This window comes from Vigna angularis, chromosome 1 (genome assembly GCF_016808095.1).
Source record: "Vigna angularis cultivar LongXiaoDou No.4 chromosome 1, ASM1680809v1, whole genome shotgun sequence".
In the NCBI taxonomy this organism is placed as follows: Eukaryota; Viridiplantae; Streptophyta; class Magnoliopsida; order Fabales; family Fabaceae; genus Vigna; species Vigna angularis.
In genome coordinates, this window is record NC_068970.1 from 31,922,923 (window position 1) to 31,995,011 (window position 72,089).

Sequence of the window (72,089 nt, forward strand, 5' to 3'; positions counted from 1 at the left end):
TAAATCTTTTATAAAACTCAGCATGACCTAAAAAGCTTTTGATTCCTTTCACATTGGTTGGTGGCGAGAGTTTTTCAATGACTTCCACTTTGGCTTTGTTAACTTCAATTCCCCTAGAAGAAAACTTATGACCCAAAACGATTCCTTCAGTTACCATAAAATGATATTTTTCCCAATTGAGAACTAGATTAGATTGGATGCATCTTTTAAGTACAATCTCCAAGTTGGACAAACTCACATGAAAGGAATTACCAAATACTGAAAAGTCATCCATAAAGACTTCAATGCATTTTTCTATTAAATCTACAAAGATTGCCTGCATACACCTCTGAAAAGTAGTTGGAGCATTACATAACCCAAATGGCATTTTTCTATAAACAAATATTCCAAATGGGCAAGTAAATGTCGTCTTCACTTGGTCCTTTGGGTCTACCACAATTTGATTGTATCCAGAATATCCATCCAGAAAGTAATAGAAAGCTTGACCTGCCAACCTCTCCAACATCTGATCCATGAAAGGAAGGGGAAAGTGATCCTTCCTTGTAGCATTGTTCAACTTTCTATAATCAATACACATCCTACATCCAGTAACAGTCCTTGTCGGTATGAGCTCATTTTTCTCATTATAAATAACTGGCATCCCACCTTTCTTTGGCACCACCTGTACTGGGCTTACCCACTGATAACAGTTGAAAAACTGTTATTTTCATGCTTAAAATTGATACTAAAATCAACCTTTAACACTTAGAAACTAGCTTAGAATCATGCTTTTGTTCATATTTTCATAAATAAGAGAGTTGGACAGGTTTATGCTTGATTTTAGTGTTTTATGCAGGTTTTAAGATGAATTTGATGAAAGAAGTGAAGAAGGATAGAGATGGAATCAGAAAAGAACTCAAAAAGTGCAAAGAAGAAAAACCGTAAGTACCGCTCAACACTAGTTTACCGCTGAGCGGCACTCAGGAACACACGTTGGCTCCGCTGAGGGGTGAAAGTGCAGCTGAGGGGAGATTGGACTTTGCGCTAGTACCGCTGAGCGGTGGTATTTTGGGCTTAGGCCCACTTTTCTTTAATATTACGAATAGTATATGAGCTTTAGGACTTTCTAGGGTTTGTATCTTTGGCTGGAGACAAAGCAAACACACACCTTTCCACCCCTTGGAGGAAGATCTTGGATGCTAAGGCTACCTTCTCATCTTTCTAGGGTTCTATCTTTCATTCTTTCATTATTTTTCATCTAGTTTCACCATGAATATGGTGAACTAAACCTTTCTTGTTGTTAGGGAATCAATGTAATCTTGTGAAACTCTCATATATGGAATTTGTGTTTAAACATCTTATTTGAGATACATGCTTTCTTTCATCATTAGTTAGGGTTTTTCCTCTTTGCTCAAAGCATGCATTGTTTAACTCATTTGATGTCATGATTATTGATTTTAGTGATATGGACACATACGGTAAAATCTAGATCCGGGGAATTTCTCCCAAAAGTAATATCGCCAAGACATAGGGATATGAGGTTGGTTGCCTTTAAGCTCCTGTGCTTCAGAATTAATTATTAGGGATGCTAGGAATTGATACAAGAGCGCCAAGCACAATCATACAGCAAGGACCCATCACACGAGGCATGGCCAAAAAGCTCCAACAAGATCTTGAAGATCTCCATCCCGAAGGTAAAGTGCTCTTCACATGCTTTGAGTGGAAACCGGGAGAACAACCAAAAGATCCAGCAAGGTCCAAGCCAACACAAGGGGAAGGATAACCAAAACACAATAAAAAGAAAATAAAGGTTGGCACTCAACGTACCAACCTTGGAGCTCATCAATTCGAAAATTTCCAGCTCATTCATTCCATCCAGCTGCCACGTGTTGATTGCTCATTGCAGAATCAAGCTTTCCACGTTCAACACCTTTGTCACGTGTTTCACGATTTGTATTGGGCATTTAAATCTCTACCGTTCAAAGCTGGGAGAATCCATTATAAATTCTCCTTGCACAGATTGTAAAAACACTTTTGATGAATTGAGAGAATAGATTTGCTGATGCATTTTCCAGCGTCTTCTCCCACCGAAAGTCACTCCTATGCTTCCTCCCAAATCTCCTCTAGCTTCCTTCCATTGATGAAGGCTGTCTGAGCTAGTTCCATTCCCCAAAGCACCTCATCCAAACTCTTCTTCCACATATTCAGCCGCTGCTACTGCACCGTATCGACTGTTTTCATTTGTTCTTTCGCTGCCATTACTGTTCTGGTCGTCAAGCTCACGGATCTATAGATTCATCCCAAAGTTGGAGCTATCAGGAATTGTATGAACTCGTAATTAAGGATAGGCTTTCTTGCAAGGTGATTTAGAGAGTGGCATTAACATTGATGAAAAGAATGATGAATTCCTAAAATATATGAGAGTAGATAAGATGAAATTGATTTCCCCAACAACATACTCATCCATATAATTCATTACGTGTTTGTGTTCCTTTTTGCCATTGATCAAACTCATGCATACATATTTAATTATTGTATTTGAAACCACAAGAATTTGTTCACAAGTCTTAAATAATCAACAAATCATATGACTAACTAGGCCGTGAGTCCTTTGGGAAAACGATACTTGGTCTTACCGAGTTTATTACTTGATATGATTCGGTTACACTTGCCGAGGGTTAAACAAGTTTGTGGCGTCGTTTTTCGGTGTTCATAAATTTGTCATTACCCACGCACTGTCAGAAATAGGATAAATAATACCAGCCTAAAGTAACTTTAGCACTTCTTTTCTCACCTTCTCCTTCATCACTGAATTTTACTTTCTTTGTGGTTGGGCAACTGGTTTGTAATCATCCTCGATAAATATTTTGTGCATGTAATAAGTAGGACTTATGCATTTGAGATCTGAGATTGATCGTCCAATAGCTCCTTTGTTGGCTTTCATTACCTCTACCAACTTTTCTTCTTCTTTTGGGAAGAGATAATTACTGATGATAACTAGTTTGTTCCCACCTTCTTATAAAAACACATACTTCAAGTGTGATGGTAACATCTTCAGCTCCAATTTACTTTCCTTGACTTTTTTCTTTTATGGTGATTTCTTCCATTTTTGCCTCATGCAAAGGGACTTCTTTCAACTCTTCCAAATCAGTCAAGCACTCATCAATCAACTCTTCTTCTTTCCCATTCAATTCTTCACAAGTATCAACTACTGTTTCCTCTAAAGCAGACATGCCACATACCTTCTTCTCTTGCACCATGCAAATTTTGTCAAGTGTGTCAAGATGGAAACACACCTTGTCATCCTTTGGGTGAGACATGGCTTCAAAAACATCAAAATTTACTTCTTCATCTTGCACTCTTATCTTCAGTTTTTCGTTTTCCACATCAATCAAAACTCTTGCAGTCTTCATAAAAGGTCTCCCAAGAATAAGAGGCACATTCACATCCTCCTCCATCTCCATGATAACAAAGTCCACAGGAAATAGAAACTTGTCTACCTTCACAAGCACGTCTTCAGCTACCCCATAAGGATATTTCAGAGATCTATTTGCTACTTGAAGAGTCATTCGAGTAGGCTTGAGTTCCAAGCCTTCAATCTTCTTAAACATAGAGAGCGACATCAGATTGATACTTGCTCCCAAATCAATTAGTGTCCTTCCAACATAGATATTCCCTATAGTGCAAGGAATGGTGAAGCTTCCTAAATCTTTTAACTAGGGACGTAAAAGCTTTTGTATGATAGCACTGCAGTTTCCTTGTACTTCAATGGTTTCCTCTTCGATGTATTTCCTTTTCTTAGTGAGGATTTCCTTCAGAAATTTAGCATATGAAGGCATTTGTTGCAAAGCTTCAGAGAAGGGTATGTTAATCTCCAATTTCTTGAAAATCTCCATGAAACGCTCAAATTGTTTTTCCTTCTCCTTCCTAGAATAATTATTTGGGTAAGGAAGGGGTTTTTCATACAATTCTTTCTTCTTTCTCTCATTCTCTTCCTCTCTTTTTTCCTTTCTTCCCTCTTTCTTTCCTTTTCTTTTCCCTTACTCTCTTTTGTTTCTTTCTCTTCCTTTACATCTTTCTCTTTTTCACTCAAACTTTCTTTTTCTTTTCTCTCTATTTTTCTCTCATCCAAAATTCTACCACTTCTAGTAACAACGGCTTTGCACTCCTCTCTAGGGTTAACTTTCATATTACCCCCTAAAATCCTCCACCTTCTGAACTAGATGACCAATTTGCATCCCCATCCTTCTGAGTGTCGCTTCAATGTTTTTATGATGAGATACAGACATTTGCATCAACTATTGAAGTGTGTGATCTAGCTTTGCCATTCTTTCTGAAAGAGAGGATTGTTGCTGCCATTATTGTTGTTGTTGTGGTGATTTATTGAATTGTCTGGCAGCTTGCCCAAATTGACTTTGTCCCATGCTTGGATGAGGAACCCACCCATAGTTGAAATTACCTTGGTGGAATTGAGTGCCCAAATAGTTAATTTATTGTCCGAAGTGCATCCTGCATGCACTGAACACAAAACCCTAGAAAACACTGTTGACACAAAAAAAAATAAAAACAAAACAAAACACAAGACTAAAATAAAAAATAATAAAGTCAAAGTTAATCAAGAATCACACAAATAGAATAGTTTAAACCGTGAGTCCCCGGCAACGGCGCTAAAAACTTGTTGAGACTTCGACAAGTGTACTGAATCGTACAAGTAATATAAAATGGTAAGACCAAGTATCATGTCCCAAGAGACTCTCCACACTAAACAGTTGTGTGATAACTCGATTAATTAAGACTTAAAAGGCATGAAATCATTGGTTTAGAATGCAAATACAGAAAATTAAATATGAATGCAGTTTTTATCAATTGAAGAGTAGCACAGCGATGAACAGATGAGATTTGTGTTATGAGATGAATATGTTGTCAGGGTTAGATTTCACCAAGTTTACTCTCATGTATGTAAGAATTCTTCTTCTTTCATTAAAGTCAACGTCATACTAGTTCATACAATTCCTAGCATTCCTAATAATTAATTCTGAAGATCAGGAGCTTAAGACGACCAAGACTCATACCCTCATCCCTAAGAATTACTGCTCTTGGGAATAATTCTACAAGAACCTAAATTGTAAGGAACCTCCCAGCACTCATGCAATTCATACATCACGTTATGAATGAGTTAAACAAAGCGAGCATTGATCACAGAAGAATTACCCTAACAATTAATGAAAGAAGCATAAATTATTAAGAATCAATTCAAATACATGAGAGTTCACAAGGTTACATCATCCCCCAACAACAAATAGAAGTTAGTTCCCCATTGTCATGGAGAAACTAGATATACAATGGAGCAGAATGAGATAGAAAAACCCTAAAAGTTGAAGATGGAAGCTCCCGCATCCAAATCCTCCTTCAAAGAGTAGAAGAGTGTGTTGTTCTGCCTCATCTGCCAAAGATACAAAACCTAAGGCGTATGTGTCCTTTAAATAGAGTGGAATCAAAACAGAAATGAAGCCTAGGCCCATCTCGCTGGCACTTAGCGCCCCACTTAGGGCGCCCGAGCATGCTGCGATACTAAAACTAGTACTTCACTTGGAGGGCAAGCAGGAGTGGTTCTTCAGGAAAAGTGGCGCTCAACACCCCAAAAAGGGCGTCCAGGTGGTGTGCGGTAGGCCTTGGCACTAAGGGCTCCAAAAAGGGTGCTCAAGCTTCAGGCCTTCCTACTTTCTGGTGCTTTTTTAGCTCTTTCTAAGCTCCATCTCCTTGGCACTTCAACTCTACTTCCATATTATCTTAGTTCCTGCCAAAACAAGGGAATTTAGTCATAAAATCATCAAGTTCAACCTTAACTCTCTTATTCACACAACTTAACAGAAAAACATGATTTAAAGCAAGTTTCTAAGTAGAAAAGGGTGCATTTAGTATCAAAATCACATCACAGATAACTGTATTTGCAACCGTTATCATCAGTGTGGTTACTACGTCATGTATTGGATGATGACCACTATTTGTGCACATTACACCAGTGGATGGGAAATGGTAATATTTAGGTTTGAATTATATTTTCTCTATAGTTTAGAATGCATATACACTAAATGAAATCATTGTGTTTTATGCATGGATTCAATATGACTACTACAATTTCAGAGAAGTCAGTTAAACACGTGAGGAAAGCACTGGCTAAATATCTAATTCAACTATATAATAGTATGTAGTAGATATTAGGATATAGTAAGTTCTAAGTTTATGCTTCTAAGTAGTTTTATGCTTTTGTACATTCTTATTAGTTTAACTTTGTACATTGGATTGATTTATGCTTCAAAGTTGATTTATGATTACATTGAATGCATTTATGTTTTAATATAATTTTTATTGAAAATATATGCTTCTGGACTATTCTGGACTATTCTGGCTGTAAAATTATATGCAGGTCTCTTTCTACAGTTGGGAATGTTACAGAAATATACTTGTTCTTAAACAAATAGTGGAATACGCCTCGGTTGTGACCATAACCAAGGCGGAAAGCCCCTTATAGCATCGGTTAAGGTCACAACCGAGGCAGAAAGTCCGGCAAAAAAGCAAAAAAATAAAAAATAAAAAACACTCTACTGCCTCGGTTGAAGTCCCAATCGAGGCAGTAGAGATCGGCATACTGCCTCGTGAACCGAGGCGTAAAGTCATCTAAAAAAATATAAAAAAAACAAAAACCTTACTACTTTGGTTACCTTTGAACCGAGGCAAAATCCTACCCTTTTATGCCTCGGATCATAATTGAGGCATAAAAGGGTAGACTTTTGCCTCGCTTGTATATGCCTCGGTTTAGGAATCGCTGCCTATGGGCGAAAATAACCGTTGTCGTTTCTCCTGACTGCACTAGTGCTAATTTGATTTCAGGTTCTTCTTTTCCAACTTCTAATCGTTACTTCATGCAAGTTTGAAAAATTGAATGTTTGTTGCGGGACAATTTTAAAAGTGATGATCCGACGATTAAAGATATGTCATTGAGTATGATGAACAAGTTTAGTAAGTATTTGGATCAATATTGTGACATTCTTGCTATTGCGGCTATTATTGATCCATGGATGAAGTTTGAAGCAATTTGATTTTGTTATAGAAAGATTAATCCTTCTACTTGTGAAGAAAAGATTATTTTTTTAAAGGATAACATGTATAAGTTGTTTGAAGAATATGTCAAATTAAATTCAATTGAGTCAAACACTTCAAGTTCTCAAGTTTTCCTTCCAACACAACCTTCTTTTACTAATGATGAGCCGGTGATGGATGCATTTGATGTAAGTTTTTAATTCTCAACTTATTTTATTTTATTTCTTACTTATGATGAATGACATATTAGATATGTTTCATGATGGTTTAGGAATATGTGGATTATTTGAGCCAATATGTTAATGACACTAGAAGGTCTTAATTGGACCTTTATTTAGATGAAGGGAATCTTGATCCAAAATTTTTTGATAAGTTGGATGTATTGAGTTATTGGAGGGATCTTCGAGATCGATATCCAAACTTATCTAAGATGGCTTGTGACATTCTTAGCATTCCAATCACAACAGTTGCTAGTGAGTCTACCTTCAGTCTTGGTTCTCGTGTGCTAACCAAATATCATTCCTCCATTCTTCTAGAGAATGTTGAGGGACTCATTTTAACTCAAAATTGGTTACATGGTTTTGAATTAATAGGTAACATTATTATTAGCATTACGAAATTTATTTAATTATTTACTACTTTGTGTTTCAATATTATTAGTTAACACTTTTTTTTTATTGAATTGTAGATGGGGATAAAGAAGAAGATGATTCAAGAGAGCAAAATATTGTGGATTTATCCATTCAAGATTCTAATATTGTAAATGGATAAGGAACACAAAAATGATGAATATAAGAAACTTATTTGTATGTTTTTTGTGTTTGTTTTTAGATGACATTTGGATTGTATTGTACTTTTGATTATTATTTTGAATTGTCTTTAGTTTAACATCATTTTTTGAGTGAAATTTGTTTAGATTTGAGTTACAGAAAGTTTGTAATTTTTTTTATTTAAAAAAAATGTAATTAAATGAGCTAGTGAGCCAACCTGTTTACCCACCAACCCGTGGTGGGTCAGGCCGGGTTCAAATTTTTCTGGCTCGCTAATAAATGAGTCGGGTTGGGTTGGCTACCTAAGTGACCAACCCGTGATGAGTCGGGCCGGGTGGCCTGTTTTGACAGCTCTAGTCTTTGATACTTGTAATTTCTCTTTCTTTTTTTCACAGTAGTTGTTTTGTAAGTCAACTTTTGTCAGAGCAGGCATGCTTTTTCAGTCCTTTGCTTGAAGTAGGTTGTACGATCTTTTTAGACTTTGCTTCAAGTAAGGAACATTCTGTGAATATCTCCTTTGTCTCTAACGTCCACTTTTTGATATTTGATCTGTAGCATTGTGGATGCGTGTAGTATAGCTTATCTACAAAATTGGAGTAATTGTGCATGTGGCAGATATGTCTTTTCTTATCACTTTTGTTGTTTTTGAACATTGAACATTTAATGTCATTTAATGTTTTCTCAAAATAACAAAGTTCTTTTGAATTTCTACCGTTAGATAACATTTTTTGATTAAGCTCTTTTTCACAACGGATACCTAGCATGATATATACTTCATCTAAGATGAGGTATTTGTTAAGCTCAAGGTATCGTCTGGATAAGTAAATGCTTCTTTAGATTTTATCTTTGGTCAAATAGCATTTAGCATGTTTAAGCTTTTCTTATATTTTAACAATTAAGTCTTTTAAAAGGTTTTGTCAAAGACATTATCTCGACCCCTTTTTGTTTTCGAGAGACGTTGAATACCTACTCAAGGTATTATAAGCATTGAGCGTTTAGCTTGATCTCTCTTGGACGTTTTTAGACAAGGCATCATTTGGTCATGTGTTTGGGTGTTTCAGCCTAGATGTGTTTCTATTCCTAAGAATTTTCCTAGATGTTTTTATATTCCTAAGACCTAAGTGTTTTCCTAGATGTTTTTCTATGTTTGGGGTTCGGTTTCTAAGTTGTGTGTGTTTTGGGATTTTGGCTCTAGGTCTTGTCTTTTCATCCTAGGTTGTTCTCTGATGTTAACTCATTTTAATGTTATTTGATTAAACTTCAAAACATGAGAGTTTTAGTTGTATATACAATTTTGTCTTTAACATCACCTTCAGCAAAGGTTTGATGTTGCCCATCCATTTGAATTACTATCAAAGCAAGCTCTAATACCAATTCTCAAAGCAGTGCAACAGAATGTTTAGCTTGAACAAATAAACCAAGAGGGGGTGAATTGATTTCCTCTTACAATTATGTGCCTTTTATAATTTTCTCTTAATTTTAACTTACTTAGGGAATAATTAAAACAATAATAAAGAGTAAGGGAAAAGAGAAAATTACACAGATAATTTTATATTGTTTCATATTACAAGAATCCTACGTTCAGTTGCAAATCCCAAATGGAGATTAACGTTCCACTACCACAAAACCAATAAACTAATACAATCACATAGAAAGACAAGTTTACGGGTTTAGAAACACCTTTATTGTTACCATAAGAGATGAAACTCACTTCCCCTGAAGGCCACAAGGGATGAACACATCTTCTGAATGCTTCACAAAGGATGAACACTTTCTTTGAATATTCACAAAGGATGACATGCTTTACTTAGCAACAACAGTAGCACTCAATCACACTCCTAGTGAAAGTTCTCGCTTTTTCCAACACCAAGTTCTCAAAGCCAAAGCACAAGAGTTACACAAATCCTAGATCACACTTTTTATAGTTTAAGCAAACATATGTGTTTTTGAATGAGAGTTTAAAACATCTTTATAAAGATCTCACTTAAGGACACCTCCCAAAATCTGTTGTCAACTTTTTCTCATGTGATAATCAATCGATTGTGCATTTAATGAATTTCAATTTTTTTTCATGTTTCTTTGTTGTATTTTAAAAGTACAGTGACTGGTAGATATTGAGTTTGATGTTTTAAGAAAATTTTTAAAATATTAATATCAATATATTGGTAATGATCAATAGATAGCAGTACTAAAAAAATTCACTGAGAATCTAGACTCATGCTGCTTTGAAATTTTTTGATTGGTGATAGCATACAATTGTTATTGGCCAATATTGCCTTTGAGAGCATATACACACAGGTTATTTATGGAAGTTTCGAAAAGCATTCTACTGATAAAATATTGAGTGATTCTCCCTGCACGTCAACTATCTCATCCTACACCTCCTTATTTTTTTATATTTCCAATTTTTTTTATATTTCCAATTATGCCCCTATGATCTTTTAAATTTGTTTTTTATTTGAGTCATTTAACAATTAAAAAAAGCACCAACCCCTTCCTCTTTTGTATCTCTTTCCCAAACCCTACACCCCCTTTCTCCTTCCTTCTTCTCTATCACTCTTTGCCGCATTTCATATTCCCATCCCTACACCTCCTTTCTTTCTCCTCTCTTCTCAGAGTGCTCCTCCCCTCCTCCCCTTCCCTCATTTTACTTGTTTTCAGTTCATTCTCACATACATGTTCTCGTTTGGTAGTTGTGGTTGTGTTGTGGTGAGCTCGTACCTTGTCGCACTTGGAAGTGTGGTTGAGAGGCTGTCGGAGTTGGAGGAGTTGGAGATGCGATTCATGGTAGCCACACTTGGAAGTGCAATTGACGTTCTCCGCACTTGGAACTGCGGTTGATGTTTACCGCAGTTGGAATTGCGGTTTAGGGGTTTTTTTTCTTGCTTCTGGGTGTGGCCATCGTAGCCTCCTCCACTTACATCCACAACCGCGACAACTCGGATTGCCAGAAGGTCCTGCCGGTGCCGCTTCTAGTCAACGGTATCTTTGTGGTGTTGGTCTCCGCCTTGAGAATCGTGGGGTCTTCGTCACGTTCGCGCTCATGTTGGGCATCGCCATCAACGGTGACTGCAACAACCACTTCCTTATTTTGTTTTTTAGTCTGGTTGTTGTAAGCCACTCGCTTGGATTCATAACGAAGAATGGTATGTTCTAGGAAGTGTCAAAAAGGGTAGTGTGCACCAGTTGGAACAACAAAGAAGATCAATTAGAATATCATTAAATTTTTTCATAATTAAATTTAATAAATGAAGGGCAAAAATGTCTATTGGAAGGTGTAGGCTGAGATTGGTGAGGTGTAGGGAGGAGTACTCTAAAATATTTCAAAGATCCAGATATTAAAGCAAGATTAGACCAAGGCTAAAACGAGAACTAATGATGGCCTACAATGTTAACGTCCATAATAATCCCTGTAGGTTTTGCACACACCGACATATATGCCTTTCCACGAACTTGTTATTAAGAATGCAGGAAATTAAAGCAGATAATCATTCAATGACAGAACTATAATGAAGTGTTATTTAATCAAACAGTGGAATTGCATACTTTTAGTTTTAGTGTTTGACAATTCTAAAGATCATGAATTGGTTTATGGTTCTGATCACTGTTTTGGTACCATAAAATAAGCCATGTTCAACTTACAATAACATGATAATCATGCTCACGTACCTTCTCCAAATACTACTTCTACATCAAGATCATTAAAACAGATATTTGTTGTTTTGCACTATATAATAAAGTTATTATATCAATGAATTCAATGCATATGTTAAATAATTTTGGAACTAATATGACACTTTATTAACGTAAGAGAGCCCCTACCTACTCTAGAAGAATATAATTAGAATGTAATCATTACCCTCCCATTTCAACTTCAATTTGGAAGAAGAAAAAAACCAGAAACATGATTAAAAGTTAAATACACAAATGAAATTATGCTTGTGATGTAATATGTGTTATTTTTAAATCTTTAAGATGAACTTTAAGAAGTAATGATGAGATTATCCTTTCGTGCAATGATGGTTTAGGGATAGAGTAGCATAAGCTAAACAAGTATGGTAATTGAGTGGTATAAATACATATATGCTTCTTAAAATATTTGTTTGCATGGTTTTGGGGTTAGGAGTTGAATTAATTTATAAAGGAAGAAAATTGAATGGTAATCTAAAATGAAATGACATGGCGCGTGCAGAAGAAAGATCTAAGTGGGCCATGGAAGGATGGTTTGTGCAGAATTAAGTGGATTTGTTGATCAGGACATTACAGAGTGAATAATGATGGCACTCTAATAATGATTAGTGCGAAAACACTTACATGCCGAAAGAGTAAACTGGGTTCCCTTCCCTACTGTTTTAAGAAACAAGAACACATATGCCTCCACTTTTACTTTTTGTTACCCTAATTATATTCTAATCATTTTTAAAATTCTTATATTTTCTAAGTTCATATATTATAATGAAAAAAGAAATAGTCACGAATAATATCAACATTTTTAATTTTGAAAATTATTAGTCACGAATAATAAAAACAATCAACACAAAAGTATAATACAAAAATTTGAAAATCCGAAAAAAATCATATTATCATTTTAATATCAAATGATAATTAGATAATATCAAAAATTTTACAAAAACATATAGACAAATTCTCTTATATTCTTTGATTTCAAGTACTCTCACTTTTTAAAACAAAAATTTAACTCAAATCTCATAACACCATACTATAATATAAAAAGATAATATAAAAAGATAATATAAAAAGATAAAATAAAAAGATAAAATAAAAAATTAAATAGTCTTTTATGTGGGACGTCTAAAGTTATGAACATAGAATCCATTATATAGTCTTAATAACCCATTTTATTTCTTATTCTAAGTGAGATAAAACTTTTCAATATGTATTATTTTCACCAACACATATTCACATGTTTGACACATAATTTAACACAAGTAATATTACCTTGACACCAAACAAATTTTTACACACACTTAATATCCATTAATTTATTCTTCAATCTTTTTTTTGTACAAATACTTTTTAATAAATAAAATATCCTTAAAAGTACATTGCTAGTGCGAGTAGTTCAAAAAACTATTTCCCATTTAACTTTATCACACTTATGCACTCATAATTAGGGATCACAAAAACTATTTCCCATTTAACATTATCACACTTATGCACTCATAATTAGGGATGACAAAAACTATTTCCCATTTAACATTATCACACTTATGCACTCATAATTAGGGATGACAACGAGACGGAACGTGAACGAGTTTCATTACCCATACTTATTCCCAAGATAAAAAATTCATCTACATCCTCATCTTATACCCAACAGATATGAGATTTTTATCTCATCCACATCCCTATTGGATGATAAGTATACTCACGTAGCTATACTCATATTTGTTTTCTTATTGTTTCAATATCAATTAATTATTTTTTATCAAATATTAATAATTATAATATTATCAAATATTCAACATCAAAATATATATTCTCATATCTTCAATGTGAAATATTTAGAAACAAATTATAATGATATAAATTTCAAACAAAATAACACTTGGATCATATAAAATATTTCACAATTAACATAAATAAAATTTCACAACCAAAACATCTATAAATTTAGCAATTATTAGTGAAACAAAGTTGATAAAGTTAAAAAATAGTTTTAAAAAATTATTAAAAAAATGATATTCAAGTTTAAAAATATTTTAAATGTCTCTTTACTAATTTATTTTCTTATATATATTGATAAATATTATATTGAACGAAATTTAACATAGGAAAAATATTAAACTAATATGAATTTAAATTTGGACATAAATCTTTCACTTTTTAAACTGTAATCTATGTTGAATGGTGTAAACAAAATTAATAACAATAACATTAAATTATTATATTATATTAAATAAAAAGATTTTTGTTCAATTGTTGTGATAAAATTACACTTATGAAAAATAAATAGAAATTCAAAATAATTATATAAAAAATATCAAAACAATATTTTACATAATAAGAATAAACAAAAAAATAAAAATATTAAAAAAAGTAAAAAATATAAAAAACGATTTGATATAATAAAATTGTACAAAGGAAAAATATTATAATTAAGAGTATGATAAGATGAAAAATATTTTGAAAAACTGAAAAAACTTTCCAAATTTCAAAATAGTCAAATCATTAAGAGATAGTAAAAGTTATTTTAACATACAAAAGTTTTTTAAATAAGACAAAAATTAAGGATTAAAGAGAATAAAAGAAGATAACTTTTCATGTTACCTAATAAATGAATGACTTACCTTATTAAACACTTGTCAAAAACCTTTTAATGTACAAAATATCAACGATAAGTAAAAATATTAAGCAAGAGTAAATATAACCAAATGTGAGACCTAAAATTTATTATATTCATTGAAATTACCTTAAAGATAATTACACAAAAAGAACAAAAAAGGTAATCAATGTTATGATAAAGAGGGAAAATACCTTGGAGATAGGTATGGATTTATAAATATAAAACTAATCAAATAATTAGAAAAAAGAAAAGAGAGACTCGTGTTATATATACGTACGTACGTACCTATGTATGTATATATATATATATATATATACATATATATATATATGTATGTATATATATATATATATGTATGTATATATATATATATATGTATGTATATATATATATGTATGTATATATATATATATATATGTGTATGTACATATATATATATGTATGCATATGAGGAAGGACATTACTGAAGGCTAGGAGTCCTCGAAAATAGCTCAAAACCGTCGGTAAAAAGTAATTATAGATGGCTTATCGACGGCCAAAGAGTCATCGGTAAATCTCTTGTCGCTAACATTTACCGAGAGCTTTCGCCTTTCGGTAATTACCGACGGCCAAAAGCCTTCGGTAATTACCTAACGTGGGTAATTACCGAAGGGCAAAAGCCTTCGGTAAGTTGGAGGCAGATCTAAGGCACCATTGTATTTCTTATGAAACCAAACTGTTCACAACACAAACAGACCTGCATAACATTTTCCAACCACATACAGACCTACATAATGTGCATCTCAATGATGCAATCATTGATCAGAAAAATAATATAACATTTGAATCATCCATTAATCCATAGAACATGTATTTATATTTAAAACATAAAACAATTGAACATAATGATGTTCTAACATCCAAATCATCCAATTGATCTAACATCCAAATCATCCAATTGATCTAACATCCAAATGATCTAAACTCCAAATGTTCTAATATCCAAAAGTTTCTATAACAACTAATAACAAAATGAAACTAATAATGTACATAGTTATCATCAGAATGATCTTCATCATTCTGCTCCTCTATAGATGGCTAGACTAGTGTAGGTTGGACTGATGTCGGCTGGACTGATGAGGGTTGGACTGATGTGGGTTACTGAGCGACAGCGGGTGACGAGGAGGGTCGTGGCTGGGTCGGAGGGATATTGAATTCATCTTGTGAAGTTTCAGGCAACACTCTCATGACTAGGGCCTTAAAGTTTGTAAACTCAGCTCTCAAATCACTGATTTCCTAATCACGTTACTCCAATGCCTGCGTTAGGCGGATAACGGCCTCGTTAGCAGTAGTGGTGGAAGAAGAAGGTTCGTGCTTCAGAGTACCTCCTCTCAATGTTGTATAGTTTCTAGCAAGTTGTCCTGCACCGTACACTCGTCCCTTTTTCTTTCCACCAACGATGTCGACCCAGCACTTTGTCCTATGAATGTCGTCTTCTGCATTACTCGCATCATCCGGTGTAGGAGCTGACTCATGTTCAGATCTAACCTGTGAAAGTCTCGTAGAAAATTCTTCCTGTTGAAACATTAAGAGCAATGTTAGGGAATGATAGAATAACTTAAATGAAAAATTAGTAATAGTAATAGTGTTATTTACTTACATGAGTCTTCCGATATCTTTCATCAACGAATTGATTAGTGTCCTTCCTTACATGAGTCTGTGCAAAGACCTCATCAACATGGACCGCCCGTCCCAGAGCTTGGGCCTATAACATAATTTAGAATTACAAGTGTACATATGAAATAGAAAATACATAACTTATATATGAAAGAAAAAGTTATGTAATGAAATTTTACCATACGAATGGCATGCTCATGAATCGTTATCGACCCACCAGTATGTAGGGTGCCACCCTTTTCAGATGCTCTGTTCCTCTGGGCTTTGGCACACTTATTGCGAAACTCTACTTTATTCCAATGAGCCAGTAAAGAGTTCCAAATTTGCTCGCCCAACTAGTAAGGGCGCTCTCCTGCATTGCCGGCATCCCTAAACATGTCTGACAGCCGATGAGATGCTTTCATGTGGAAATTTCTTTGTATTTGTGCTTCATGTTCAGGTTTCCACTACACCTTCATCTGTAACATTAAACAGAACAAACATTGATTAATGAACATACTAAAATAAGAATGACAATTAATTTAATGGATTGTTCACCTGAATGCGCTCCTAGAATGGCTTTTTGTCGTCATCAGGTATTGCTCCCCAAGTAGGCCATGGACTTAAAAACTATTGCTTAATTGAACATGTGATGGCCTGGGAAGCAACCCTAGATGGAATAAACCTGCATAATAAAAGTCATTTGAATTACAGTAGGGTTTAAACATCAAAATGGTTAAACAAGGGATTAAAATCTTACCCTTTACCATACGGCTCAATCCATGGTCGATCATGGAGGGGCGGGTCAAGACCTTCACCATCACCACTTGAATCTGGTTCAACAGATGGTGTGACAGTCTCAGAAGGCGGTATACAAGATGAGGAAGGTATAGAAGTAGGGTTAGGGAGAGGAGTGGGGGTAATAAGCACAGGGGGAGGAGTGGGGCTTATAATCACAGGAAGAGAAAGAGGGTCTGCTGCAGGGGTAGTAGAAGGGTGTGCTGCAAGGGTAGGAGAAAGGTGTATTGCAGGGGTAGGATAAGGGTGTATTGCAGAGCTAGGAGTGGGGTCTACTGCAGGGGTAGGAGACTGTATTGTAGGGGTAGGAGGAGGCCCCACAGATGATGTACTGCGGGCATCAATGGTAGGTAGTTTAGCAGGCACCCTAAGTACATACTTTGGTGTCTGCCGTTGCCTCTTTTTAGACCTTGCTACCCCTTTTCCTTTATCAGGACGTTCTGAACCTTGTCCTGTCATTACTGCATTGAAATGGTTACAAATAAAGCGAAAAAATAGAAATGAATAAGGAAGGATCAATGGTTTTTAAAGTCAATGTATAAATAATTGCATACAACTTTTAAGATGGTATTTTAGATAACTCTATTCAAATGATAGTTCAATTTGCTACAATAGATGTCCAACATTCAATCGTCGTCATCATGATCTTCATCTTCATCTTCTTCTTCATCATCGTCATTATCATCATCATCTTCTTCTCCTTGTTGTTCGTCGTCATCATCATCATCATCTTCTTCTTCTTCTTCTTCTTCTTCTTCTTCATCACCTTGTATTGCTGCTTCTAATTCATCTCCATCACCATCAGGGTCGACCAATGTGGTTATATGTTCAACTTCAATAACTTCTTGTGGTTGTGACATTTGGTCAAGTTGGTAGGCAACATCTTCCTCAACCTCATTTGAGTCAATGCGACCTCTAGGCTTGGTTTGTATTGCTACGGCCCAACCACACTTGCCAATATTGCGGAATGGTGGATATGGCACATAATAAACCTGTCTGACATTAGTTGGTAGAATGAAAGGATCAAACGGTCCATATCTTAATCTATGGTTGAGTTCGACACTATTAAAGCGTAGATCCACTCTAGTACCAGCTCTAGAAGGATCAAACCATTCACAATAAGAAAGTACTACTCTGTTTGCAGAAGTAGTGCTGTTGTACTCTAGCTCATATATTTTATGAATGATGTCGTAGAAATCATCATAACAACCCTCTGTTAGGTCCTTGACATACACACCACAATTTCATGTTTTCTTTCCTTTAGACCATTCATGTGTATGGAATTTGTAACCATTGGTGAAGTAAGTGTGTCATTCTTTGACACATCTCATTGGCCAATTCGAGAGATGTCTTAACTCTTGAACCGTGGGAGTTAATGCCTGATTAAAGACCTACAAAGATACTAAAAAAATTATAAAAGCAAGAGTCAAATTAACCTTGCTCTAAACATAGGAAAAATTACAGACCTGATTTCTAAACCAATGGGGAAACTCTGAGTGTATTCTAGCAGAAGTATTTCCTTCTGCGACTTGCTCAGCCACAACAAATGAGCTGGTACAAATGAAAGATAAGAGATGGATGATGACATACTCAAGGTACGACTTAACTTCACTGCAATTGATTAAGACATGGACATGAGTAGAGTTGAATTCAGCATTAGTTAACCAATGAGTGTATTCTTTCCCTACGTGACGGCCTGATTGTCGGAAAACTGATAATGCACCTTCACGTGGTTCAACTTGCCATTGCATTTCATTTCTGACATGAGTGGGGGACAACTTGAAGTTTTTGAAATAATGTGAACAAAAATACGTTGTCTCTCTGTGCAAGTAAGCTGCACAAATTGAGTCTTCTACTCTAGCTTTATTTTTAACTGAACGTTTGGATTCTCCCATAAACCTTTCAAATGGATACATCCACCTGTATTGCACAGGTCTCCCAAGCCAAGCTTCATATGCAAGATGAATTGGAATATGCTTCATTGAATCAAAGAATGCAGGAGGGAATATTATTTCTAATTTGCAAAGAATAATTTTGATATTTTCATCCATCGTTTTAAGGGAATTCTCCTTTAGTGTCGTGCAACACAAATCTTTAAAGAAGTTACTGATTTCTATTAGTGGATTTAACACGTGCATTGGCAAACAACTGAACGCATGAGGGATGAAAGTCTCCATGAATACATGACAATCATGACTCTTCAACCCTTGAATAGTACTGTTCTGAACATTAGCACATCTGGACAAGTTAGAAGCATATCCATCTAGCATTCTAAGCTCCTTGATCCATCCACACACTATTCTTGCCTCGTCTTTTGACATGGTGTAATTTGCTTTTGGTTTAAATAATCGGTCGTTACCTTGCGCCTTCAACTCTAAGTCTTTTCGTCCACAATACAAAGCTAAATCTTTTCTTGCTTTCTCATTATCTTTTGTCTTACCTATAACATTCATAACTGTGTTGAAGACATTGTCAAAGAAATTTTTTTCTGTGTGCATGACATCGAGGTTGTGTCTTAGCAAGTTGTCTTTCCAATAGGGAAGTTCCCAGAATATGCTTTTTTTAGTCCAATTATGCCATTCTTCAAATCCTTCTATCATATTCTGACCAGATTCAGTGACTTTTGGATAGTCTTTGACTCTTCTCCAAACGTGTGATCCAGTCAACTTCGGCAGGGGCATATCCGTTTCAACTTGCCCTTTGCGAAATGCCTTTTTATTTCTTCTAAAGGGGTGATCAATATATATATATATATATATATATATATATATATATATATATATGTGGGGTTTACTAATGCGTGTACGGTTTTTTTCAGTTGCTACATTTTAGCAATATATATCGGGTTTTAGTAGAAAAAAATACCCTTATATATCATGGATTCTAAGTTTTAAGGTTAAGGATATTTTAATAATTTTCATTCTCAAAACTAAAAAAAAAAAAGAACCCCCAAACCCTTGCTCAGCTCCCTCATTCCTCTCAACCCTTTCTCTTTCATCTCTCTCACTCCAACATTTTCTCTGTCATCCTATGGTAGCCCCACTGAAAAAATTCAGAAACACTGGCTCTTAAACAATCTTACAAAAAATTATTTTATAATGAGTTTTTATTTTATAATTTTTGTCTTATGTAATTTTATCCAATTTTCACAAACATAAAGGAATTGGTAATTGACTTAGAAAAAATCAGAAATACTCGTTACACAATTTCTTACAAAAAAATTGATTTTATAATAAGTTTTCATTTTATAATTTTTGTCTTATTTAATTATATCTAATTTTCACAAGCATAATGACATCAAAGGAATTGATAATTGGCCTAAAAAAATAAGAAACACGTTAAACAATTTTTTACAAAAAATGATTTTATAATGAGTTTTCATTTTATAATTTTTGTCATATTTTATTTTATCTAATTTTGACAAGCATAATAACATCTAAAGGAATTGGAAATTGGCCTGAATAGTTTTTTTGAGATGATGATTCAACATATGGAGAAAGGGTTGAGAGGAATGAGAGAGGTGATAAAGATTTAGGGATTTTTTTTTTTTAGTTTTGAAAATGAAAATTATTAAAATACTCTTAACTTTAAAACTTAAAATCCATAATATATAAAGATATTTTTGTTTACTAAAACTCAGTACACATTGCTAAAATGTACCAACTAAAAACAGGCATATATATATATATATATATATATATATATATGTATACACACATATATATATATATATATATATATGTATACACATATATCTACATACATATATATGTATATACATACACATACATATATAAATATACATACACATACATATACACATACATATATAAATATACATACACATACATATACATATACATATACATATACATATATATATATATATATATATATATATATATAAATTGGTATTAGTAAGGAGAAAAAGATCGATGGAGGAAGTAAAAGATTAACAGTGGAAGATAATCTGCAGTGTACGCCTTGATTTTAAAGTATCTGTGCATTAGAGTTGCAAACTAGTTTCCCTAAATGGATGGTAACGAGAAACAGAAAGTCACCGTTTAACTCTTCTGAACTATTCTAATGGATCCCCTACGGTAAATTCATATCCACAAAATAGCCAAAAGTTGGCTGAATATTCATCAACAGTTCCAAGACCATAATGATCACATCTACAAACAAAGCTTTTGTGGAAGGGAAAAATATAATTGGGGGTTTGAAACTCTAACGTATGAACAGATTATACTTTTTCTTTAGATCCATTGGACAGACTATGCTTCTGATTGTATATGTCTGCCAGCTTCAAGAGCTTCTTGCATGCACTCCAGAGCACCGTCATAGTTCAAAAAGCCCATAAACCAAAATTCATGATTGTCAACGGAAATCACCTGGATGTACTTTTCAGCAGGATTGAATGTGTTTGATGAAGGATGCACTGCTTTTAGCTCGTGTAATGGGATGATCACCTACATGCAGCATAATTTGCCATATCAAGGACAAACATAATTGGATACAATATTACTCAAGAACAGACAACTTAATTAAATAAGGGAAGAGAACATCGCAAGGAGAAAAAAAGAGCTAAGAAATGGAAACGGAAATTACAATTTCAAAGATTCACAAAGAAAAGAATGGCGTTAAAGCAACTATTCTGCAGACAAGAAATTGCAGAAAAGAGAATAGTTTAAGTAAATTGGAATATTGAATTCCATAAAAGCAAAACTAAAGCTGACATAGCAATGTCATTTACCCTTCGTTCCTTATAAGTTATACATAAGATAATTATTTAGTTTAATTCAAGTTTCACACTTGAGCTGGTCATATGCTTTACGTAGAACAGTGTTGTCCTCTCAATTAATGATCTAACAAAAATAAAAGTAGTTGACACATACATACAAAAATATGTATACATTATATATATATATATATATATATATATATATATATATATATATATATATATATATATATATATATATATATATATATATATATATATGATACAAAATGAGGTGATTGATAGTAATTCAGGAATGGGCCAATAGACGACTCCGCGTTTAATCAGGAGAGTGACTCACGTTGGAAGAAGCTAGTATTTTAAAAAATTTACTGTTGAGAGGGGTATTTTTAGTTGACCACTAATAAAAAATCTGAAATAATCTGATTGTACCGGTATTCAACCTCAATCCTTGATCTAATATTTTATGCAGACTAATGATCACATAATGATGATGACATAAAATATTAGTACCCACTCTAGCAGCTTCTAGGTGTACATTGTTGGGAATGCAAGTAAATTCAAGTCTCACATTGGATAGAAATGAAAAAGTAGAGCATTATATAAAGGTGAAAAGCCTATTAACCCATTGTCTTAAGGTTTTAGGTAAAGAGTTATGTCAATCTCTTATGTGATTAGGCTCAAAGCTCATTGGTATTATGTCCTCCAAGGGTTTCCCCTTCACAAAGAGCTAAAGCTCAATCTACAAAATAATCCAAAAGTCCCCTACATTTCAGGACCCCCAACTATATAAAGGAAACCTCACACACCCTAACAACCTAACTAACTACTTCCTAATTTGTTTCCTTCTATCATTCACACATTTTATCCTATTATTACACACCGTTGCAAGCAATTTCAGATATGGAGGCTTGAGTGGTAGTTGATATGAGAGTGGTTTTTGTATACTAGATTTTGAACCCAATAATTTGGAATCCCAAAATTCCAAAGTCATTGATGTTCCAATCATTATCACATCAAAGTTCAACCATGAATTCTTATTCATATTATGTAAATCTGATTTTGGGAAAACTTGTTGCCTAGCTGCATCTCCACCTCCAACTCTCTTTATTGTTGCATCCCCTTCCTCCTCCATCATAATATATTTTTCTATCACAAATCTCACTTCTATTTTGGTTCTTTCTTCCTCCTCCATCATAATATATTTTTCTATTACAAATCTCACTTCTATTTTGGTTCTTTCTTCACTACAGAGGGTGTAATTCTTCATTGTTGACCCTTCCCCCATCTCTAGAGCAATTTGCATATCTCTAATCCAGTCTTGTGATTCCTATTGTGGCAACCGATTTTGAACGTTAGATTGCCGCCCTGCAAAGAAATATCCATGACATTGGTCTTCTATTGTTTTATATGTTTGTGACACCAATATCTTGAATTCTTGGATGAATTTTTTCCCACTCAAAACAACTACATCTTCTACTCTATTCCCAGACATAATAGTCACAATGTTCCGACCACACTCTGCTTTCTTTCCTTGTCTTTACCCTTCTTCACTGTTTTGACATACACACCACGACCTACCACACTATCTCCACTAAAAACAGCAGCTTTTGCAACTTTACATGAAGAAGCAAGAGTCACAACATTCCCATCACAGTCTTTACCTGATGTATTTTCCCTACCAACATTTGTCATGTTATCCACCCTTATAGCAGCAGCTTCTGTAACTTTCTCAACAGCAACAACAACAATGTCTCCATCACAGTTTTCGTCTTTACCTTCCTCTTCACATATATTTTCTTCTCTCATATCTTGCCCTCTAATTCCTGTAAAACAATCAACACTCAAAACAGCAACTTCTGACACTCCCTGATGTAATGGTAACAACATTCCACTCACGGTCTTAGTTAACCCCGTCCTCTTCACTGATATCCGTTTCTCTTTTCTTTTCTTAATTGGTTGAATTTTCTCCTCCATCTAAGGGTTTCTTGGCTTATGTCTAGCAGACTATCTTTCCCAACAACCCTACCCTTCTTTACTTCTTTCTTTCCTTTCTTGATGTCATGAAGAAATTCCTCTTTTCCTCCCCTTCTTGCACTGTCAAGAGACTTCTCCCTTCCTTTTGAGTCCCTTTCTTGATTTTGGTATTCCAATATCATTTCTTTCAATTCTTGGAAACTTCTTCTCCATTCCATTATCACCCTTTTCTCTTTGTTGACCCCCCTCTACAAAGTATTGACTCTTCCTTCCATGCTTGCACCACTTCGTGATCTGGCAGGTCGGACCAATTTTTTTGGAATCCAGAATTGAAAAGAGAAAAAAGAGTAATATTCTTTTCTGTATAGACTGAAAAGAACACAAAATAGGAGAGCACTCTCTCCTCCAAGGGTTTCCCCTTCACAAAGAGCTAAAGCTCAATCTACAAAATTATCCATAAGTCCCCAGCATTTCAGGACCCCCAACTATATAAAGGAAACCTCACTCACCTTAACAACCTAACTAACAACTACTTCCTAATTTGTTTCCTTCTATCATGCACACATTATATCCTATCAGATGAACCAACCTAAATTTTAGTCAAAATAAACAATCCCTTTCTAGATCATATATACTCACTAACTACATGAAAGGGGATGCAATCCCTTCACAAAATGCATCATACAACGTACCCCAGAGTTGTAAGCAAATTTTAATCACAAATTCATCAACCAAGTACTATGTTTATATTTTTGCAGATTAGATATATATAAAGCTTTCAAGTACCCAAGCAAGGTACACAAAGTTATTGGAATATTTATCCAGTTAACACACAACACAAGGTGTCTGCATGATTACTCCACCCATTAACCCTTTTAACTTCAGAAAGCTATGAACAGCTATGGTAGCTTGATTCAATACAAAATCAGATATATCTAGTTGCAAAGTATGGGACTGGAGTACCACAATAGTTATGGGATTTGTAAGGATTTGGACTCTCCAACTACAATAGCTAGGTTTTGTGTTGTTGTCCTCCAAAGCTTTTTTCAATTCGTATTATAGCCTTCCACCATATCTCGGTTGCAAATAAGCAGCATGGGTGGTCTGTCAGCATTGTAATATTTGCTCATAACTAGTCAAAGGGCTAGTGAACAGCCACACGGCTGAGGATTGGGATGTGATGGGACGTTAGGATCCAATTGCAAGGAATAGGACTTGTTCCAAATTGGATGTATGTCAATGTCATTCTAATGTGGAATTTATAAGCTTTGAGCTCTCCAACTACAACAGTTAGTTTTTGTGGTGTGGTTCTCCCAAAGTTATTATAAACTCAACTTTCAAAGCTTGTGATATAGATCAACTTGTGTGTGTAATTTAAAATAATAAATATTCAGGAAATATAATTAGAACTATGCTCTATTAACCTCGAACATGAAAAATCTGTAATCTAGTCTATCTTGAGTCAGAAAATTCGGCAAGACTTGAATAAATTTTTTTAAAAATTCCTTTATTTTATGTTCATATTTAAATATCAATATTTCGCTCATAATGATCCAACACACTTTATAAAATTGAATGCATAAAATCACCTTCTCAATTTCAATACATGCAAACTATTATATCTAGTTAATCTTTCACTCATACTTATATCTTTGCTCAAAACTTTAAAGGCATGCACCAGCTTACAAACAGATGATACAAAGAATAGAGTTAAATTTCTCTCTAGGCTCAAATAAACTGCATACAAGCACAAGTTGTGTCTTTGAAAAAAAGAGAAGTGAATAAAGAATGAAAAATGAAATCATGATGGGAATTTTGATTTATCCTCTTTTAGTATGATCTATTTCCTTACTAATTCTCAGATTTAAGACTTCCTTTATGTTGGTTTTACTATCCAGCTGTTTTTCATTCCCCTGGAAAAGTCTTTCATTTGAATAAACAAAAAGCTGCCTTTGAAACATGTGAAAACTACGCTAGATATTTTATAGAGAAAGATAAAAATATGTATTCTCAAACTTCCTCAGTATGATCTAATTATTAAGAGTAATGCACACTTCAGGTGAATTAAAAACCACAGCAGTTGGACCCTAAAAATATACATAGTTGATCTAGCAGCATATATAAAACCATTATGAACAAATGTGGACCACTGATGAGAAAGTTATCTAGAGGTGGATAGTCGATCCTCCAGAAAGCCCAGACTGAAGCGAAATGGCTTGGAGGCCTACTGCTGCAAATTGAAGATAGGATGTTGAACACCCAACTTCATAACATGCTCACAGAAGAGGCAAAAAGGCTAGAGTGCATAAGGATCCTGAAGACAAGCAGGGTGCCAAGTTCTGCAAGCAGTGCTTCAAGTGAAGACTCTAGTAAAGTTGATGAGTCGATGGAAGTGAGGAAGTCTCAGAGCGTGGATCTTCTAGAGAAAGAGAAGTGGGCTCTTCGACAAACTCAAAGAGTAAGGACTAGGATGTCTGATTTGAGGGAAATAATTTGTTAAGAAGTGGACTTTAAGCCTAACTCAACCCCACAAAACTGGCTTGTAAGGTGAGGTTTGCACCCACTTATATACTCTAAATTGACCTTATCTCTAGTCGATGTGGGACTTCCAACACACCCCCCTCACGCCGAGGTATATATGTCTCGAGCGTAAGACTAGACATTAATGAGTGGTCCGATAGCGCCCCGATAGCGGGTGGAACAATATGCCCAACAAACAACAAATATCGCTGGATAGGCTCTAACCTGGCTCTGACACCATGTTAAGAAGTGGACTTTAAGCCTAACTCAACCCCACAAAACTGGCTTGTAAAATGAGGTTTGCACCCACTTATATACTCTAAATTGACATTATCTCTAGTCGATGTGGGACTTCCAACACAATCCAATTCAGAACTGCTCAGGTACCTTCAGTGACTTTAAGGGCCAGTCAGAAATTAGCAGTCATGTGTTTGGGCAAAGAGCCGATTGCCATGGCAAGATCCTTATGCCCCTTGGTCTTCACTAACATCTTGATCATATATTCTGGGTAGAGCTCTATGGGGGTCACCTATACGCTAGAGCAACTAAGTTCAACGAAAGGGCACACGTCTACTTATTGTTAGACAATTATAACGGGTGGTACAAGAACACTCACTTAAACCTTTAGGGGTTTAATGAAAGGAGATGACCATGATTCTCATTGCAATGCTCTCCTTGTATGTGAGAAAGTGGAGGGTCAAGGTGATATGCTAGAGAAAATGTCAAAGGTACGCACTAGAAAAGTGTTACTTGGAGAGGCTACACTAGTTGGTCATGTTTGTGGCATCAATCGTGGTCAGGGTTTACGTGTAAGAATGAGTGGGCATGACCAAACAATAGGTAAACATAGGTTGTATGGTTGAATCAAGTGTGCATCGCACACAAGGACAAGTTCTAGTGTGCAAGGGGTATCAGAGACCATACACAGCCAACCTAGCCAGATTGGTCAGGCCCAAGAGTTTTGAGAGTTGATCAAGGAGGAGAGAAGACGACAACACCAAGGGTCTTAGATGTGGCAGGATTTTTGTCTTTACCTTGGGGGCATGTACATGGCGAGCTCGCTAAACACGTCTAAGGTCTTGAAGATTTTCCCTGCTATCAATGTGTCTACTGCCACCACGATGTTGGACATGATAGCACAAATTGGCAACGGGAATGTTGTGGACACAAAAAAATCATGTTAGGAAGGATTTAAGAAAAAGTTCAGAACTCAAATCCTCAAGATGTACACAAGGTCATACATGCCTTGCCCTTAGGGAAGGTGTAGAGGTCCTACTTGGTTTGGGGCTTATCCTAAAGGACAAATGGATGTGGTCCCCTCAGCAGAGAATCATGCCAATTCGGCAAGTTGGCATGGGAGTATACAATAGACACCATTCACTAGAAAGACTCTGGTATAAAGGCATACAATATCTAGGAGAGCTTGTGCAAATCCAACCTGGGCACAAGAACATGTTGGCACAACTCGACAAGTTGTGCCCAATGCCTGGTAGCATGGACCTAAACCCAAAACATGTGATCAAGATGTTCGTGAAGGCTGAGGGACATAAGGACCTTCAACCCAAAACTCTAAAACAATAGCTTTATGCATCATCTTCCTTACATGTTGTTCAACTTTCTCATTTTTAATCAGTGTAGGACTCAAACTCACACGTGGATTAATAATAGGATGAAGTCAAGCTTAGTTTATAAGTTGAAACTGTCTCTTTGCAGTTTAAAATCTCCTTGAGCAAAATCTGGTATTGTTGAGCTATAATTTGGTATGTGTTAGGGCATAAGGTGGGAGGTAATGAGAAGGAGAAGAAAGGTAGGAGGGAAGTGAGGCCAAACGGTATTGACCGTAAAGGTCGAACGGTGGAAGGCATGGAGAGGTAAGGCCGAACGGTGGTTGTTAGGGTATAAGGTGGGAGGTAATGAGAAGGAGAAGAAAGGTAGGAGGGAAGTGAGGCCGAACGGTATTGACCGTAAAGGCCGAACGGTATTGACCGTAAAGGCCGAACGGTGGACAAAGGGGAGCGATCAGGCCAAACGGTGGACAACGGGGAGCGATCAGGCCAAACAGTGGACAACGGGGAGCGACCAAGCCGAACGGTTGAAGAATCACCATCTTAACTAAGCAGCAGTTAGGGGAGCGAGAGCTAATTACACTAAAAGGAGCCACAATAGGAGAGAATATTCAGTATAAGTTAATTAGAGTAAATAAATATATATCCTAGGGAAATATTTAATATAAGATATTTATAATAATAAATATATATCCTAGGGAAATATTCAATATAAGATATTTATAATTAAGGATATATGCTAGGATAATATACGGGGGATATTTATATTAAATATAGAGATATTTATATTAAATGAAGATATATTCTAGGGAAATATTTAGTAAGAGATGGGGCGGGAAATAATTAGTATAAATAAAGTTAGAGTCTAGGGTTAAGGGTATGCTTTTGATTATTGAGTGTTTATGACAGACATTATTGTCTTGTGAGGGAGGTTATCCTCCCAAATAATTGATGGAGGTTATGCTCCCAATTATTGTTTACTTTTGTTTATTCAGATATTACCATCAATAAAAGATATTCATTTGTTCAATTTCATTCTTTCATTATTATTTTGCTTGTTGTGAGTGTGTGAGAGGGTGATATACGTAACAGTATGACTCAAGCAGAATCTATTCATTCATTTTTCTACCAGCATACCATGTGTTTGTCAATTTATATGGATTATATAATTCAGGATCTCATTGAAGAAATGTTAGTTTATTCATTGCCAAATCAAAGACTTATATGGTTCACGTATGGAGAGAAAATCTGCTTTGGGATACAAGGGTTATTGATAGTAATCTTGTATCCTAGAAGCCAATATTTGATTGCCAATTTAATGTAGATGATAACGATCAGACTAGGGGATTGTGAACTTGTAGAGGTAAAACAATTACTTGGGGAGTTGAAATTTGGAAGTGTTGTGATAGATTTGGTATTGTATATAAAAGCACAAAAACTGACAATTAAAACAGTTATAGGTTATAACTGTAACACATATAAGTACGTTGGGGCCTGGTAGGAGGATATGTTTTGTTGGTTGGGTTTGGTTTTTTGAAAAGGGCTGAGAGAGAGGTCTCTTGGAATTCCATCTTGGCAATTACTGTAAATCTACAATTGTATATTTTGGGCTTATTTCCCTGTCAGATTGGCACAGAAATAGTCTTTGTTCAATAAAGAAGTATATTCAGTGTAAGTCTTGGATACCAGTTCGATCATGTCGATAAGATAAAAATGTAGTAATAATCAAGTTGCTCTTTACATTACATCAAACACAATATTCCATGAGAAAACCAAGCAAAGAGAAACATTTATCACTTTATTAGAGAAAAAGTCCTCTCGAGGGAAACTACCATTGAGTTTGTTAATTCTAATTGTCAGCTTGTGATACCCTAACAATGTTTCGTATGGGTCATTGAATATCAGGTCCATATTAACAAGCTTGGTGAATATGATTTATATCCTTCAACACAAGGGGGAGTGTTGGAAAGTATTTCTTATTTTGGGAGAATATAACCTAGTTTGGAGCTGTCAATTTCTCAGTTCATTAGTAATTGCAAAATTTGTATATAATAATGTTGAGGCTATTTTCCACTAGCAATTCAGTAAACAATTTCTAATTAGAATAAGTACCTTATAATAGCTCCATTCTGTTTGGTTGTTATTTTTATAGGAAATAGGATTGTCACTAGAATATGCAATCTTTGCAGAGGATATATACAAAACTCCCATCACTGGACCAGCTGATGTGGACAAATAACATGCAAAAGAATTTTGAAGCCGTTCCTCTGGACCTGTTTCAAACGTGTTCAGGAAAATCTTCTCATATCCGCCTTCTGCCAGAACCTTTGTTCCCTGGGCAATTCTCCCCATAGCAGCTTCAGCAAAGCTAGGGCTTGTTTTCACTTAAGCACAATGTAAGAAAACAAGAAAATTTTAATTGCGTAGTGTAAAAGATTCACTGTCATTAAGATAATCCGAGGGGAGCAAAATAACAAGAAACAGAAGATTCATCAAATCATCAAGTACACTAATAATTAGAACACAATGAACAAACCCATGATGTTTGATAATTCAACAACCAGTTGACATGATGATGATTAAACACAAGAAATTCTTAATAAAGTATACCATATATATATATATATATAAAAAGCATCCAAGGTACATGCCACAGACACCAAGGGTTAGTTTGGTAGACCCTGTTGCTAAACCAACTTAAATAGATAATAAAGCCTTTATGGGACATTTAAGAGAGAACAGTTAGGGACACACTATAACACACTTTCTACTATTGGTTGAAATGTTTCAGAAACAATGAAATTATGGCGGGTTACATTTTCTCACTTAATGAATCTCTTCATACAGAATGGATCACACTATACTATTTTATCCAACGTAAATGTGTTATGGCACCATTTCAAACGTTACTTTAATTTAATGGCTTCTAATGCTCCAAAGTAACTGAATCCATCCCCATGTCTGACAAACACATAACAATCGAATTCCCACTTAAATTTATACAACTCTAGCACCAGTTTTCTAAAAAAAAAATTCTATTAAATTCCCATATCTGGTAACTCAAAAGTCACCACCAGCCCCATTCCATATGCGCCCACTCTAGAGTTGTAACTGAAACACGACAATAAAATAAAATAAAAACAAAACAGAAAACTTACAGTGCTGCCACGTGTTTCCAGCGAGACTCTCAGCCTTCTTTGTAGCCTCTCCCACCTTCTTACCCCATCTCCCTAGCACATTGCGAACGGTAACCATCGTCTCTGGACACAGACAAAACGAAAAAAAAAATACGCATCCACGCGCATGAAATGGAAAAAAGGAATTTGAAAGATAGAAAGTTGAAAATAAAACTAACCCATGAAATTGGGAGCAGGTTGAGAGTACGAGGGGGAAAAGTATGGATTGGATCGCGATTCGTTAGGGGAAGAGGCGAACGTGGATTCAGTGACCAATTCGGGGCTCCAGTGCACGGATTTTTTCGTGCTACCGGTTGATGACGTGGTGCTTTTCTCCTTGGGAACCTGCGGTTCCGATCCCGACCCGTTAGTGGTGGTGGTGGAGTGGCCGTTGAAGACATGGGATTGAGACTCCGCTTCGGGCTTGGGAGGTTCCATTGTTGGGGTTGGTTCGTTTGGATTTTGGGATTAGGTTGGGAGCTAGGATTGTGAAACGGAATTTTGGAGGCGAAGGGAACGAGAGGGTGGTAATTTGGTTGAATGCAATCGCTTTTTTTAGCGCGCGGACCATGGAGGGCGCTTTTCCTCCACCAAGTTCAACCTTTCGATGGTCGAGGACAGGGGAGGAATTTTCACAAAAGTTCCTGGATGTTCATAGTAATTTTACATCTTCGGCTTTCTTTTTATTTTTCTTTTTTTTCTGCATTTTTTATTACTTTAAAACATTGTAATAAAAATACGAGCATTTACCATCTCTAATAAAATGCTTAATTTTAAAATTGTTCAATTATTACTCAAGCCATTAATGTCATATTGATAATTTAAAAGTTTACAAGTTTATCATATTTCTTTACTTTTAAGAAGTTATCTCTTTGTGTTTCATTTTCATAGAATGAACATTTGCATGATAAAACTATAAGATTAATATTTTTTTTATGTATAGCTTAATAAAATTAATTGAACAATTGAATTGATAATACTTTTCAATTGGCATGCTCAAATATCATCATCTTTCAATTTTATTTGAGATTTTTATAATTATATAAAATCACATTAATTTAAAAATGTATTAGTCCTAGACAAAAGTAAATTTAACTAAGTATTATCTGATTTTTTTCATAATTTTAGAATATGTTTTTCTTATCACTCTAGGTATCAAACGTCTTATCCATCCAAATAATGTTTTGTTTGATGGATGTAGAGATAGAATGAACTAGCAAGATAATCATATTGTTTCATCAATTCTAGGTAGCATGTTTAGGCTTGTCTTTTCGGGTGGATGAACATTACCAAGAACGAATTCAATATTGTTTTTGGCGTTGAGTGTAGGTTAGCATGAAGCAACTCCAAGAATGATCATTTGTATCATCAAGAATAGAGGCAAAAAAAGTGCAATAACAAGATTTTGTTGGGGTTGAGGTAAAGATAATTGTGCATGGAACTTTCTTTTTCCATGATAAACACAAGAATGAAAGAAAACAGACCAAAGAATGAAAGAAGAAAAAAAGAGAGAAAATAAACATATAAGCAGAGTTATGCGTAACAAAGCTCTTTAAAAAAAGAACTATGATACTATAACACGATTATCAGTATCAAGAATGTTTACTAAACTAGTAACGGAAGCCATGTTGATGAAGATGAAAGACAACATAAACAAGAAGAAGGTTGAGAAGAAGGATTGAGCACAAAAGACAATAACATAATAGTATCTTGATAAAAGAAAAGGAAGAATAGTACAATTGTCTTACGTTCTTACAAGGGGAAGCGATTATATAAGAAAAGGAAAGGAAAAACAAAAAAGAAACGAAAAAACAAAGTAAACAGAAAGATGTTGGCAGAGCGGGAAGCCACAAACGAAAGAGTTGTGTTACCGAGTTATACAATTGAGCTATGTGTCGAGATTGTCGGATTGTGTGTCGAGCTTGCCAAGCTGTGTACCGAGCTTACCAAGATGTACTACTGAGTTGTGTCGAGCTCTGTTACGGAGCCTCCTGGCTGTGTGTTGATGTGACTATCAAGCTGGATTGAGCTTGCTGAGTTGTGAAAATTCTCACTCACATCAAAATATTTTAACATCAAGAAATTTGTCATATTATATGTAATTTTTAATGACTTGAATAATAAATTATAATAAAAGAGATTTATGAAATCTCGCATAGTTTCTCATGTGTTATCTAAAATATATAAGTCTCTTACAAGTCTAAGTTGTTTCACCAAAGGGTTTCCTATAATTTAAATGAAAATCACTTAATCACACAATAATTAAGAAAAAAATATTCTTCAACCAACACCACGTTTTCTAATATCTCAGGTAGGGTTGGGCAAAAATAACTGATCTGTACTGCACTATAGTTAATTGTACTATATTATACTTAAAAAAAACTGATCCATTTTTACTAAAAGTTCAATATACTATTTTATGGTTTAGTTTTTAAAAACTGAACTTATAACAGTTTTAGTTCCGTTAACTGTGAGAATTATATCTACTCTTTCTTCTTCTCTAGTTCTCGTTCAATTGTTTCGTCTTGCCAAAAAAACGTTATTTAATAATAAAATATCAATAAAAGAAATCGTTCACATAAAAAATTAATAATGAATTTTTAAGATAATTTTTTTATCACAAATTTTTATATTTTTTATCAATAAACATATATTCTTTTTTAAATAATATTATTTTAAGTAATAAAAGTAAAATATATTTTCTTAAATTTAATTTTATTAAATTTAATTTTATTAAATGATTAAGTAATAGAAATCATAAAAGAAAAAAAGACTGTATAAAAAAAATAATACTTTAAATATATTATATTCTTTAACATATTATTAAATATGTAAAAATATTTTAAATTTTTTTTTAATGATATTAAAATGTGTGTAAGCGCACACACTAAAATAACTATTTATTTTAAAAATCAACTTACTTTAAAATAAATATCAATATTATTATTTTTAAATGATATTATTTTACAGACTAAAACTAAAATATATTTTTTAACGTTAAATTTATTAAATGACTATATAATGAAATATCATAAAAAAATAGTAATATAGCAAAAATAATTAATATTATAGAAATATCAAATGACAAAAAAATTAACAAACGTTTGTTAAGAATAACTTTTCTAGTATCATCTTTTATTATATTATAATAATTAATAAATATTAGTTTAATTTTTACATAATAAAATATAAATAATAAATAATTGATTAATAAAACAATTTTATGAGGCAACAAAATAAATATAAATAAAAAATTATTTTAAAATAAAATAAGTAGATAAAAAGATAAAATAAATTATACACACATATAAAACAAAAACAATTTAAATAAAAAATTAAAAAAATAAATATAAAAGTAAAATAATATTCATGACAAAATAAATATAAATAAAAATAAAAAATAAAATAAAATAAATAAATAAAAAATAAAATAATTTCCATACACATATAATAATAAAAGAAATATAAATAAAATAGAAAATAATAATATCAAATAATTAAAAAGTTAATTTGTAAGACACTTATGAATAAAATAAAATAAATATTAAATTAAATTTCAATTAAAAAGAACATGTATTGTTATATTATTCAGTTTAAAAACTAGTATAATTCAGTTTAAAAATAGTATAATTTAGTTTAAAATTAGTATAGGTAGTAGTTCAATTCAGTTTATATTGTAGTTTAATACAATTTAGTATAATTCAGTTCAGTCCAGTTTGATAAAACAAAAAACAGTTCAGTTCAATTTAGACAAATTAGTTTTTAGTTCAGTACAGATTTTAGTAGTACAGTGCAGTTCAGTTCTATTTGCCCACCCCAAGTTCCAAATGAAATTTCTCACTCATTTATCATTCTCCTTGAACAAAGTAATTGATCATTTATAACCTGAACACTATATGAAAGAAAACCAAAAGCAAAAGACTTAACAACCCGAATTCTTCCAATCATACTTGAAATTTTACCTTTCCACTAGTTTGAATCTCACTTTATTTACTAAAGACTATAAGAACCAATATATACGAACACCAACCAAAAATGAAAACTCCAAGATAAACAAAAAGATTAACAAATTGGTCACAAAATAAAATAGATTTGACACATCTGATAAAACCATAAGAATCATAAACAGATAAAAATAACTCTTAAAATGATTTTAGGTAACCATAACTTAAAATATGCACTTTTAGAAATTGCCTAAGATTACGCTAGAATTTTTTATCAACTATGAGAAGAAAAATAACATCTTTTGAACTAACCATAGACTGAAATTTTTTTTTATTAGAAACCACCAAGATTACCATTAAGTCTTAGAGAAAGCTTTGTTGATTTGAGAATTAAAAGAATTCAATTAGTGAAAATAGAATGAAAACCATTTTTTTTCCCAAAACTTTGAAGAGAAAATTCAATCAAGAGTATCAAGCTTTTTGAATATCAATTTGAAAGCAATATTCTCACTCTTAACCTTTCTAGAAAGTATGTTAATTTCTTCAAAAGCTAATGCATTCTTTTCTATTTCTTCCTTAAATGAATCCATATTGATTAAGAGAAATGTAGGTAGTGTTTTAAACAACTTTCTACTTAATATTATTCAACACATACTATAACGAGAACTATTGTTGAATATATTTTCTACGCTTACAAAATCATCATCATAAAAAATTTATTGAAAATTCCGAATTTATTAATTGATGCATTTTGATAAAGTTTATCAGTTGAATACTTTTTATTATTTTTCTTAAAAATAAAAAATAAATTAGTGGATTAATCTATTATATAAATAAACATAATGAGAATAACTTAAATTTTGTGTAGACCAAAATTTAATTTAACATCTATATTCATAAATTTCTTTATTAATTTTAGTTGTTTAACACAAATTTTGTAATTTAGGGAAGGAATATGAAACTAGTATCACTGCAAAGGAACTTGAGAAACTAAATACTTATTTAATTTGAGAAAATGCTTACTCTTGAGCTGTTTTAATTATAAAATGTCGCTTTGCAAAAATATTTAATCATTCGAGGGTAATATACTTTACAAGATAATAATTACATTACTGTATAAACACAAATGATATCAGAACTACAACGAAGCTTATATATACTAATAAGATCATGAAAAATAATTGCCAGCTTTTGACAGCTCTTTTACCAACTCTAATTCAATCCAAAAGAACAGCGATTATTTAATTAATGGGTTACATTTATATTCATTTTGACTTTACCAATAATCCAAAATAATAATGATTATATTTATCTTGGCCTTTGGCAACTCGATCCTCCTTAAAGTGCTCCAGAGTGGTGGTTTCCTATTGTCTAGACATCACTGTCACTGCGATTAAAAAAATGAATATACCTTTTGTCTCTATGGAATACTATACATTATGTTTTATTCTCTATAATTTTTTGAAATATTCTTAATTTATATATTTTTCTTTGTTCATCATATAGTCCTCTTTGCTTAAATGACAACTATTTTTAGTTCCAAAAATTATAGATATTAAATAACTTACCAGAATTAAAATGAAAGTTACAATTTTAAAGCAATTGAATCATCAAATTTTCAACATATATAAGAAATTAAGTGATTTTATTAATGGAGAAAAATAGAAGGAAGAAAAAAATGTTCATAAACTTTAGGCTAGTAAAAGGGTATTTATAAATAAAATATAGATTTAAAAATGTTTAAAGTTTATGTGAATATTCTTGTATCTTGGTATAGTCTCACCAAACTATTTTACTACTATTTTAAATTTCCAACATTTTTTAGTATTTTTTTTACTTAATATAGTTAATTTGGTACTAAAATAATATGAACCAAGATAATAAATAAATTTTAAATTAAGAAAAATGCATTATTTATAAGTTTTTTTAAACCTAGCAGAGTACTAGAGTTGGTAGGTGTTTTAAAATAATGAGACCGATTATTTTATTTTAAAATAATTCAATAATATAAATAGAATTTTTTTAAACTCGTCTCATTACTTAAAACACTGTCATCTCTATAAAACTTTTTCTTTTAATCTTCTCTCACATCTCTCTAAGATTCTCCATCCCTTGATCATCTGTTTGATGATCAGGAAGTTCCTACGAGATCATAGTTGAGTTATCTCCACATCTATTCGATCAATTTCTGTTATAGAGCAAGTAAGTTTCGACTCATTTTTTCCTCTTTTGTTCTTAATCTGAAGTTAGAAGAAAATATTCTCGTTGCATCCGTAATCTTGCTTCTTCTACTTGTTCTTGGTTAATGTAAGGTCCTAAGGACTCTTTCCGTTTTCAATTCAGTGTTTTGTAGGTATTTGTAGAATTTCCTTGTGTTCCAAGAAATCGGGGAGAGTTTCTAGAGTTGATAGTTCCTTGTGAGGTAAGGGAAGCTAGACCTAGTCTTAAATTTATGTTTGTGGTTTAAATTTAGTATCCTTATGGATGATAAATGTGATTTAAATGAAATTGTTATGTTTGTACCAATATTCTTGGTGTATAATGATTGTGTGATGTTTGAATGTTTGGTATGGTGTGGTTGTAATGCTTCTGCTGTCATTACTGTGCGGTGAAGTTGTATTGTGGTTTGAAACTGAATTTAAAGTGTTTGGAGTAAAGAAGAGTCAATTTCTTAGGTTTTAAAGGTAAAAAATATAGGTTTGATGGGTGTGTTTGAGAGATAGGTGTTGGAGTGAGGAAGTAATTGATTTAGTATCGTTATATGGTTATTTGAGACTTGTTAGAAGTGTTCTGAGTGAAAAATGATATGGAACAAAGAGGTAGTTCATTAACATGATTTTGAGTGTTTTTAGTGTAAAAGGGAGGTTTTGAATAGTGAGATTTTCAAGCAATGAGTGTAAACTGTTTTGGAAAGTTAAAGGTCTAATATTAAATATATTATGATTTTTTAAGACTTTTAAATGAGAAAAATATGGTGTAGAACTGTTAGGGTCATCTTAGGGTGAATTTTGAGGTGTTTTTAGTCAAATTTTAAGGTTTTACATAGTGAGAACTTGAAACAAAAGGGTTGTAAGTAATATGAGGTGCTGAGGTGTGTTAGCAAGTGTATTTAGACTTTATTGTGCAGTTAGCGGACTAATATGGGTGTTCAAAAGTGTAGAATTGGTTTTGGGGTAGCTTATAGGGGTGATTTTGGGTTTGAAGTAGTAATTTGGAGTTACAGTGGTGTTTTCAGGTGTTTCTCAATGTCTAGAAGGTCCTAGGGATCAATTAAAGTTGTGGGAAAAGTGTTCAAAGTCATAAAAATTGATTTTTTTAGCCATAGTTTTGTTTTAGTCGATTATGATATTAACTTAATCGATTAACATAAACACTATAGCCTAATCGATTATGACACTAACTTAATCGATTAAAACAAACACTTTAGTCTAATCGATTATGTTAGTGACATAATCAATTAAAATTTGCAGTTTTACCCTGTTTTTGATATGTGAATTATGGCTTGCCTTAACATATTAGATTACCAATTGATAACAGTTGAAAAACTGTTATTTTCATGCTTAAAATTGATACTAAAAGCAACCTTTAACACTTAGAAACTAGCTTGAAATCATACTTTTGGTCATATTTTTAGAAATAAGAGAGCTGGACAGGTTTATGCTTGATTTCAGTGTTTTATGCAGGTTTTAAGGTGAATTTGATGAAAGAAGTGAAGAAGGATAAAGATGGAATCAGAAAAGACATCAAAAAGTGCAAAAGGAGAAGCCGCAACTACCGTTCAGCGGCAGTTTATCGCTGAGCGGCACTCAAAAACTCATGTTGGCTCCGCTGAGGGGTGAAAAGGCCGCTGAGGGGAGGAAAACAACTCACGCACTTACCGCTGAGCGGCACTATTTTGGGCTTGGGCCTAATTTTCTATAATTTTACGAATAGTATATAAGCTTTAGGTGTTCCTAGGGTTTGTATCTTTGGCTGGGACGAAACAAACACTCTCTTCTCCACCCCTTTGAAGGAAGATCTTGGATGCTCAGGCTCCCTTTTCACCTTTCTAGGGTTTTATCTTCCATTCTTTCATTATTGTTCATCTAGTTTCACCATGAATATGGTGAACTAAACCTTATATTGTTGTTGGGGAATCAATGTAGTCTTGTGAAACTCTCATATATGGAAGTAATGTTTTAACATCTTATTTTAAGATACATGCTTTCTTTCATCATTAGTTGGGGTTTTTCCTCTTTGCTTAATGCTTGCTTTGTTTAACTCATTCATTGCCATGATCATTGATTTTGTCGATATGGGAACGTACGGGGAAATCTAGATCCGAGGAATTTCTCCCAATAGCATATTGGTTGCCTTTAAGCTCCTACACTTCAGAATTAATTATTAGGAATGCTAGGAATTGTATGAACTCGTAATTAAGGATAAACCTTCTTGACAAGGTAATTTAAAGAGTGACATTAACATTGATGAAAAAAGATTGATGAATTCCTAAAGTATATGAGAGTGGATAAGATGAAATTGATAACCCCAACAACATACTCATCCATATAATTCATTACGTGTTTGTTTTACTCTTTTTGCCATTGATCAAACTCATGCATACATATTTAATTACTGTCTTTTGCATTAAAAACCTACAATCAATCGTTCACAAGTCTTAAATAATCAACAAATCAGATAACTAACTAGGCCGTGAGTCCTTTGGGAGAACGATACTTGGTCTTACCGAATTTATTACTTGATACGATTCGGTCACACTTGCCGATTGTTAAACAAGTTTGTGGCGCCGTTTTTCGGTGTTCATAAATTTGTCATCACCAATCTAATCGATTATTACTACCAATAATGTGAAATTTTTTACTAATCTAAACTAAATTCACTTGTACTCATATGATCTATGTTTTTCAATGATCTTTTATGATCTTAAACAATGTTATTATCAATTTTATATTTTGGTATGCAATGTAAAAGTGAATGAATATGTATATGTTTTCAAATGGTTTCAAAGTGGTGAAATGAGTTCCAAGGTGGAATTCTTGGGTGTAGTTAAAGTGTTGTTAAAATAAGTGCATGTAGCTCAGTCTTGGGGCTTATCTTAACACTCTAATGGTCTTTCATTCTCAAATAGCGAAGATTGACACATGTGGTGAGACTAGTAAGAGGTCTTAGTCTTGTGTGCTTCCAATATGACCCAAAGCATGTAACAGACTAACCTTGTGAGTGTGGTAGGGTGAAACCCGGTTGCAATGGCTTTGCAAAGCAATAAAGACCACCACAAGTGCACAACCCGTCATAGCTCGACATTCATTCCAAATATGGATAATGTAGTCTAAGTCTTGACATGTTTTAGAATGTTTGATTTACTTGTTCTAGGTGATTTAAGTATGATGCTTGATATACAAATGTATTATATGAATTGTCTTTGAATCTAACTTACCTTTTTGTTTGGGTTTATTGTTATGTTTCCTTGTTCTGGTTTGACTATGATCATCTTATGGATGTGAGTAGAGGGTGATGAGGTTTCAGTTGAGTAGGTTCTTGGTGGAGATATCTGTGATGCTCACATATAATAGTAGCTTTATTCGTAATAACTTTTCTTTTGTTTTATGGTTGAGATTATCACTTTGTTTATAGTTTTGATTTAACTATATTGTATATAAATTTTTAGATTTATGGTTATTTTGGATGATAGTAAATATTCCTTTCTCTAACTAATCTATTATATTAAATCGATGACAATTATATAGTTTAATGCTATATTTTGGATGTTATATTTTTTATATTAAATTAAGTAATTATTTAATACTACTTATAAATAACTATATTAAGATTAAATAATTAAGTCATTATATTAAAATTATAATTAAATAGTTTCTAATTAATTTATTAAGTAAATTTTTACATTGACAATGAACATGAAAAACTATTGTTTTAAATTGGAAGACTTTGTTTTGTTAAAATTTAACAATAGAGAGAACTATTCCAGTCTAGATAGTTCTTCCCTTAATCATTTTGTTGCATGTAGAGATGACATAAAAACCTGTACCCGCAAATAAAATCAGTTATGGGTATTTAGTACCCGTGGGTAGCGGGTATCTTAATACCTGCTTGTTAATAGATTGGGTTCAAGTATCACATTATTTGTACCCGCAGGTACCTGCTATCCGTCTGAAAAATGAAATTATAATTTTATCCTTCGTCCTTTAAATTATTTTCTAAGTAGTTGTTGTATCCTGTCTCTACCGTCAAACCCTAAATCTCAATTTTTTCTCCTACATTTCACTCACATTGTCGTCACAGAAGGAGAGAAAAAAATGAAGTTTAATCCTAGGGTTTCCTCTAGTCGTTCTCCACATATCTCATCGTCTACCATTTTCAAACCCTAAATTGCGGTCACAAGCAGCGCAAACCAGTCATCTTTGTCGCGTAAATCTCGCAAGTTTGTCATCTTTCTCTTGCAGAACCTGCAAGAAGAATCCAAACAGAGATTCCAAAACAAAATTACAACTTAACCGCAGCTCTAAGGAACCAAAAACGCAACTTGTGTCGTCGCCACCTCCTTTGAAAGAGCCACCATGAGAGCGTCGCTGCAGAAGAGAAGATGTAAAACCCTATCATTACGAGAGAATGTCCAATGCGGGGAAAATTTTCATGCAGTCGCCGCGAAGCATCTTGTCGTGGTCCAATTCGCGGCGCAAACTCTCTACATTTTGGAACCCTAATTTTTTGGATGACAATGAAGGCTGCCACGTGGCATCCTTCCCCTGCTTTCGTACCGTACCATATGGGGAGGAAAAGGACCACTACTCTAAACTTAAGGAATAAACCCTAAAGAAGGGTTTGGGCTTGGCCTATTTTCAAGAAAAAAATTAATAATAAAAAAGGTGATTTGGACTTTTTGCCCGTTTTAGAAAATTATATGTTTTTTTTTTCAATTTAATTTAAATTTTTTTTAAAAATCATAAAATATTATTTGTTAAAAAAAATTTACGAGTTGAAACGAGTATCCGCAGGTTGGAAAAAATCTGGAGATTTTTTTATACAGATATCTGGCGGGTTGCGGGACGGGTAAGGATACAATTTTTTACATGCGGATTGGATTGAGGTATCACACTATCCGTGTCCGACCCGACTCGTTGTCATCCTAGTTACACGTCACGAACATGCAATACACTACATACTTTTTCATTAAGAGTATACTTGATTTAGTGTACTTAAGAATATTTTATTTATTCAAAATAATTGGACAAAAAACAGAACATTTGAAACGCGTTATTTTTTTTTGTACGAAAAATATTTTTCTTATTAATTATTATTATTATATAATAAGAGCAGTTAAAATCTATATCAATTTCTTACATATCATGGAACTAAAAAAATGAATAGTTTTTTTTTTCTTTTTTCTTTTTGGTTAAAACTAGCATTAGTACCTTTCATGTTTTATTAATACTTTATATGAAAATAAAAATATCGGATGTAAAAGATGTACTTTAAATATTAAATAAAAGCATTAAAAAAGAAGACCTCTCAATTTGGTAATTTAAAATGGAATAAAATGTCATGTGAAAAGCATTCTACTTTATTAATAACTTATTTTATCATATTTTTATAATTCAAGTTCAAATAAAAAAGAACACAGTGAGGTAAAACTTTGATACACTATAACGGAATGTATTAGAGTTATGGAATGTTATCTGATCACATCTAAACCAACTTAACTAAAATGATACCCCAGTTAACAGGTAAATTTTAGAAAATAATTATAAATGGTGAGAAATAAAGAAAAAAAAGTATTTTGTGTTGGGCAAATAAGAATTTGAAATTGTGTGGCAATTACAATTGGAAATGTTTGATTGTAAAGGAGAGGATTGGGAGTTTGACCCGATCCATGAGAAGTGATGACAATTTAAAAACCGTAAACCATAGGAATCAATCAATGATTGGAACTTATGAGGTTTATGTTGAAAAATTGTAATAAAACAGTTGTGGAAATTTGAGAGCAGAAAGGTTAGCAACGCGTAAAGACAGTCTGGGAACTGGGAAACGGTAGTTGGAAGTAGGCTGGAAAACCGCCACACACAGACAGCGATACCTCCCTCGACCTCCAACCGACACATGTACTTCACAACAACCTCTGACCTATTATTCTATATCTTTTATTACCAAATCATGCATTAATTTCTTATTTTCCCTCTGTTTTTCTTATTTCTTCTCTGTATACAACAACATTATTCTTCCCATAACTTAAAATACACGTCCCACACCGTCCAAGCCAATATACAACACAAACAACAACATTTGTTCTCTCTATAAATACATGTTATTATTAGGTCACTCCTACAAAACATAATCAACAACAACTCTCGGTGTGGTGCTTATATAAACATAGGATGGCTTATTCCGCTGTTAAAGTCTATGTCGTGTTTGGGCTTTTGGCCACCGCATGCTTAGCACAAGCCCCTGGACCTGCACCCACCCAACCACCATCAGCAACCCCATTACCACCCACGTCAGCACCTGCCCCATCACCTACCGCGAACACGCCTCCTCCTGCGGCTGTACCTGCACCAGCACCAGCACCAGCACCACCCACACCAACACCAACACCAACGCCATCTCCTTCAACTCCTCCACCAACTTCTTCTCCTCCTGTACAGGCCCCAAGCCCAAACATCTCATCCCCTCCTGCACCAGGCGCAGCTCCAGAGCAACCAGCTTCTGAGCCTCCTTCCGCAGCATTCTCCATAAGCAAGGCGTACATTGCTGCCACCGCTCTTGTTGGGACCTTCCTTGCCGTTGCTTTGGCTTAATTACAAAAACTTTTTCCTTTTAATTATGATTAAGAGAAAATATTTGATTTATTTCGGCTTTGGTAGCTGTTGAGTTCCTCTGTTTAATTATCTTATGTTTTTTCGTTTGTGTTTTCTTTCATTGCTACATGATTCGGTGATTCTTCTCATTCCTGTATCTAGATCAATGTAAAAACGCTTCATTCTTTTTTTCTCATAATTGCCTTCTTTCCTATAAAAAAAATTGCTCAAAATCATGATTTTCAATTGCTGTTGATTGCGCTCATTAATAGGTCATAATCGTTATTAAATACTTTTTAAAATTTTGTTATTAAAATGATTCGTAAGAGATAGGAAAATAATAGTTTGGTTGACTATAAACTTTGGAAAATGATACGGCGACAACGAATTTTTGCCAACAATTTGACAACGCCAGGTGGCGTCTTTGCATTGGTCAAATTTAATAAAAAAAAAATTAGAGAGAGGTTATCAGACTAAGGGCAAAATTGGAAGAAAAGTTTACAAGTTTAACATTTTTAGTTTCGCGGTTTTCGTTTTTTCGCTCTCACCTCTACACTTCTTTCATCCCTTTTATCTTCTCTCTCGATCTAACCTCTATCTTCTCTGTCGTTCTAACCCTATTCTTGTATCTTTTTTCTGATTCAAAGTTTGGTGGCGGTTTGGGTGTCATGAATTTAATTCTTTTTACGTTATGTGTGTTATAATGAATAAAGGTGTTATATTGGAAAAAAGAACGCAAAATATTAATAAGTATTTAAAATTTAGGCAATGGTTTCAGAAATAAATATAAGTTGTGGAATTTGTTGACCAAAAAACCATACAGGTGAATTTAAGGGTCATTATTGGTTGGGAGGTTATGTTTGGTGACCCCAAGAAGTGGGGAAGAAGCCATTCTTACTGAGGGGACCAAGTTGGACAAGTGCAGAGCTAATCTGCAGAAAAAACATTGTCGTAATCGTTTATAGTGGCCTCGTAAATGATTACACGAGAGAAATCACTGTTTTGTACAGAAAGTTGAACTGAAGTAGTCAGTTGTGGTGTCCTGGGTGATCATTGGCAATAACTGTTAATTTAAAGCACAAGTCCACTTGTATTTACTTGGTGTTGGTGTTTGACTGGTGGTAGAGGGTGGTAGGTGATGGGAGGTGACCCCAAGAAGTGGGGAAGAAGCCATTCTTACTGAAGGGACCAAGTTGGAGAAGTGCATGGCTAATCTACAAAAAAAACACTGTTGTAATCGTTTACAGTGGCCTGGTAAACGATTACACGAGATAAATCACTATTTTGTACAGAAAGTTGAACTGAAGTAGTCAGCTGTGGTGTCATGGGTGATCATTGGCAAAAATTGTTACTTTCAGGCACAAGTCCACTTGTATTTACTTGGTGTTGGTGTTTCAGTGGTGGTAGAGAGTGGAAAGTGATGGGAGGTGACCCCAAGAAGTGGAGAAGAAGCCATTCTTACTTAGGGGACCAAGTTGGACAAGTGTAGAGCTAATTTGCAGAAAAAACACTATGGTAATCGTTTACAGGGTCCTTGTAATCGATTACAATGGCAAAAAAGGCCTAAACTTGATTACCATGACATAATTTGGAAGGTCTTTGAGTATAGATTCCAACAAAACAAGAATCAACTCATTTGGAGTTCGGTGGAGAAAGTTATGAGCAAAAGAACAAGCAAAGGTCAGAGTTGGCAAAAATATATGAAACGCTAACTTGAAAGAATAAACTGTACCAACTCAGATGTCCAAAAATTACAAATTGGTAGTCATTGGAAAGATTTTTGAGTCTAGTTTCTAATAAAAAAAGAATCACATCATTTGGAGGTCGGTGGGAAAAGTTATCAGTAAAATAGCCAGCAAAGGTCAAAGTTGACAGCATGTTATCTCACCCAAGTTGCTTATCTCACAAACATTGTTTTTTTCCTCCATCATGGGGTGCCAAGACATCACTTCTCACCCTATACTCACACTTAACAACAAAATCAAGTGAAAACCATGGGATTTATGCCAAAAAATTAAAAATTTTGACTATGGTCACCTAGGTTACCACAACTGACTCCTCCAGTACAAGTTTCTGTACAAATCCTGAATTTTGTTCGTGTAATCGTTTACACAATACTTGTAAACAATTACAAGTGTATTTTTGGGTGCAGAAGTTTCAAGACTTCATCTAACTTGTTCATCTCATAAACATTGTTCCTTTCCTCAATCATGGGGTGCCCAAACATGACTTTCCAGCCTCTACTCACACTTAAACACTAAAATCAAGTGAAAACCAATGGATTTATGCCAAAAAATTAAAAATTTTGACTATGGTCACCTAGGTTACCACAAGTGACTCCTCCACTACAAGTTTCTGTACAAATCCTGGATTTTGTTCGTGTAATCGTTTACCAAGCATCTGTAAACGATTACAGGTGTATTTTTTGGTGCAGAAGTTTCAAGACTTCATCTAAGTTGTTCATCTCATTAAAATTGTTCCTTTCCTCAATCATGGGGTGCCCAAACATGACTTTCCAGATTTTACTCACACTTAAACACTAAAATCAAGTGAAAACCAATGGATTTATGCCAAAAAATTAAAAATTTTGACTATGATCACCTAGGTTACCACAACTGACTCCTCCAATACAAGTTTCTGTACAAATATTGGATTTTGTTCGTGTAATCGTTTACAGTGTCCTTGTAATCGATTACAGTGTCAAAAAAGGTGTAAAATTGATTTCTAAGGCATAATTTCAAAGGTCTTTGAGTCTAGATTCCAACAAAACAAGAATCAACTCATTTGGAGTTCGGTGAAGAAAGTTATGAGCAAAAGAACAAGCAAAGGTTAGAGTTGACAAGAATATATGAAACGCTAACTTGAAAGAATAAACTGTACCAACTCAGATGTCCAAAAATTACAAATTAGTAGTCATTGGAAAGATTTTTGAGTCTAGTTTCTCATAAAAAAAGAATCACATCATTTGGAGGTCGGTGGAAAAAGTTATCAGTAAAATAGCTAGCAAAGGTCAAAGTTGACAGCATGTTATCTCACCCAAGTTGCTCATCTCATAAACATTGTTTCTTTCCTCCATCATGGGGTGCCAAAACATCAGTTCTCACCCTATACTCACACTTAAACAACAAAATCAAGTGAAAACCATGGGATTTATGCCAAAATATGAAAAAGTTTGACTATGGTCACCTAGGTTACCACAGCTGGTTCCTATAGTTCAAGTTTTTGTACAAAATCCAGATTTTGTCCTGTAATCGTTTACCAAGAACCTGTAAACAATTACAAGTCAATTTTTTGGTTCAAAAGTTTGTGGACTTCACCCAAGTTGCTCATCTCATAAACATTGTTCCTTTCCTCCATCATGGGTTGCCAAAACATGACTTCCCACCCTGTACTCACAAATATTGTTTCATTCATCCATCACATACATGAATACTCAATCAAAATGGCCACTTTATTCATTCACATTCTAAATAAAAGCTCATTTCACAATGACAATAAAAAAGGAATTCAATTAACATTAATAATAAGTAACACAAGCAAAGATGCATATTTTATATCATTGAACAAAATAGGTTACATTACACAATTTGTTCATCTATTTCAATGTTGTATTACATTCTTTTAACCAATCAATATATCACTCATGTTTTATTCTAAACAATCCATCTCTAGGAGTCCTAAGCGCTCTACTCTTGTAACGCCTTCGTGATCCGACCCTACATACGTCTTCATAGGAGGTGGATTGGTGGACATGCCTCCTGGGGAAACAAATTCATTGTTCATGAAGGGTTCTACACGAGGCACACTCTGTCCACCATCATCTTTATTTGTTCTTCTAGCTTTCTCTTCAGCCAACTCTACCTCTAGGATAACAACCCTCCGTTTAAGTTCTGCAATTAGATTGTCTTGCTCGTCTAAAGCACGCATAAAACTTTCTCTGCATCAACGACAAACAAAATTTTGGAATTCCAAAATTTTGAAACCCTCCTCAATTTTAACATCATTTCTTAAAACAAAAAATAAAATAGATACAAGCCAATGAATTCATGACACGTGACGTTGTCAAAAAAGTGTGCAAAATTCGTTGTTAGAATAACGCGGTCCATAAACTTTTACAACTATTTTACTACTTGAGGTGGCATTCAATGTGGCATATCAATTCATGGTTTTAATTTCTAATTCTATCATGATATGATATGATATGGTAACAATTTTTTTTAACAACTTTTTGAAAATAGACTATGTGTGATTATCTTATTGGTCCATATATTTGAAATAGACCAATCACAAGCTATCACACAGGGATTGTAAAAAAGTTGTCAAGAAAAAATTGTTAAAAAAACATTTCCTTTCTATTTTTAAATAATACCCCCTAATTTCCATTTTTAAATTCCACCCTTGCAAGAGGGGGAAGTGAGAGAGGACTTTTGTTTAAAATTAGGGTATTCTAGGTTTTTCAAAGAACCTCTCACATATTTTTTTTCTCTATGTCAAATTACTACTATAATTTATGATTTACAGATTAATAATTAATGAATAATAAATTTTTAACATGAGATGTTTCCAATATCTTTTAAAATAGTAAAGTGGAAACGTATATGAAGAAAAACAATCAAAAAATCAACATGTATTGGTATCTGATTTTTCCTCTATTCTATCTATAGTTTCTTTCCTTACGGGGATAGAGAGAAAATAATAAGAATGAATCGGGTGCTCACAGATGAGACCATGACCCCCCATATAACCTCTTGAAGGTTACTTTTCTTTAGTTCAAATAATTATAATTTGATCCCTTCAACCAATTAAAATTATTATTGGTCTTTACACAATATACTTTGCATGACAAATATACCCTTAGGCATATTTACTTAATAAAATATAATGCCCTTACACATTTAGTGATTTGTAATGTATATATGAATGACCCCAAATCTCCCACTAGTCATAATATATATATATATATATATATATATATATATATATATATCCTTACTGTGTTAGGCTTTATTAGCTTAAAATTGTCATTATATACCTTAAGTATATCCAAAAGTCTCATCCATTAGTTATACCACATGTAGAACCAAAGCAGTTTTAATTGTAACAATCGCAAAGCAAACCCAACAGTGATCACTAATGTTGACAGAACCAAATGACATGGATTCATCATGCATGACAAATTACGTGAAGGTGACCTGTACACATCCATTTTCAACTGGTCTTTACTTTATCTCAATGAGATCAATACAATAACCTTAATCTACAAAGTATAATTTCTGAATAATAAACCAGAATGTATGCATACATGAAAATAGAACATATAACACAAACACACAAAAATGATTAACTTCCACCGAACCAAAGACTCCTCAAACTATAAAACACTCATATAAGCAATATGCTCATCAAACTTTATTAAGAGGATATATCATCAAGGATTTTGTCCCTAAGTGTTCTATGAAAATCTATTCACTTTGTACTCTTTCTTTAACAACTGATTTGATGTTAAGTATAACCTGAGTGGTCTTTCAATTCCTTTCATAATACACAATCTTTGTGACAAAAATCAATCATATACCTTGATTTGATGTCTCATAAGATGCTAAAAATTCTTTAATTATAGTGGATAAAACCATGAGTTTCCTTGGTACTAGGCCAAGAAACCACACCACCAGCTAACATGGAAATGTAACATAAAGTAGATCTTAAACTATCTTGGCATCCTGTAAAATTGTCAGAATACTTGATGATCTCTAACTAGTCTGATTATATGTATGTAAGCTTATAAACCTTTATTCTCTTGAAAAAACCTCATAACTTTATTGGCTGATTTTCAAATATCCGTTCATGAATTGCTTAAATATTTGCCTAAAACCCAATTGTGTATGCTATGTCAGAACCATTAAATTCCACATCTTAATGGGAAACATGTGTCTGCAAGAGGGGAACGAGACTCAGGAAGTGGAAGACAAGTGGCTGCAGGAGAGTGGACGATCGGTTTTCTGAGGGAATATATAAGCTAAAATTTCAAAAGCTGGTTCCACTTTCTACATGCAATCTTCTCCTCCAAACCTTCTGAACTCGTTTCTCCTCCTTCTCTCTAACTTCTCTCTAAAATTATCATCTCTTCCTCCATTAAATCTCATGTTTTCTTCCATCTAATCATCCATCAGAGTGTATGTAAGGTTGTTGGTGGCAAGGATCCTTCTTTCAACCGATCGTTTAGTGGTTTGAACTGGTAGGTCTTCCTGATTCTAATAAAGTCTAGTTTGGGGCACATGCAAACCAAGTTTATGTTGCATGTGTTTATCTTCTTCTTCTTCTAAGGTTCTGATCACGTTTCTGGTCTTTTGGGTGGTTTGTTTTCCTCAAACAGTGAATCTGGGAGGTTGAGTGTTTGGTCGTGGTACAAATTCTGAATTGTGAGCGATCGGTCTGTTAAGAGGTAAGAGAAGCTATTAAATTTAATTATACATGTGATGATTTTGTGTATGTATGGAATGAATTGATTGATGATTTGTATATGAGTGCATGAAATGCATGTTTCTGGGTTTTGGGTGGTTCTGTATAAGTCTTTAAGGATTCTGCAAAATTACGTAGAATAGTTGGGTGTTCGGTCTCAACCGTTCGCTTATGGTCAGGGAATAAGTTATCAATAAAGTTAGCATTTTAGCCTTACCAGGGTATAATCGTTCGGTTTATAGGAAGTGATTAATATATCACGTGTTAATGGTTGGTTATATACCTTTATAATCAGTCTTATTGGATTAGGTATTTTAGTTTGTGATAGCTCATAAATTATTATTAGTAGACTTCGTACTTAGACTAGACTTAAATTACGTTCGTTTATGATTAGATACAAGTTTATGGGTATTTCAACTAAAATGTCTTAACGTTCGGTTTCCTTAAAAGTACTAGGTTTGATGAATAGTTTGTAGGAGTAATTATAAGTGTTCGGTAGAAGCTCTAGGCGTTCGGTTTTGTCAGATAGTGAAATAACGTTCGTTATTGTTTTGAGTATAGTAGAATATCGTTCGTTATTACTTTGAGGATATTGAAATACCGTTCGTTCGAGTATTGAGGATAGTTAAATATGGTTCAGTCTTATATTAAATATTTGGTTTAATTAGAGTGTTCTATTCTTAAGCTGTGTTCGGCTCATGTTAAAGTCCTATCTATTAAATAAACGTTAGGTTATATTCGTCTGTTGTTTAGATCCTTTCCGTTCGTTTGTAATTAAGGGTTGTGTTATTTAAGCGTTCGATCTTCTTATATGAAATGTGGTTTAATCTTTCAATGTTGATGTTATGGATTGGTGCTGGTTGCTTATTTATAGCAATGATCTATTATGTATGGGAAGTATTATTGGTATTCAAGTAAAAGTTTATGTTTCAAGTAATGTGGAAGAGAATTTCGGGGAGGAATGTCTCAGTGTAAGGATAATGTTGTAGTAAAGTATGAATACGGATAGTGAAATTCACGGAGTTCATCCTGATATTCTGATGATTACCAGTTCTCAAGTAGAGATGGGTAGGTCATTGTGTGAGAATGGCGGGAGGTCCTAGCCCATAGGTTCTTGGGTGAGTTATAACGGACTAACCTCGGGTGGCAGCTGATGGTTTTCAAGTTCCTACACCACCCGAGTGCACGAACGGCCTCAAGTTACGTATTTATACAATCCGGATGGTCATGTCAAATGTCAGTCGTACGTGAATTATGATATTCAAGTTATGTGTGATATCCACGTTGGCTCTTGTATGCTATAGTGTTCGGTCTGTAATGAATTGTAGTTTTATTTCATGTACGAATGCATGCTTAATTGAATTATAGTAGCTTACTCTTATTTTATGTTTTTATCCATGTTGCCGTTCGGTTTTCTATTGCAATGATCATCCTTGTTGGATGTGAGCAGAAGGGGAAGGGCTTACGTTGGAACAGGAGCCGGACAATGAGACTCCTGCTGAATAGGAGATGACCGTTCGGTCATATAGTATAGATAGTTTTGGTGAAACGACCGTTCACTATTTTGTTCTGTAAATATAACCGTTCGGTTATATAATGAACGTTCGATAGTAGTATAGGAAGCTCTTGTAAAGTTCGAAAAATTTTATGGTTATTTTTGTAATAACTGTAAGTTTGACTTTAATATTGTTAAATGATGACACCTGTATATAGTTGTGTGCTATATTTCTGGGATGTTACATGCTATATCCGGATGCATATATACTTGGACATACATCAGACTCCCTACCACTAAAACATAAGGAATCTTATGAAATTCTTGAATTTTTAGATTTTCTTTTGGGCATTGATTGAGACTGAACTCGTCTCCGTTAGCAACTGAAGAATCTCTTTATTTACCATCCTTCACGCTAAAAGCTTTAAGTATGTCATCAACATACAAAGCCATTCCTTTTGAGTATAATCTTTCACCCCAAGACAAACTTTATACCTCTCCATATCACCATTAGAATCCCTTTTGGTCTTAACTTCATATATCTTAAGCGCCAATCCAAGTTACACTTTTTACACTATTATAACTGCTACTGGATAACATGATGGAGGGAGTACAAATGATAATCATCGGGTGAACCATAAATATGTAAAGCAATGGATAACATCTTGGGTGTATTGTTTAACTTGTTTAAAGTCATATTGTTGGATAAATAAAATTGACAAGAACATTTTTATATAATTTGCACATTATTATTTTTACACGTGACATTTCATTAGGAGTGTTACAGTTTGAGTCATAAGTAATGTTGAAAATACTTGTGTAATATAATTTATTATAGTTGAACCCTTTTAGGTTCTCTTAAAGGGGAAGTGAACTTAGACCATCTTGAGTGAGCCTATAAAACAAGTCTTCATTATATTGCATATGTTATATGCTTATATTGCAGCAGAACTTATCTGGTTTCGTAGGGATGGTCATAACATGTAAGTTAGATGAGCTCCATAAGCATTCCTGGCCATTTTGTGCCCTAGTCATCGATTATAGGGGTCTTGTAATCGATTACCAGAGTCTTGGGAGCCATTTCTACAGAAACTTCAACTACACTCCCAATTGGATGAACAACATTCCCCAACTCTATTTTTTTTACCTTTGCTAGTTGGTTTGCTCTTAACTTTCTACACTGAACTCCAAATGAGTTGATTTTTGTTTTGGTTGAATATAGACTCAAAGAGCTTTCAAATGACTACTAACTCTTAATTTTTAGACCATTGTACTAGGTGCAATTAATTTCCAAAAAACAACGTTTTCAAAGCTTCCTAAATGAGTTTACTTTCAAGTTATTGTTTCATGTTTCTTATTTTAGATGGGTGAGTGAGTTTAACAGTCATGGATGCAAAAACAATGTTTTTCTAAGCTTCCTAAATGAGTTTACTTTCAAGTTATTATTGCATGTTTCCTTTTTAGATGGGTGAGTGAGTTTAATGGTCATGAGTGGTGTTTAGTGCACCAATGAATACGTTAGGTCATTCAATTGTTGAAAAAAAATGTCATTTAGGTGCTTTCATGTAAGTTAGATGAGCTCCATAAGCATTTCTGGCCATTATCTATCCTAGTAATTGATTACAGGGGTCTTGTAATCGACTACTAGAGTCTTGGGAGGCATTTGTACAGAAACTTCAACTATTCTCCCCAATTAGATGAACAACACTCCCCAACTCTTTTTTTCAGACCTTTGCTGCTTGTTTTGCTCTTAACTTTCTCCAACGAAGTCCAAATTAGTTTATTCTTGTTTTGTTGGAATCTATACTCAAAGAGCTTTCAAATGACTACAAACTCTTAATTTTTAGACCATTGTACTAGGTGTAGTTAATTTTCCAAAAACAACATTTTTTCTAAGCGAAAATGAGTTTACTTTCAAGTTATTGTTGCATGTTTCTTATTTTAGATGGGTGAGTGAGTTTAACGATCATGGGTGCAAAAACAATGTTTTTCTAAGCTTCCTAAATGAGTTTACTTTCAAGTTATTGTTTCATGTTTCTAATTTTAGATGGGTGAGTGAGTTTAATAGTCATGAGTGGTGTTTAGTGCACCAATGAACACGTTAGGTCATTGAATTGTTGAGCAAAAATGTCATTTAGGTGCTTTCATATAAGTTAGATGAGCTCCATAAGCATTTCTGGCCATTTTTTGCCCTGGTAATGGATTATTGGGGTCTGGTAATCGATTACTAGAGTCCTGGGAGCCATTGTACTAGGTGCTGTTAATTTTCAAAAAACAACGTTTTCTAAGCTTCCTAAATGAGTTTACTTTCAAGTTATTGTTTCATGTTTCTTATTTTAGATGGGTGAGTGATTATAACGGTCATGGGGAAGGGAAAATACAGTTTACAACCACATTGGGTCTTTCCTCTTTAATGGATTGGGCAAATTACGGTTTGCAAGCACTTCCCACCATCAACCATTACCAAGACGTGTTACCTATTGCAAAGTATTGAAAAAACCCTCCTTAATGATAAAAAATCTATCCTGGGGAATGAGATTCTCACAACTGGGTTGTACGCTCCTACTTTCTGTACAAAAACTATTTAGACCCTTGTATCGATTATAGGGATGATGTAATCGATTACCAAGGCATGTCTTGCCTAAAATTGGACTTTGATCCATAATGGACTTGGCAAATTTCGGTTATGAAGGACATTGAAATGGAATAAAAATTGTTCATAAAATCAAAACTGATGAATGATCAACAACGATGATCAACAACAATTCAACTGAAAATGACAATTCACAAAGGGAATAACATGCATCTCAATTAACATTCAAAATATTTATTACAATACATTTATATTCACATTTACATCTATCTACATTGATCTCCTACTGCCATAATCACTAAATACAAAATTCATCATTGTTTTGGACGATATCCAATATACGGGGTTCTACAAGCTCTACTCTTGTATCACTTTTGTCGTCCTTCCTTCATAAGGTTGTTTTTTACGTGTTGGTTTTTTTTCCTTCAAATCCTCTCCAATTATATTAGCTGATGCTTTAATATAGGAGTAACAAATTTATCTGCTTGATGCACCAACATCATCAACGAACTAAAATTTAACAAAAATTACAATTGTATAAAACCATAAAAGGAAATTCTAACAATAAAGGAAAGGGCAAACATCGAAACGAGATAGAGGAAAATAAAGGTCATACGACATATACCTTGCTCTCACCGAACAATTCCATTTTGCGCAATACAATCAACAGAATCAAACAAAAAAGGTGAGACCTTGCACAAACAATAGAGAACTTTCATTTACATAAACAAAATTGAGACCTTAAAGAAAGAAATGACACACCTTCAACCGAAAAACAAGACACCTTCAACAAAGAAAGGTCAAACCGTCAACAGAGAAGAAAAATGACACATCTTGAACTGAGAGTGCAGAGAGAACGAAGGACTGGATAGAAAACGGAGAACGGAGAGAAAATTGAGAATTTGAATTGTAGAGAGAGAATCAACCCTCGTCATCTGATTACACTTTCCCATATTACCTTTTTCAAATAAAAGATCATTTTAACCTCCTCCAATACTATACGGACACATGAAAATTGTGAAAAAGTTGTAAAAAAAAAGTGGTTAATGTATCGCGATCCTTAGGGAAAAACAAGTTTTGGACATGAGGGAGTACTTTGTTTTACACCTTTCGACCCCTTGGCCCCAATTTGCTTTATTTTAGTTCACATATATATTCTTGTGGGGTTGGGGGTACCTAATAAACAACACAATTCAATAAAGGTTTAATACCTCTTTTGGTCCCTCGAAAGAGGGGGGGGGGGGGGGGGGGGGATGTTCAAGTGCGTCCTACGTTTTTTAAAAAGTTAAACGTAGTCCCTACTTGTGAAAAAAGTGTGCAATTAAATCCTTTTTTGTCACGACGTTAATTTTTTAACAGTCCAACTGACAGTGTGGACTGAACTATGCACGTGTCTGTTGAGGGTGAATACGTGGCTGTCTGAGGGTAAAGATGTGAATATTATTACAGATAACGTGGCAGTGGTTAAAAAATCTGGGGTTAGGGTTTCGGTTGCAAAGAAATCGTGATTTGGGATTAAGCATTGTGGAGGAACTGTCTTCAAATTGGGGTGTTCTTGAAGCTGAAATCTCTAGAGCAAATTGAAAACCACAAATCAGGTTAGGGTTTATGTTTGATAATTTTATGAAATTTTGTTATTGGATATGTTATCAGTGTTGTCGCGTTTTAGGGGGTTTAACTACGGGTGAAATTGTTGTGTGTGAAAAGTTGTCTTCTTTTGATGCTTGATAATGGTCCCATAAATCTTACTTTAACTCAAATTAGTGGTCCCTGTTTGCATATGCAAGGTTCGGGTAGGGATGTGTGATGACATGTTTCAGGTAGTGGTCCATTACGGTGGTACCTTGATCAAAGAAGTCCCCTTTAAGTATATAGGCGGGGAGATAGTTTATTGGGACGTAGACCCCGATAAATGGTGTTATTTTGGAGTATTAGGTTCACTTAAACATCTGGGTTACATGGAAGTAAAAGAATTATATTACAATACCCAACATGTTTTACATAAGCTTGATGATGATAAAGGAGCTATGAACATGATGAAGGTGGCTAATTATTTGGGGAAAGTGAACCTTTATGTTGTGCATGGGGTGGACGAACCAACTATTTTAGGAAAGATGAGAATGAGATTCTTTACCTATGTGAAGGTCCTGCAAAGAGTGATGAGGGTAGTGGCGTTGGAGGAGAAGAACATGTTGAGGGTGGTGATGAAGGAATTGGGGACGTAGTGGAGGGTGTAGTGGAGGTTGAGATTGAGGATGCAGTGGAGGTTGAGAAGGAGGATGCAGTGGATGTTGAGAATGAGGATTCCTGGGAGGTTGACAGCGAGGATGCAGATGCTGAAGTTGCAGTGCAGGTTCAGAATGAGGATGGAGTTGAGGTTGTAAGTGAAGAAGTAGTGCAAGTGGACAATGACGATGGAGTTGAGGTTGAAAGTGAAGAAGTAGTGCAAGTGGATAATGAGGATGGAGTTGAGGTTGAAAGTGAAGAATTAGTGGAAGTGGACATTCAGGATGAAGGGGAGGTTCATAGTGAAGAAGAAGTGGAAGTGGAAGTGGACAGTGATGATGAACCAGGAATGAATGATCTGAGTGGTGATGAATATGTGGCTGAAGACAGTGATCAAGAAACCCAACAACAATGTAAAGGTTTGTCAGATGATGATTGGGAGTCTGATATGCTTTTAACTCCTGAAAACAGTGCAAGTGAGGAGGATGACAAGGAGGATAAAGTATTTGTAGGTCCTTTCTCAAAATATGCAAAACAGAAGTCCATGGTAGATTACAAGTGGAAAGTGGGCACCATTTTTAGTGACAAGGGAGACTTTAAGGATGCTATTAGAAGGTATGCTATTCATGCTAGGAGGGATCTAAAATTTGTCAAAAATGATAACCGTAGGGTGAGGGTGCGATGCATGGGTGGCCAAGGTAAGTGCCCATGGGTAGCTTACTATGGGTATTTGTCATCACGAAAAATTTGGTAATTGAGGAAGATAATTGATACTCACACTTGTAGTAGGAAACTTAACATTAAACTGATGAATGCTAAGTGGTTGAGTCAGGAAATAGATAGGTCTTTAGTTGACAATCCTAATTTAAGGGTGAATGATATTCGTACTAAAGCATTAAGAAAATGGAATACAAATGTGTCAATATCCAAGGCACGAAGGGCAAAGTTAATTGCCATAAGACAGGTTGAAGGAGATTTCAAAGAACAGTATAAAAGGATCTACGACTATGGACATGAGCTGTTGAGGTGTAACCTAGGGTGAACAGTGCAGATTAAAGTTGACTCTCATAATGGTGACCCAATCTTCCAAAGAATGTATGTTTGTCTTAAAGTTTGTAAAGACAGTTTCATAAGCTGTAGGCCCATTATATGTTTAGACGGATGTTTTTTGAAAGGTTATTACAAGGGGGAGCTGCTTATTGCTGTTGGTAGGGACCTAAGCGAGCAAATGCTACCCCTTGCCTATGCAGTAGTAGAAGTGGAGAACAAAGACAGTTGTACATGATTTTTGCAATTGTTAATTGAAGACCTTGGGGGCAGTCAATTATGTGGGGCGTGCACGTGGATGTCAGACCAGCAGAAGGTAAATATACTACTTATATTCATTTTTAGTTAATGCTTTGTTAAAGGATCTGGTTTTATTACTAAATTTAATTGTGCAGGGGTTGGTCCCAACTATCCAGGAGCTTCTGCTTGGGGCAGAACAAAGATTTTGTCTCAGGCACCTCTATGCAAACTTTAGGAAAAGGTTTGGTGGCCAAATATTAAAAAATCTGATGTGGAGGCCTGCCACAAGCACATATCCCTAGGCTTGGGAGAGAGAAATGCTGAAAATTAAAGAAGTCAATATTGAAGCGTATAAATACCTCATAGGCATTCCTCCGAGATAACCCATTAGCCATTACATACACTTTAGTGTCACTGATGCATTGTAACCCATTTGAGAAATCTTTTGTGCAACAGGTTTTGGTCAAGATCTCGCTTCACAGGTCAACCAATGTGTGAAACCCTAGATAACAACATCAGTGAAGCTTTCAACAACGTTCTTATTCATGCAAGAGGAAAACCAATTATCACTATGATGGAGGATATCAGAGTTTATCTCATGAAAAGGTGGGCCACCAACAGAAGCAAGGTGACATCTATGGACTTCACAATATGCCCAAAGATAAAGAAGAGACTTCAGAAGGAATGTAATTTGTCAAGATTTTGGGTGCCAAGGAAATATTATCATTTATTTTGATATACATTTTGTTATTTATCTACATTGTTGATGTGATTCATTTCTTTCAACTAGTCTGCACGAATGATTTTTAAGGTTAGGCACACTTCATCCGTTGGGAACAAGTACACAGTGAACCTAGACACTAAAGAGTGTAGTTGCAGAAAGTGGATGATCAATGGCATCCCATGCTGTCATGCAATTGTAGCAATGAACTACTCCAATGTTGATCCAGAGAATTTTATACCCACTTGGTTCACAAGATCCACATATGAAGAGGTGTATGCGTCCATAATTTTTCCAATCAATGGCCACCTACTATGGGAAACCACAAATTTGAATGATGTACTACCACCAGTGATGAGGAAGTTGCCTGGGAGGCCAAAGAAAAAAAGGAGGTTGGAGCATGGGAGCTAACTAAGGATGACACTCAAATGCGTGTTGCTGGGCATAGGAAAAAATGTAGCATTTACCGTCAGAGGAGGCACAACAAGAATAACTGCCCTTTACAGCCCCAGCCAACACAAACAACACAACCATCACAGCCACATCCAAGTTCCCCGACCCCTCTACCATCACAACCATCAAGTCCCCAATCATCCCGTCCAACAAAATTAGATGTCAGAAGAAAAGATAGTTAGATGAATTGGTTTATTATGTATTGTCATTAACAACTTCATGTGTTTACTTTCATGGTAATGTAATATGTACTGTTAGTTAGATGAATTGGAAGTATTATGTACTGTCTTTATTTTGGTCACAAAGTGAACTGATATTTTTATCATGTACTGGTAATATTTATGTATGGTAATGAATGAAAGTGGTTTGATCATGTTTTGGTCAAAACTTGTACTTAGATTTCTTATTTCTGCAGAAACTGGTAGAATGTGCCATTAGTCATCATCATATGCATTATTAGGTTGACCTATGTGAATATTCTTAAAGCAAATGGGGGACTGCATAACTGATCTTACACCAACCAAAACACCTTCACATTGCCAACCTACTTTTTTCAACCATCCAAATACATTACATGAAAAAGAACAAAACTTATAACAAACACCCAATTTCCCCATCTAACTAAATCAACCTAAACAGAACCTGAATATGACAAGGTCTAGCACAATACACACACACAAAGCTACAACTAACAACTTCATCCTTTTCTGCAAATCCTACACTGCATTTTCCAGCTCACTGATGACAAATTTATGAACACCGAAAAACGACGCCAAAAACTTGTTTAACCCTCGGCAAGTGTGACCAAATCGTATCAAGTAATAAACTCGGTAAGACCAAGTATCGTTTTCCCAAAGGACTCACAGCCTAGTTAGTTATATGATTTGTTGATTACTTAAAGACTTGTGAACAAATTCTCGTGGTTTCAAATGCAAAAGACAATAATTAAACATGTATGCATGAGTTTGATCAATGGAAAAGAGGAACACAAACACGAAACGAATTATATGGATGAGTATGTTGTTGGGGAAATCAATTTCATCTTATCCACTCTCATATTTTAGGAATTCATCATTCTTTTCATCAATGTTAATGCCGCTCTCTAAATTACCTTAAACCCGCTGTCTCGGCGAAGAAAGCCTATCCTTAATTACGAGTTCATACAATTCCTAGCATCCCTAATAATTAATTCTGAAGCACAGAAGCTTAAAGGCAACCAACCCTCATATCCCTATGTCTAGGCGATATTACTTTTGGGAGAATTTCCCCGGATCTAGATTTTACCGTATGTGTCCATATCACTAAAATCAATAATCATGACATCGAATGAGTTAAACAATGCATGCTTTGAGCAAAGAGGAAAAACCCTAACTAATGATGAAAGAAAGCATGTATCAAATATATGATGTTTAAACACAAAATTCCATATATGAGAGTTTCACAAGATTACATTGATTCCCCAACAACAAGAAGAGTTTAGTTCACCATATTCATGGTGAAACTAGATGAACAATAATGAAATAGTGAAAGATAGAACCCTAGAAAGATGAGTAGGTAGCCTTAGCATCCAAGATCTTCCTCCAAGGGGTGGAAAGGTGTGTGTTTGCTTCGTCTCCAGCCAAAGATACAAACCCTATAAAGTCCTAAAGCTTATATATTATTCGCAATATTACAGAAAAGTGGGCCTAAGCCAAAAATACCACCGCTCAGCGGTAAACTACCGCTCAACGGTACCAACGCGTAGTCAATTCTCCCCTCAGCTGCACTTTCACCCCTCAGCGGAGCCAACGGGTGTTCTTAAGTGTCGCTCAGCGATAAGCTGGCGCTGAGCGGTACTTGCGGCTTCTCTTCTTTTGCACTTTTTGAGTTCTTTTCTAATTCCATCTCTATCCTTCTTCACTTCTTTCATCAAAATTACCTTAAAACCTGCATAAAACACTTAAATCAAGCATAAACCTGTCCAACTCTCTTATTTCTAAAAATATGAACAAAAACATGATTCTAAGCTAGTTTCTAAGTGTTAAAGGTTGCTTTTAATATCAATTTTAAGCATGAAAATAATAGTTTTTCAACTGTTATCACAACCCCAAACTTAGAACTTTGCTTGTCCTCAAGCAAACAAGATGTAACTTGATCTTCTACCAATCAATACAATGGTTCACTCCATTAAAAAATCCTCTTTTCAAGATAAGTAAGTACTCAATTAAGCTCATGACAAAAACTTCAATCAAGACATGCACATGCTTTAGTGTTCACACAATCACTTAATATCCAATAAATGCTATTTTCCATGAATGATCAATCAACTAAGCACAGATGTTCATGTGCTCATGGAATCTTTCCTCACTAGATAAAGTGTTTCACTCAAACACACAAGTGTATAAAAGGTAATCACTCATTCACTCTACTATCACAATGTCACATAAATTGACTTTGCCTTTCATTTAACCATAATCAAATACATTCACAAGCATGCATCATCACAAGGACTTTTCAATGGCTTATAATGTGGCTGGGCTAACAAGAAAATTGGTTTTTCTAGATCATAAAACCCTTGAGTTAAGAGAATCATATAAACACAATCATTCTTACTTATTCCCAACTTTCCTTTGCATTGAGCTTTGCTTTTTCTTCTCTTTTCTTTCTCTTTTTCTTTTTCTGTTCACATACTTAGTTTTTAGCTCTTAGCTCAATGCTTTCAATTTCCCTTTCATAACTTCCCAACAACCCCAAACTTGAACATTTGTCAATACCACAAAATATTTTCTACTTAACTCAAGGTAAAGCTTTTCACAAAGGGTTTTCAAGTCATGTTCAAGGCTAAGGGTTCAAATGATAGAACACATAGTGCTCTCTTTTGTGGGTTAAAATCATGAATTTGGCTAACAAAAGGGTTACCAACAAATGGCCTTGATCATATGATGCAAACAAGTAATTGATTCAATCATAGAAAACCTGGGCAAAGTCATTCATGCTTTCAAAGTAATAGCATTCAACCACAAAAACTCTGGAGCTCAAAACCTCACATATAAACTCATTCACATTCCACATGTACACATCCTGCTTAGTATCATAATCACAATCATAACATCATGCATTTGTTCACAAAGCTTGTGAATCACCTGTATAAGCATATAATGTGCACATCTCAACATCAATCAATATCAAAGCATCATCAAGCATTACTTATCAAACAACAATCATAACCAAACCATCATAACAAACAAAGTTTCCAATTGAGTACATCAAACCCTATTCTAAAAACAGAAGTGATTGATAAAACAAATCCTGCTCTAGTGCTTTGAAAAACTCAGCCCCATCAATGATGCTCTCTCCCAACCCCAAACTTAGATGGAAAACTAGTGAGAAAGTGAGTGAAAGGGAGATTTTCTAAAGAGGAATAAATGGAAAAATGTAGAAAACCTTTAGAAAAGTGTTTAGGAGTGTGTGTACAGAGAAGAATATGAAAATAAAGGTCAAAGCGTGACTTAGGGTATAAAAATACCCTAATGGGCTCGGGTTCCGCTAAGGGGCAACCTAAGCCCATCTACGACACTACCGCTCAGCGGCAGTTTGCCGCTCAGTAGCGCTTTCGTGAAGTGCTCTTCTTCTTCCTAGCTTAACCTAGGTGCCTCCTACTCATGCCCCTCACTTGCTCCCTGCAATAAAATTCTCAAATCACTCATACATCCAAATCCCTATTATGCAACTAAAGCAGAACAAACAACAAAAATATAATCAATCAACTGGGTTGCCTCCCAGGTAGCGCTTGTTTAACGTCACGAGCCTAACCCAAAATCTTCCAGCACCCTTCAATAGAGGCAAATCTTTCTTACCAACTGATAACAGTTGAAAAACTGTTATTTTCATGCTTAATATTGATACTAAAAGCAACCTTTAGACTTAAAAACTAGCTTGAAATCATGCAGTTTATCTATATTTTCATAAATAAGAGAGCTCGACAGGTTTATGCTTGATTTAAGTGTTTTTGTGCAGGTTTTGAGGTGAATTTAGTGAAAAGAGTGAAGAAGGAGAGAGATGACATTAGAAAAGACAAGAAAGAGTGCAAAAAGAGAAGTCGAAGGCACCGCTCAGCGGCATTTTACCGCTGAGCGGCACTCAGGAGGTTGCGGGAGTCACGCTGAGGGGCAAAATGGCCGCTGAGGGGAAGAAACGAGTCACGCAACCACCGCTGAGCGGTAAATAGCGCTGAGCGGCACTTTTTGGGCTTGAGCTTTTGTAATCTTTTGTAACTCTAGAATAGTATATAAGGACTTGCACGTCCTAGGGTTAGGGATCTTTGGCAGAAACGAGGCAAACACTCTCTCTTCCACCCCTTTGAAGGAGGATCTTGGATGCTCAGGCTACCTCTTCACCTTTTTAGGGTTTATTCTTTCATTCTTTCATTGATCATCTAGGTTCACCATGAATATGGTGAACTAAACCTTGTATGTTTGTTGGGGAATCAATGTAATCTCTTGAAGCTCTCATATATGGAATTTATGCTTGCATCTTAATCTAAGACTTATGCTTTCTTTCATCATTAGTTAGGGTTTTTCCTCTTTGCTTAATGCTTGCATTGTTTAACTCATTCTATTGCATGATTATTGGTTTTGTCGATACGGACACGTACGGGGAAGTCTAGATCCGGGGAATTTCTCCCAATATTATACTGACAATATTATATTGGTTGTCGTTAAGCTCCTGCACTCATGAACTAATCATTAGGAATGCTAGGAATTGTATGAACTATTTGATTAGGGAGAAGCCATCTAGAATGGTACTTTAGAGAGTGGCATTAACAATGATGATTTGAATGTTGAATTCCTAAAATGTATGAGAGTGGATGAGATGAAATTGACCCCCAACAACATATTCATTCATATAATCCATTGAAAGTGTTTATCTTTTGTCTTTGCCATTGATCAATTCATGCATACATGTTTAGTTTTCGTTTTGCATAATATAATCCAATTATTTCGTTTGTAAGTCTTAGCTAATCAACAAACCACACAACTAAACTAGGCCGTGAGTCCTTTGGGAAGAACGATACTTGGTCTTACCAAGTTTATTACTTGAACGATTCGGTCATACTTGCCGATTGTGAAACAAGTTTGTGACATCATATTTTGGTGCTTACAAATTTGTCCATCAAGTTTTTGGCGCCGTTGCCGGGGACTCGTGGTTTAACTGGTTAATTTGTGTGATTATTGATTATCTTTGACTTTTTGAATTTCTGTTTTTATTTTTTTTTTGTTTTTATTTTATTTTATTTTATATTATTTTATTTTATTTGATTAGGTTAGATTTTATTTTATTTTATTTTTCTGTTAGATTAGATTTTATTTTATTTTATCTTTTTAGATTAGGTTAGATCTTATTTTATTTTATTAGGTTAGGTTAGATTTTATTCTATCTTTTAGATTAGATTAGATTTTATTTTTTTTTTAGATTAGGTTTTATTTTATTCTATTTTATTTGATTCTATCTTCTAAATCTTTTTATCTTCTGAATTTATATCTTCTTCTATATCTTTTTGTGCTAACAAATCTTTTCTAGGGTTTTGTTTTCTTGTGTATGCAGGAAGCAATTCGAACTAGGAGTAAGAAAACAACAGAACCACTTTTTGAAGGTCTAGACGAGAGTAGAAGGAGGAGAAGAATCAGAACGTCCAGAGAACTTTTCCCTTCTCCAGAAACTCTCCTCCAATCATCACCACAAGGTTCTGTTCACAGCACAAGAAGTATGGAGAATAACAATGCTAGAAGAACTCTTGCAGATTACACTAATATTGCTGGACCTCAACACTTTAACAGCATAGCTAGACCTAGAGTCAATGCAGCCAACATGGAGGTCAAGCCAGCATTAATTCAACTGGTGAAGAGTAATCAATTTAATGGGTTATCTCACGAAAGCCCATATGAGCACCTTACAACTTTCAATGAGATCTGCAACACGGTCAAGATTAATGGGGTGCCAGACGAAGCTATCAAACTTAGCTTGTTTCCCTTCTCATTGGGGGGCAATGCTAAGCTTTGGTTAAACTCTTTTCCAGAAGAAAGTTTCACAGAGTGGGAAGCAGTGGTCACAAAATTTCTAAACAAGTACTTTCCACAATCTAAGGTGACCAAAGGCAAGCAAGAGATTTCGTCTTTCAAGCAGGGCATGGAGGAGTCACTTGGGCATGCATGGGACAGGTATAAAAGCTTGTTATGCAAAACTCCCACGCATGGTTTTGAAGATCAAGAAGTAGTCTTAACTTTCCTTGGAGGGCTTGGTTCACAAACCAAGATGATGCTGGATGCTTCAGCAGGAGGCAATATTAAATGGAAGACTCCAGAGGAAGCAACTGAAATTATAGAAAACATGGCTACTAGTGACAATGAGCTACACAGTGAGAGAGGAGCTCCTATACAACAAAAAGGAGTGCTTCAATTACAAACACATGATGCCTTGCTAGCTCAGAACAAAATTCTAACTCAACAGCTGGAGACTCTGACTAAAACTTTGGCTCAATTACCTAAAGAGTTGAAATCTGCTGCACAGGTACAAACCCAGTTGTGCGAATTATGTGGAGGTGATCATGTCAATGGTCAGTGTGCTTTTCCAGTGGAAGCCGTGGAGGATGTTAATTTCATGGCTAATCAATTTCCATACCGTCAAGGGAATTATAATCAAGGGTGGAAACCACATCCAAGCATTGGCCAAGGACAAACTGGGCAAGCTAATCAATATAACAAGCAGCAGCAGCAACCAACCTTGTGGCAACAGTTATCTATGCTTAATGAAAGGCAAACAAGGTTGGAAGAAACTCTTAATCAATTCATACAGAAAACAGAATCTTCTCAAAAGAGCACTGAAGCTGCTATAAAGAATTGGGAGATTCAAATGGGTCAGATTACCAAGCGATTGGAAGAAAGACCAGATAGAAATTTTGGGGCTAATACTGAGGTTAACCCCAGAGAAGAGTGCAAAGTGGTAAAGAGTGTTAATGAAGAGATAATTGAGTTAGAAGAAGAAGAAATAGAAGAAAGAAGAGAAGTAGAAAGGAAGAACACTTTTCTTTTTCCAACAAATCAAGAGAAACAAATGGACTTCACAGAGTTATTCAGAATGGTGGATAATGACGCACCTTGGGAACAAATTCTACAGAAAATTGCAGTTTACACAAAATCAGATGAAGGAACGTCTACAAAGAAGAGACGTAGAGATGTTGAGGAAGAAAAGTGTATAACTGTTAAGCAAGAGTCATTCCCTCCTAAAGCACCAGATCCAGGTAGTTTTTCTATCCCTTGTACTATAGGGAAGAAAAAGGTAAAGAAAGCTCTCCTTGATTTAGGTTCAAGTGTTAACTTGATACCTTATTCTTTACTGGAGCAAATTGGCAATGTTAAAGTGAAACCTGTAAAGGTTAATCTAGTAATGGCCGATGGATCTTCAAAGGAGCCATGTGGGATTGCTGAGGACATTATAGTTTGTGTTGGCAAACTTCAGTTTTTAGCAGACTTTGTGGTGATGAAAATGGAGACTGAGAAGATACCTATTATACTTGGAAGACCGTTTATGAAAACGGCCAGGGCCATCATTGATGTACATGAAGGTATAGTAGTGCTTCAGGACAGAGAGGAGAGAGTGGTGGTGGATGTCTTCAAGGATGAAACGCAAGCAAAGGAGGAAGAGGCTAGTTATAAAGCTGCATTTCGAGATGCACCCATGACTAGAAGTCAAGATGAAAATCTTGAGGTTTCAGGTAACCACTGTTTGTTGTTTCAGGTACCCAAGGATGAAGAAGAAACTGGAAAAGGAGAAGAGATTCCTAGGGACTGGAAGAAAAGAAAACCCCAACTTGGCACACCTGTGAGACTCAAGAACAAGTTGTGGGTTGTGAAGGGCTTCAAAGAAAAGGAGATGATAGAGATAGAGTCTCCATATTCTAGAAGAACCAAAACAGTCCAAAGGAAGCAGTTGAGAAGTTGGTGGAAAGACTACATCAACTATACAGAAGATGGAACGTGAACTTTATTGGGTCAAGCTAATGACGTTAAAAGAGCGCTTGCTGGGAGGCAACCCAGTGATTGACAAACTTTTAAATTTTGATTTGGTTTAATTTGTGAATATTATTTTGTAAATATTTTGTTGAATTTAGCATCTACTGAAGGATGCTAGGTGGTTAAGTATCTACTGAAGGATACTAGGTTTGTAACACCTACTGATGGGTGTTGGTAAGAAATTTTGCACCTACTGATGGGTGCTAGTAAGTTTGAAACACCTACTGATGGGTGTTGGTGGATTTTGGGTCAGGCTCGTGACGTTAAACAAGCGCTACCTGGGAGGCAACCCAGTTGATTGTTTGTTTGTTTATTTTTAGTTTTTGCATAAGCATTTTTAACATTGAATTGCAGGGAACCTATGAGGGACATGTAGGGAAGGCACGTAGGTCACGAAAAGAAGGAGGGGAGCACTTCACGAAAGTGCCGCTGAGCGGCAATTACCGCTGAGCGGTACTATCGCAGAGGGGCTTAAGTTCCCCTTAGCGGGACCCGAGCCCATTAGGGTATTTTTAATACCCCAAGCTGCGTTTTAGGGTTTATTTTCTGGCTTCTCTCTGCACAAACACTTCCACACATCTTCTCCTAGGTTTTCCACATCTTTTCACTCTTACCTCTTAAGAAAAAAAATCTCTTCCACTCACTTGCTCACTAGTTTTCCATCTAAGTTTGGGGTTGGGAGAGAGCATCATTGAAGGGGCTGATTTCTTCATTGAGGTTTACTAATGTTTAACAATGTATCTTTTGGTTTTGTGAATTATGTTTGATGCAGGGATGGCCTCCTCATTGGGCAAAAAGAATCAAGACTAGAAGATCCAAGAAGAGGAAGATACAGAGGACAGCTCAGACTGATGAGGAGCTGAGATAGCATTTACTGATGAATGCTATCAAATGATTATGCTTTTGTGGTTTAAGTTTTCTGAACTTATTTGTTTTTGTTTTTAGATTAGGGTTTGATGTACTCTGTTGGAAACCTGTTTTGTGTGATGGTTTGCTATTAACTGTGATTGTTTGATAAGTAATGCTTGATGATGCTTATTGATTGATTGATGTTGAGATGATGTGCACATTAAAATGCTTATACAGGTGATTCACAAGCTTTGTGAACAAATGCAGGATATCATGATTGTGATTGTGAAATTAAGAAGGATGTGTATGTCAAATGTGAATGAGCTTACATGTGAGGTTTTGAGCTCCAGAGTTTTTGGTATGATTGAATGCTATTACTTTGAAAGCATGAATGATTTTGCCCAGGTTTTCTATGATTGAATCAATTGCTTGTTTTGCATCATGTGATCAAGGACATTTGTTGGAACCCTTTTTATTGGCCAAATTCATAAAGTTAGCCTACTAAAAGAGAACACGTTGTGTTCTATCCTTTGAACCCTTAGCCTTGAACATACACTGAAACCCTTTGATTGAAAATCTTTACCTTGAGTTAAGTAGAAGATCTTGTATGGTATTGTTAAATGTTCAAGTTTGGGGTTGTTAGGAAAACATGAAAAGAAAAGCATTGAGCTAAGAGCTAAAAAGTAAGAATATGCAAAGAAAAAGAAAAGAAAAGAAAAAGAAGTAAAGCTCAATGCAAATGCAAAGGTAAAAGAAAGTTGGGAATGAATAAGATGATTGTGTTGTTATGATTCTCTTAACTCAAGGATTTTGTGATCCAGAAAAACCAATTTTCTTGTTAGCCCAGCCACATTATAAGCCATTGAAAAGTCCTTGTGATGATGCATGCTTGTGAATGTTTTTGGATTATGGTAAAATGAAAGGCAAAGTTGATTCATGTGACATTGTGATAGTGGAGTGAATGAGTGAAACACTTTACCTCTTATACACTTGTGTGTTGAGTGAAACACTTTACCTAGTGAGGAAATATTCCATAGACACATGAACATCCATGCTTAATTGATTGATCATTCATGAAAAATAGCATTTGTTGGAATTTAAATGACTTTGTGAACACTAAAGCATGAGCACATCTTGATTGAACTCTTGGTCATAAGTTTGAGTGAAGTTGTTACTTATCTTGAGAAAAGGATTTTGAATGAGTAAACCATCATATGAATTGGTTGGAGATGGAGTTACATTTTGTTTGCTTGAGGACAAGCAAAGTTCTAAGTTTGGGGTTGTGATAACAGTTGAAAAACTGTTATTTTCATGCTTAATATTGATACTAAAAGCAACCTTTAGACTTAAAAACTAGCTTGAAATCATGCAGTTTATCTATATTTTCATAAATAAGAGAGCTCGACAGGTTTATGCTTGATTTAAGTGTTTTTGTGCAGGTTTTGAGGTGAATTTAGTGAAAAGAGTGAAGAAGGAGAGAGATGACATTAGAAAAGACAAGAAAGAGTGCAAAAAGAGAAGTCGAAGGCACCGCTCAGCGGCATTTTACCGCTGAGCGGCACTCAGGAGGTTGCGGGAGTCACGCTGAGGGGCAAAATGGCCGCTGAGGGGAAGAAACGAGTCACGCAACCACCGCTGAGCGGTAAATAGCGCTGAGCGACACTTTTTGGGCTTGGGCTTTTGTAATCTTTTGTAACTCTAGAATAGTATATAAGGACTTGCACGTCCTAGGGTTAGGGATCTTTGGCAGAAACGAGGCAAACACTCTCTCTTCCACCCCTTTGAAGGAGGATCTTGGATGCTCAGGCTACCTCTTCACCTTTTTAGGGTTTATTCTTTCATTCTTTCATTGATCATCTAGGTTCACCATGAATATGGTGAACTAAACCTTGTATGTTTGTTGGGGAATCAATGTAATCTCTTGAAGCTCTCATATATGGAATTTATGCTTGCATCTTAATCTAAGACTTATGCTTTCTTTCATCATTAGTTAGGGTTTTTCCTCTTTGCTTAATGCTTGCATTGTTTAACTCATTCTATTGCATGATTATTGGTTTTTTCGATACGGACACGTACGGGGAAGTCTAGATCCGGGGAATTTCTCCCAATATTATACTGACAATATTATATTGGTTGTCGTTAAGCTCCTGCACTCATGAACTAATCATTAGGAATGCTAGGAATTGTATGAACTATTTGATTAGGGAGAAGCCATCTAGAATGGTACTTTAGAGAGTGGCATTAACAATGATGATTTGAATGTTGAATTCCTAAAATGTATGAGAGTGGATGAGATGAAATTGACCCCCAACAACATATTCATTCATATAATCCATTGAAAGTGTTTATCTTTTGTCTTTGCCATTGATCAATTCATGCATACATGTTTAGTTTTCGTTTTGCATAATATAATCCAATTATTTCGTTTGTAAGTCTTAGCTAATCAACAAACCACACAACTAAACTAGGCCGTGAGTCCTTTGGGAAGAACGATACTTGGTCTTACCAAGTTTATTACTTGAACGATTCGGTCATACTTGCCGATTGTGAAACAAGTTTGTGACATCATATTTTGGTGCTTACAAATTTGTCCATCACCAACACCCATCAGTAGGTGTATACAAACATAGTATCCTTCAGTAGATACTCTTCCGCCTAACATCCATCAGTAGATGTAAAGCCTGTAACAAACTTATAACAAAAACAAAAAAACCCAAAAGTTCAAAATTACATCACCAAACCAAAAATTAAAAGTTCTTAAATCACTGGGTTGCCTCCCAGCAAGCGCTCTTTTAACGTCACTTGCTTGACCCAATAAAGCTCATGTTCCATCTTCGTTTTCTTCTTTCTATTGAACTTCTTCAGAAATTTAATAAAACCAGGAACCTGTTGCAGTGTCTCAATCATAGGAACTTTAATCTCCAATTTCTTGAAGATTTCCATAAAGCACTTAAATTTCTTTTCCTTCCTATGATTCTTCTTTAGATGAGGATGGGGTTTTTCATTTGATTCCTTCTTCTTTCCTCTCATCTTCTTTTTCTTACTTTTCCTCTCCCTGAATTTTCTCTTTTTCTTTTCTCTTATTTTTTTCTTCCCTTCTCTTTTTCTTCTCAACTTCTTTATTTTCACACAAATTTTCTTTCTCTCTTCTCTCTCAACCTCTTCTTTTTCTTTTTCTTCATCTTTATCTTTCTCACTCAACTTTTGTTTTTCTTTTCTCTCTATTTTTTCCTCATCTCTCCCTATTTTTTTTTTCATAAAAAATCTTGTCACTTTCAGTGACAATGGCTTGACCTTCCTCCTTAGGGTTAACTTTAGTATTAACCTTAACGTTCAATCTCTGACTAATGTAACGAAGGTGCATCTCCATCCTTTTACATGATGCTTCAATGTTTTTCCGAGTGGAGATGGACTCCTGCAAAAACTGTTGAAGTGTGTCCTCCAACGTTGGCCTTCTTTTCGATAGAGAGGGTTGTTGCTGCCATTGTTGTTGTGGTTGATTCTCAAATTGTCTAAAAGCTTGCCAAAATTTACTTTGATCCATGCTTGAGTAAGGTTCCCACCAGTGGTTGAGATTACTTTGGTAGAATTAAGTGCCCATATAGTTAAGTTCTTGTCCGAATTGCATCCTGCAAACATTAGGCACAAAACTCTAGAAAATATTTGTTAGCACAAAACAATGGAGAAGATAGATAAAAAAAATCAAAGGATATAATTGAAAAGATAGGAATATAGGAAATAAAAACTGAAAAATAAAAACAGAAAATAAAATAAAATCATAACCGAAAAATAAAAACATAAAATAAAAACAAAAAATAAAAACAAAAAAATAAAATAAAATAAAATAAAATAATAACTGAAAAATATAAACAGAAAATAAAAAAAAGAAAAATAAAAACAAAAAACAAAAATTCAAAATTTAAATTCAAAACTCAAAAACAAGCAAAGATAATCAATAATCACACAAATGAACTAGTTAAACCACGAATCTCCACCAACGTCGCCAAAAAACTTGATGACAAATTTATGAACACAGAAAAACGGCGCCAAAAACTTGTTTAACCCTCGGCAAGTGTGACCGAATCGTATCAAGTAATAAACTCGGTAAGACCAAGTATCGTTTTCCCAAAGGACTCACGGCCTAGTTAGTTATATGATTTGTTGATTATTTTAGACTTGTGAACAAATTCTTGTGGTTTCAAATGCAAAAGACAATAATTAAACATGTATGCATGAGTTTGATCAATGGAAAAGAGCAACACAAACACGGAACGAATTATATGGATGAGTATGTTGTTGGGGAAATCAATTTCATCTTATCCACTCTCATATATTTTAGGAATTCATCATTCTTTTCATCAATGTTAATGTCGCTCTCTAATTACAAGTTCATACAATTCCTAGCATCCCTAATAATTAATTCTGAAGCATAGAAGCTTAAAGGCAACCAACCCTCATATCCCTATGTCTAGGCGATATTACTTTTGGGAGAATTTCCCCGGATCTAGATTTTACCGTATGTGTCCATATCACTAAAATCAATAATCATGACATCGAATGAGTTAAACAATGCATGCTTTGAGCAAAGAGGAAAAACCCTAACTAATGATGAAAGAAATCATGTATCAAAGATAT

General features: G+C 34.6%; 2 protein-coding genes across 2 annotated transcripts; both read right to left on the minus strand.

The window, feature by feature from the left end:
- Positions 1 to 15,241: 15,241 nt before the first annotated feature.
- LOC128194976 (uncharacterized) lies at positions 15,242 to 16,342 on the minus strand. Its single transcript, XM_052871639.1, has 3 exons — positions 15,993 to 16,342; positions 15,797 to 15,901; positions 15,242 to 15,711 (listed from the first exon to the last, which is right to left on the minus strand). The coding sequence occupies exons 1-3, from the start codon at positions 15,993 to 15,995 to the stop codon at positions 15,442 to 15,444; spliced, it is 378 nt and encodes a 125-aa protein (XP_052727599.1). The 5' UTR covers positions 15,996 to 16,342; the 3' UTR covers positions 15,242 to 15,441.
- A 4,232-nt stretch (positions 16,343 to 20,574) lies between these two features.
- On the minus strand, positions 20,575 to 31,247 carry LOC108319511 (GLABRA2 expression modulator-like). The gene is made up of 4 exons (XM_017550672.2): positions 30,749 to 31,247; positions 30,552 to 30,653; positions 29,506 to 29,777; positions 20,575 to 21,059 (listed from the first exon to the last, which is right to left on the minus strand). The coding sequence occupies exons 1-4, from the start codon at positions 31,005 to 31,007 to the stop codon at positions 20,865 to 20,867; spliced, it is 828 nt and encodes a 275-aa protein (XP_017406161.2). The 5' UTR covers positions 31,008 to 31,247; the 3' UTR covers positions 20,575 to 20,864.
- Between the last annotated feature and the right edge of the window lie 40,842 nt (positions 31,248 to 72,089).

Bases quoted from the DNA above. Each gene is read 5' to 3' on its own strand.
- LOC128194976 (XM_052871639.1), bottom strand. The intron at 15,712-15,796 runs GTAAGTAAATAA...ATGTTTCAACAG, and splicing joins AAAGATATCGGAAGACTCAT to GAAGAATTTTCTACGAGACT.
- LOC108319511 (XM_017550672.2), bottom strand. From the start codon at position 31,007: ATGGAACCTCCCAAGCCCGAAGCGGAGTCTCAATCCCATGTCTTCAAC. The intron at 30,654-30,748 runs GTTAGTTTTATT...GTCTGTGTCCAG, and splicing joins ACCTGCTCCCAATTTCATGG to AGACGATGGTTACCGTTCGC. The intron at 21,060-29,505 runs GTACTTATTCTA...TGCTGCATGTAG, and splicing joins CAGAATGGAGCTATTATAAG to GTGATCATCCCATTACACGA.